The 71,497-nt window shown below is 42.6% G+C and overlaps 4 protein-coding genes and 1 long non-coding RNA gene across 10 annotated transcripts; 2 read left to right on the top strand and 3 right to left on the bottom strand.

Moving 5' to 3' along the window:
* Positions 1-14,049: 14,049 nt before the first annotated feature.
* Positions 14,050-14,503, bottom strand: LOC136538257 (uncharacterized). The gene has a single exon (XM_066530241.1). It carries the CDS (start codon positions 14,446-14,448, stop codon positions 14,050-14,052), a length of 399 nt encoding a protein of 132 aa, XP_066386338.1. The 5' UTR covers positions 14,449-14,503.
* Positions 14,504-19,041: 4,538 nt separating this feature from the next.
* Positions 19,042-23,000, bottom strand: LOC136520306 (secretory carrier-associated membrane protein 4). The gene is made up of 13 exons (XM_066513771.1): positions 22,716-23,000; positions 21,589-21,654; positions 21,376-21,492; positions 21,221-21,283; positions 21,005-21,038; positions 20,772-20,894; positions 20,563-20,625; positions 20,324-20,417; positions 20,037-20,082; positions 19,884-19,951; positions 19,724-19,772; positions 19,478-19,543; positions 19,042-19,396 (listed from the first exon to the last, which is right to left on the bottom strand). Exons 1-13 carry the CDS (start codon positions 22,782-22,784, stop codon positions 19,310-19,312), a joined length of 945 nt encoding a protein of 314 aa, XP_066369868.1. The 5' UTR covers positions 22,785-23,000; the 3' UTR covers positions 19,042-19,309.
* Positions 23,001-32,165: 9,165 nt separating this feature from the next.
* On the bottom strand, positions 32,166-39,676 carry LOC136520313 (secretory carrier-associated membrane protein 4-like). 3 transcript variants are annotated; one of them, XM_066513780.1, is made up of 13 exons: positions 39,597-39,676; positions 39,151-39,446; positions 35,340-35,429; positions 34,760-34,822; positions 34,595-34,628; positions 34,387-34,509; positions 34,219-34,281; positions 34,018-34,111; positions 33,868-33,913; positions 33,708-33,775; positions 33,394-33,442; positions 32,875-32,940; positions 32,167-32,770 (listed from the first exon to the last, which is right to left on the bottom strand). In XM_066513780.1, exons 2-13 carry the CDS (start codon positions 39,220-39,222, stop codon positions 32,690-32,692), a joined length of 849 nt encoding a protein of 282 aa, XP_066369877.1. In that variant the 5' UTR covers positions 39,223-39,446; positions 39,597-39,676; the 3' UTR covers positions 32,167-32,689. The 3 variants fall into 3 exon arrangements, with proteins under 3 accessions (XP_066369884.1, XP_066369877.1, XP_066369889.1); XM_066513787.1 differs by lacking the exons at positions 39,151-39,446; positions 39,597-39,676 and adding an exon at positions 36,179-36,432 and having other exon boundaries at positions 32,166-32,770; positions 35,340-35,395; XM_066513792.1 differs by lacking the exons at positions 39,151-39,446; positions 39,597-39,676 and adding an exon at positions 36,179-36,318 and having other exon boundaries at positions 32,170-32,770.
* Positions 39,677-48,983: 9,307 nt separating this feature from the next.
* LOC136538258 (uncharacterized) lies at positions 48,984-51,329 on the top strand. 4 transcript variants are annotated; one of them, XR_010779255.1, is made up of 6 exons: positions 48,984-49,360; positions 49,435-49,591; positions 49,762-50,368; positions 50,482-50,506; positions 50,678-50,758; positions 51,062-51,329. It is a non-coding gene; the product is annotated as an uncharacterized lncRNA (long non-coding RNA). The 4 variants fall into 4 exon arrangements; XR_010779254.1 differs by having other exon boundaries at positions 49,762-50,506; XR_010779256.1 differs by having other exon boundaries at positions 49,846-50,506.
* A 6,772-nt stretch (positions 51,330-58,101) lies between these two features.
* Positions 58,102-59,952, top strand: LOC136538259 (uncharacterized). The gene has a single exon (XM_066530242.1). The coding sequence runs from the start codon at positions 58,261-58,263 to the stop codon at positions 59,437-59,439; it is 1,179 nt and encodes a 392-aa protein (XP_066386339.1). The 5' UTR covers positions 58,102-58,260; the 3' UTR covers positions 59,440-59,952.
* Positions 59,953-71,497: the final 11,545 nt, after the last annotated feature.

A 71,497-nucleotide genomic window follows, 5' to 3' on the forward strand; every position in this document is an offset into this window, starting at 1 on the left:
ACTAGCATGTGCTTCTACGAGCTGCACCTAAAGCATCCTGGAGAAGATCTCGGCTTCCTTGGCTCGATGGAGGCACATCCTTAGCTCCGACGCTTGCCAATCATACTACTCATCTAGAGCAAGCAGGTACATGGTCAAGTGCACCACGGTTGGACTGACCTCTTGCGCAACTCACCCTTGCAAAGCCTCCATGCGAGCCCTCTATGCCCGTCGATTCTTTTCCAAAGGTGGAAAGAACCTCATGGGGGTACAAGCAATGGGCTCTTCATAGATCTAGCAAAGATACCGCAAGGCTTTGTGGGCCACAACCTGGTAGGTGTCGACAAAGCGAAACCTAGTTGCTGTCACATTTTAGGCTTCAGTGACATCGGGGAACTCTTCACTCTTCCCAATGTAGACGGTAACCTCACACCACTTGGTGCCATGCTTCTCATACTCACGGCCCTCATACTTGGGACAATCTTTAACTCTGAGCTTTTGTAGGGTGGCATGCAGGATTCTAGGAAAATCCTCAATGTTCAGGTAGTAATTACTAATCTAGGCTCCTGCCATTCCTAGCGATGGTTGCAAGGAAGGACTAAGCGAAAAGCTTGCTCAAAGGAAAAGCTAGGCGAGCTAAAGCACACTAAGGGGTAGTACCAATGGCTAAGCCAGGCCCTGCTTATAAAGGCAGAGTGGTTAGTGGTCCTGGCGTGGTCCACTAAAGTTCCAGCACGGGATCACTACGAATGAATCGACCAAATCCTTCGCGCGTTCAAGGCAAATGATGTCCGAGGCCATTACTGACTAGTACGACTACAAGGCAAGGGTCCAACAAGGGCGTAGAAAAGAGTATGGGGAGACATGGGTCATGATAGGGGTGAACCACAAGCGAACACGGATCACAAAGCCACAGTGCAGAAATAACTCTAGACCAGGAACGAGGCAGTCGTGCACAATACGACATGCGTGACACCTATGGATGGCGTATCTGCAAGCAATATGACACTACAATACACAATCAAGATAAGCATGAATGCATGTCCTATATGTCCATCCACTGTTGCCAACATATAGGGCAACCATTCTCTGATTTTTGGCACATCGTTCTCTCCCTGTAGCCAGTCGATACTGTTGGACTATGCTCGGGGTCAGTGTACCTACAGAAAAATTGATTAAGCCTACTTAAGTTAGCAAAGTGCCATCTATCCTGGATACATAACCATAGTAATAGGGCTACTTATATAACTTTGCATAAAGACGTCCTATTCTTTGAAAAGAATTTGTTGTCAAATTTTATTTTAGAAAAGGTTTTCGAAGCTTTATTTCCTCATTTATGCTCTGATACAACCTGTGGTAGAACCACCTAATCTAATGCCTCCTAGGAGTACTTGTCTTCCATTAGACACTAAGTACTCAAGGGAGGACACCAAATTACATGGTTCCGTCGAGCACACCCCAAGGGAGAACCCGAAAATCCACATTTTTCCATCAGGATCACAAATGAGAGAATAAAGCTTACATCATTATTAACCATTTCTTACATCACTTTCCAAGTAACATCAGAGTATAATATTCATTATTTATAATAGCAGAATATGAACATGTTATTAGAGTTACGAACAATTTAATTTAACAGCAGAATATAAGCATGTGATCAGAATTATAGCAGAAATAAATAGCTATTCCTAACATGATGAAACATTGATATATAAACTATGACAACTGTAAGGAAAATGGACCATTGGCCCATTTACTTTGGATTTTGGTGTTTGATGACCAACACAACCAAATTGGACTAATGAATTTGTAAGTGTTTGTTTTGTAGTTCAATAGGGTGCAAGACGTAACTTGGACGAAGACAATGTGATGATCCAATGATCAACACCTCAAGCAAGACCTTAGGAGCACAAGAGAAGACCCAAGAGATCAAGCAAAGTCCAAGCATGAAGATTGGAACCAAGCCGTACGTAAGATCATAAAGAAACGAGCTCACAGAGGCGACCAGACGCTGGACCGGACGCTGGTGGCTCGGCAGTCGGGATGACTGGACGCTGGACTGGTGGCTCTACAGTCAGGACAACCAGACGCTAGACCAGTGGCTCTGCAGTTGGGATGACCAGACGCTGGACCGGTGGCTCTGCAGTCGGGACGACCGGATGCGGGCGGTAAAACCGATCGGACACAGGAAAGCAGCGTCTGATCGAGTACAGTAAGGTTCTAGAGCGGTAAATCTGTGACCGGACGCATCCGGTGGCCGGTGACCGGATGCTGGCCAGCGTCCGATCAGTATATTGCCGGCTCAACGATCGGGATGACCGAACGCGTCTAGTTAGGATGATTCAGCGTTCGGTCAGTAGCAGTTTCGCGGGAGGTCAACCCCAACGGCTACTTTCTCAGTGGGGCTTATAAATACAACCCCAACCGGCCATTTGAGAAGTGTGGAGCTGAGGAAACATACCAAGGGTGTTGATACACCATTTCAGTGATCTCCACTTGCATAGTGCTTAGTGATTCATCAGGTGATTAGCGTAGGTGCTTTGTGAAGTGCTTAGGTTGATTAGACCACTGCTTATGCGCTTACTCTGCGTTTAGGCCTAGTGTTTAGTGAGGTTTGCATACCTCTTACCACTCGGTGCTTGCGAGCACCATTGTTGTATATCGGAGGGGCTTGAAGTCTTGTGAGATCACACCAACCGCGTTTGTGGTGTGGCCGCCACCATGTACCGGAGGGAACAAGGCCTGTGGCATTTTGGCCAGAAGCTTGATAGTGAAGATGGCGGGGAGCATCCGAGAGAGGCTTGCCGAAAGGCACGTCGGAGACCCACTTGCGTGTGGGGAAGGCCCGAGGCTATCCATGGAGTTACCCAACCAGGAGCTTGGCCCTTGTGAAGGATTCCTTGCGAGGGGCTCCAATGAGGACTAGGGGGAAGCTTGCGCGCTTCTTGATACCTCGGTAAAAATACCGGAGTCGTCGACGGGAGTTTGCATATCTCTACCTTCTTTAGCTTCCACATTTACATTGATTACTTTACTATGTTTGCGGTAGAGATAGCAACACACTAGCAAAACCATAGTTGCACATCTAGATAGTTTATCCATTGCATATGTTTTGCTAGGGTTAGAAAAAGAGGCCATAGTTTAGAGTTAGAATTTTTAAGTTGCCTAATTCACCCCCCTCTTAGGCGTCACAGTCCCTTCAACAACATATTATAAAACTTCCATTTAGAAAAACATTTAATGAGAGTTATAAATACAAACTATGATCGTAGCATAAAGGAATCCTCTCTGAGCCCACCAGGAGGAATCCACACACAAGGGTCAGCTCTAGCATCCACCTGTCACCTACAACAGGGGGAAATAAAATCCTGAGTACTCAATTGTACTCAGCAAGACTTATCGAGGAAAGAAAAGACTCCAAGGATATGCAAGGCTATCTGGCTTGTGGTTTATTGCATCTGTAGGAAGCATTACTAAGCGTGCATCCTTATATTCGATTTTATTAGCAATCATCATTAGTTCATTAACTAACCATTCTCTATAAGCACCTATGCTACTTTCAAGCAAGTGGTAAGCAATCAGATTTCCTTTTACCATCTTTCATGTTCTAGTTCTTACTACGGTGCTAGAGTTTAGACAAATTGTACCGGAACACTAACGATTTGCTAATCAATGCCCCCAGCTGAGTACCCCGAAAACACATGCCTCGCTTGTACCATAGGCACAAGCAGAACCAACCCACTACCCTCCTATCACAGGGTCTAGGTCCCCATCCAAACTAGGACTCCAAGCCCCTACCCCTGAGTCTTAGACTCAGTGTGGTGTAAGGACCTCCACCTAAAAGCACCCTAACAGTCGGTCTAGAAAGAGCCGGAACCTATGACAAGAGAGTAACAAATGTTCTCTACACCCATACCCAAGTATATGCTCGGGATAATAAATCTGTGACTTGCCTAGCGTCCAATGCAATGGCCGGTCCTTAACTGACACAGACAGGGAAAATAGTGTAACCAAGTTATGCCCCATTGGCCGCATGACACAACCTCTTACACCCACCAATACCCAAACCATATTCCTGTCCGGTCTTTATTTCCCTTTCCACCATTTTATATATTCCAAGTAATAATAATACAGTAATATATTTCCTACTCTCGCGAGTGATCGACAATCACTCAACTTCGACTGGAGTCCTATAGCATAGCAATCTATATGATCCTATCATACTAGTAAGACTCATAGGACAAAGATATTTATATATGCAAGTGGGTTTTAATCAACTCCTTAAAACTTAATGCACAAATATAATTTTAAACTGCAAAAAATAGGGGTTATGCACCGAGGCTTGGCTGTGTAAAATATAACCAAAAGTTAGCATTCCATCTTGGTGACACGATCATCGAGACAACATCTTTTTCGATACTCCAGATGATTCCATTGATCCACCGTCGTTCCTATTATGATATGCAATGCAATGCAGAGATGATGCAACATTTAATTAACAAGGCAACAACAACTCTTAAAACAGAGTACATACTATGAACTAACAAGCTAGCTCTAAGGACTAACATACTAATCTATGTATCAAAATCATCAAGAAAGGTGTCATTTCCAAACAAGTGCTTTTAGTTATACAATTCCAAGGTGCTAACAAGTGTCCTAAAGTACTATTGTAGTAATAATATTCTAAGGATATAAATTTTATTTTTCTTTTTCTTTTAATTTTATTTCAAGCATTAACCTAGTATTCACAAGCTAAATTAATACTCTAGTCATCCATTACTTACTGAACATAAAATTCTTACTAGAGTACAAACATAGCAAAGTTATGCTACTGTAAAAGTTTCATAGCATTTGGAGCATAAGAACTATTCTAATTACTTACAACAAACCCTAGAGTAATTTTAAGACAATTATTTTGCACTAAAGCATATGATTTTATGTGTTCATAGTGTAGTACAATCTGTTTAGAGTTCAACAAAACTAGATTTACCATTTTATGATTTTAATTGATTTATTATGGATTTTACAAGTTTCAACCATTTTAAACAAAAACTAGAAAAAGAAAAGGGCACCTGGGCTGGCTTCGGCCAGCTCGGCCCATGCTAGGTGACCAGGAGGCCCAGGCGCACGTGGCCCAACAAGCCAGGGAGGTGGCCCACCGGCATGCACGCGGCAGTGGCCCAAGGCCGGCTGCGGCCCATGCGGCCAAGCGGCGTGGCCCAGCTGGAGCAGGCCAGCCCACGCGGGACACACAACACCAGGCCCAGGGGCGGCACAAGGCCGGCCCAACAAGCCGGCCCACGCATGGCCTACCTAAATTGGCCTGGTGATTTTGCAAAAATGACCCTACATTTTTCTCTATTCAACCCGAGATCCAGAGTACTATTTAAATGAGTCACGTATTTTACACCTGGAACCCTATACTTGTTCCTATTCACACTTCCTCACCTTCACTTTCTCCCCAATGCAGAGCACGAAGGAGAGGAAGCAATTTATCGGCCCATGCGGTGGTACTATCGTGGGGCGGCGTAGGGAGGTGCGCCATGACAACAACAGGATGGCCGGCTCTAGCACAGGTCCCTCCACTACCCCAAGGCGGTCGTGGCACGGTCGAAAGCAGTGCTAGGCATTGGGACCACACACAGTGGCGGCCAGCATGGACAGGCTCTATGGCACCGGCGGACCCGGTGTGGGCACACACGATGAGGGCCGGGCGGGTCGTGGAGGCGGAGAGCGAAGGAGCAGGCGCTGGAGGTGAAGCGTCGTGGTGCAACTGGACCGACGCGGGGGTAGAGAGGCTCGAGTGCGCTTGCTTGTGCGGTGGTTGACGACGGGAGCGTGGCCACAGCGGGTGCTGCGGGTTGCAGCCATGGAGATGGGGCGGTGGCATAGGGCAGCACGGGGCTTGGGTGTGCTACGGGTGTGGTGGTCGACGATGATCGACGGAGAGGCACGCAAGGTGGGGAAGAAAAACCAGCGATGGGTAGGCGGGTGGCATGGCACGACAACGGCGGAGGAGGCACCGTGGAGCAGCAGGTCTGGTGCGGGGGCCGAGGGTCTCACGCATGCACATGAGGAGGGGGCATGGGTCAGGGCAGCGCATGGGGCATCGGCAGCATTGGTAGCAGGGGTAGCCCAGCGTGAACAGGCAGGAGGCATGGCATGGCCAGCCGCAACGATGCTCAGCTTTCATGGGCAAGAACAGAGAAACTTGATTTGAGAGAAGCAAGTAAGCAGTGCAGCAGGATGGCTCGGTGCTCAGTGTAGCAGAGATGGCAAGGACAAGCAGAGGCGAACAACAGCTCGGCCTCAGCGTGCACAAGAAGGAGCACGGGGAGAGGGAGCAGTGGGGCATGGGCACGGTAGAGCCATGTGCTCCCATTAAAAATTCAGACGTGACGCAAGCGAGGGAGAGAAGGATAGCGACATAGGCAAACAGACATGCTAGGGTGCAGAGCGCGCGTGGGGCATCAACATTGGCAGTGCATGTAGGGGCACAGGCGGGCTAGGCGCTGCGGACAGCGTAAAAAGCAGCAGCAACCCGACCGGAGTTAGACATGGCCAAGGCAAGAGTGCTTTGCTAGCAAGTCGAGGCCGAGTACATGTGAGAAAACGATGAGGCACCACCATCCCTCAAACTAGCGCATAGACGGGATGACTAGAACCTGACGAAACGTGAAGACAGCCAACTCGGCAAATCACCCATTAAAACGCTCCTGAACAAGGACATGAGAGAGCATTCACACATGGCACCTACTGCGCTCGTTCAGTGCGGCAGTGGCACCAAGTAGAGCAGGTGAGGTAGTTGAGGTGAGCGACTAAGATCGCTTGCCACAAGTGCCGGTTCACGAACATAGCGCCAACGACATAGTTCAATGCATTCTAGCGAAGTTCGGTCAATTTCTCATGAGCATCGTACTCTAACGTAACCCTGATCTACACCATGTCCTAGTATACACCTAACTTCAATCGATCATGCGAAAACATAGATGTTGTGTTTAACCATTTCATTGGAAATCAAGCGCCAAAATGACATTGTCTACAATCGTTTCACACTTAAAAGAATAATAACTTAGCTAGAACTGCTAACCTTTAGCACTTTTGCCGTAATTTTTAATATGCCTAAACCGAATTAATTTCAACCACCACGCATTTCATACACTAGTCCATACGTCATACTAACTCATAGAAATAAAACATCTAGGAACTAATTAACCCGTTGTTCAATATAATTCACCATAATGATACTTTTAAACATAAGTTAAAATTTTAAAATCTGAGAAAATCATTTTGGTAAATCCTCTTAGATCTAAACCTCGGTGCTAAGCAAGCTCGTAACACTAGAGGTGTTATAGAAGTTGTTTCCATTCTCTTTGATGGGAAGAGCTAAACAATGGTATAGTCAAACTGTAGGAAGTATGTAAAGAGATTGGGAAACGTTATGCTCTAAATTTTGTTTACGTTTCTTTCCCATCTCTAAGGTGATTAGCCTTTAGAAAAAGGTTCTAAATTTTAGACAACTAGAAGAAGAATCTCTTGCCATATTATGGGATCATTTTAATGACCTCATCATCACTGGCCCTGACCTTACCATTCAAGAACTGGTGCTTCTTTAACATTTTTACATAGGTCTTAGCAAGGATTCCATGGAATCCCTTGATGTAGCCTTTAGAGGAGCTTTCCTTCATCTGTCTGCTAGTGAAGCAAGGTTTATGCTTGATAAGATTAGTGCAAAAACTCCTTGCACTAGCATTCATAATGAACTCCCCAAAAAAGAGAAGGAATCATCTCCCGATCAAGAAGAGAAAGTTTTGATAGCCAAATCACAACCACTCTAATTCTAAGATTTAGCTATCAATCTCAAACCATCAACACCCCAAAATCCTCCAAAGGAAGAAGAAATTCAACCTTTGGAAATCCCTTTTAAGGATGATCTTTTTTATGCTAATCTTGGGAAAAGCTTATTGCTACATAAGAGGCCTTCGAGCAAATATAATTCAAATCCTCTCAAAAAGGGATCTCTTAGAAAGCGTCCTTATTCCCATATAGGACATTAGGAAGAACTTAAGGGTGACATGTCAAGTGATGCTATAGAAGGAGAGCTGAGTCATTCAGCCAATCCTATCTTCTCCCCTTCTATACCCACATTAGATGTCTCATCTGAACCCATCTTTAAACCCATCCTTGATCTCGATGAGTCCCCTTTGGATCATTCTCCTAAGTCTCATGATGATCATAGAAATCCATTAAGACAACTTAAGCATAGGAGCCATGAAGACCACAAGGATGATCAAGAAGAGCAACAATAATGGCTAGAATATATTAAGAACTCATATGTCGTTGCTAAAAATGGATGGACAAGGACAAAACCTTATGGGTAGAATCCAAACTTAATTCAAATCCAAACGGTGAGCTTAAGTCAATCTCCTTAATAAACATCACTCATCCAAGTTTGGAGAAGACCTTAGACAAGATTAACTCAAGAGTCACCAATCCATAGGAAATCTTGGACAATAAAACGTCCAATCAATGTCATGTCACTTATGGACATTCATGAAGAATCATTCTTGGAGTTTAAAAAGGAAGATTACATCATCGAGCATGGAAGCCATTTCATTAACACCTCATCGAATCCATGCTCGTATAAGAAATCTTCTGAATCATTTGGTCTCTCTAACATTGCCACACACAAGATCTTTAATCCCCTCATACTCCCTATTCAGAAAGACTTTGAAAGGGTGGTTGTAGGTGCATATGTTTATTATAAATATTGCAAATCTCATTGGTATAAATCTTAAGATAGGTACACAAAGGTTGGTGTTAGAGGGGAAACCACTTCACCAATTAGAAACAATTCAAAGGTTTCTCAAGGACAAGTTTCTGTCCTAAAACAAGCACTTTCGAGAGATAACATGAGTCTTCACCTTTCACTATAATGCCCTTGTGAAATGAGCATAGAAATATAATTATGAAAATATTCCTTTAGGTATTTTCGTAATTAACCATTCTAGATTTGAAGCAAAAATGATGAAGGATGACGACGCAAGGTATGTCCAACCAATTATCATGCAACATTTAATCACATCCATCCAAACTTGATTTTGCATTTGCATAATTCAAGTATGGGGGATGAACTTCTCTAAAAAATCTTATGCCATATTGCTAATTCATCTTGGTTGTCTCTACCTTTAAGCCATGCTCAATTTGCTAAATAACAATCATGCTCTTTTATCTTCAATTGAATAAATCTCTATAATGTTTTCATGCTACCTTTATTTACTATAGTATGTTCAAGGTTTGGAGTTTGTTCATACATCTCATAAATTAAGCATGGTGCTTAGTTTAGGAGTGTTGATCTTACTTTCAGAGGCTTTTTAAATTAAGCATGGTGCTTAGGTTAAAATGTTTTCCTAGATTGAATTAGACATGGTGTCTAGTTTGATTTTTGAACTAAGAATATGCTATAGTAGATTCTGGTCATTTTTTAGACTAACCCCATGCAGGAAACTCTTAATTCAATATTGATAAGTCACGAGATGAATTCAAATCGGAGATGAAGTCAGACACATAACGAACTCTAATAACATTGCGCAAAGAAGACACAGCTCATTCATCATGATGAAAGAACTATAAGTACTAAAGTTCATTCACTTTGCCTTCTACTACAAGTTACCTTTGCCTTGAACCATGCTTGTATAAAACATGATAAACAAAATCTATGCTAAAGCAATCCTAAAACCATCTTTTCATTAGCATAGATGTAATTCATAAAATTTATGGACAACAATCCATAGTTTAAATTTGTTGTATTCCCTTAGGTATGTCTCCACTAATATTTTGTAGGGATGAATGAATACAAGCTACGCTTGTCCATGGTTTGGCATGAATCTGCAAACCCAGCCACCACGGCAGCTATGGAACAAAGAGGATGAGTGCCATAAAACACGATCAGTAATTAAAGCACTCACTCATAGGAAGTGGATGAGCAAATCAACAGATCTGAGGCATACAACAATGAATAAGTGGAGTGAAAGGTCCAAGAAGATGTCAAGATCAAAGAGTAAAAAGATGGCATAACAAAAGGATGAGAAAGAAATGGTGCAATTTAGGAAACAAAAAGCTCATGAACACTCAAGCTACGAGACTAGCCAAACGAGGAAAACTTCAAGAAAAAGGGAAAGACCATCACGAGTCACTTACTCTTCGTCATATGGTGTCATCATGTTCCAATGACAAAGGATACACTTCAAGCAAAGTATGGGAGAGTCAGTTGATTCTCCAAATTTCTACAAGTGTTCTGAACCTGTCAAACCAAAGTCCAAACTCAAAACTAAGACGGGTTTGGTAGAAGGAGGTGACATCACCATTAAAGACATCATCACAAGAATCCTCTTCTTTAGAGCAAACCGAGATATTTGATCAATAAATTTCACAAGGAGAAGTCCAGTTCGAAGAACTTACAACACCGAACCCTCACCAAAAGAGCTAGCTTGGGGGAGAAGCACTCTTGTGTATCCAGGTAAGTATTCTTTCCCCTTTTGTTTTAGTTTTAGTTTCTTTTAATAGTTAAAAGAATGATGAATGAAAAATAAAATAAAAATTTATCTTTGCATTAGTCATTTATAGTAATAATGTGTGATCTAGTAAAATTAAAAACAAAATAAAAAGAGTGTGTATCTAGGTTGCTTTAGTTAGAGAGCTGAATAAATTAAAGAGGACTCAGAATAATCTCTTAAATGAAAATGATGAATAGTTGCTCTATTGTAATTCTTACCTAGTTTTCAGCCTTGAATTCTCCTGAGTTTTGGATACGACTATTTTGATATAAGAATTTACTCTGAACTTGAAACTCATGGGTAGTATATGCTTGATCTAAGTCTAGGTAATTGACGGATATGATATGAGAAGATCTGAGGTACTATTTATCTTGTTCTAAGTGACACTAAAATTCTAGAGATTTACTTTCTGAAAACACAAAAATGCTATATGATGAGTTTCTGTATGACAAAGCTTGAATTCCTACTAGAGTCATATATGTTATTTAGGCTAGGAAAACTTCTACATATATGCTGCTTGCTTTTGCATTGAGTTTTGTCAAGCTTTGTTGACCCTTATGAGAAATTTGTCATGCTCTTAAAACCAAGATCACGTACACACCACCCAGATATGCACTACTCCTATACTAGGGGTAGGTGTAAAAACATGCCTTTCATCTAGATCCACCCAAATATATTTTACTCCTACACTAGGAGTGAATACAAAAACATGTTTGATAGGTTTTGCATCCACTCAAAATAAATGCTCCAAAGTTCTTGTTGATATCTCTCTCAAAGTTTTGTTGCAGAAAAGAGACATGGGCTATACAAAAGTTATTCATAAAAAAAGAAGAGAAAAAAAGAGTTGAGAAAAAAATGGACAAGTATCCGAGATATCTAAAACAATGGGTACTTAGATGCCCGCTTGAAGAAAAAAAGAAAGAGATGAATAAGATAGCCCCTGTTCTCTTACAAAATTATTTCCAAATTTCAAAAGAGAGATAAGCTTTCAAGGAGTAAAGTAGAATTAGGTTAGCCACCATATATATCCACCATTTATCCACACACATACACATCTTGATTTGATTGTATGACTTAACTCTCTTTGGATCCCTTGTTTGACTTTACAATATATGCATTGCAAGTATGCTCTAAATTTCTCCCTACACATAAACTCCATAAGCCTTAGTAGTAGAAAGAGAAAAAGGCATAGCATCTTTATTGCCTTATGAGGATCCACAAATACCATATATATTGAGAGACTTGAGAGTGTCATACAATGAAATCTCTGAGTTTTATTTTAAAAACTTATAAAAACTCTGGAATAATGGTGAAACAAAGAACTTAAGACATAGTGCTTGACTTGATCATTCTGTCTTGCAATTGCTCAAGATCCAAGTGAAGACTAAAAAGCCATATGGTTAAATGTAATATGGGTAAGTTTAGAAGTCAGATCGGTTTATTCTAATTTGGAGGAGAATTTTTTATTGAACACATGTATACTTTTGAGGCGTGAAAAGCATTGTAGCAACTCCTGATCCATTGCTGAGTTTAGTTTTGCTCAGGGACTGACAAAGGTTAAGCTTGGGGGAGCTTACTGACGGTCACTAACACCAATTATAAACCATCAACATAACCTACATTTATATTTAATTCCATCACCAAACATAGGTATATAGGTCTAAACTAATGAATTCCACGAGCTTTGGTGATTTCATTATAGCAGGAGGATTTATCCAGAAAACAGCTCCTCGGACCACTATCATACAATCCAAACAAGCAAACCGATGACAACAAATGATTCAACCCACAAAAACTGCGAAAGACAACTCTAAAAGATTACAGAAGACACCACGCCGAAGCTTGGGCTAAACGGCCACGAAAGTGGGCCGATCGACCCAGCCCATAGGCTGACTGGCCTGCCACGGAGCTCGCTCACCCTCTGCTGTCTCGTACTCGTTCCTAAGATCTACACCATTGATTTTAAGGTAGTTTTAGGTCGGTTTATCCAACGGTGATCGAGGGAGTTGACGTGGATCGATGATGTGGTGATTCCTTGCCCCCTACTCCACCTCACCCTATATATAGCAGCCTCTACCCTCTCTCTATAGCCATCCTAAAACCCTAATTCATATTCTCTTCATCAGGATAGAGCCAGCTATCAAGAGAAGATTAGTCCTCCATAAGATCTAGTTTTATAAATAATAGTGAGATAGAGTATGAGAGAAGAGTTTGGAGAAAGTGCCGGCCTGTCGGTGTTCTCTCTATGGCTTGTACCCTAGCGTAGTCAAGTTCTACTTGAGCTTGCTTCTGAGGATTCTCTAGTAATCAACTTCTAATTCAAGTAAGCATCGTGTTTATATTACTCATTAGGTTCGCAACTCTTTTGAGTACTTTAATCTATAGGACGCTTAGATTAAAGTAGTAATTATAGGTGTAAGCGTGGTGCTTAGACCGGGTTACTTGTGGATGTACTCTACATTCTGGATTGATGATAGCTCGCGAGGGTGACTCTTATAGCCTCGTTGAATCCTCTGTAGTCCATCTTCCATTTGTAGGCCTAGGCCTTGTTTAGTTACCCCAAAATCCAAACTTTGGCACTATACAAAAAGAAGATTCCCCATCACATCAAACTTGCGGTACATGTATGGAGTACTAAATATTGACGAAATAAAAAACTAATTGCACAGTTTGATTGTACTTTGCGAGACGAACGTTTTGAGCCTAATGAGTCAACGATTGGACAACTATTATTAAATACGAACGAATGCTACAGTGCGCTACTGTGATTCCGGCGGCGCCACCTTCGGGCAACTAAACGCGGCCCTAGCAGAATTTAGTTACTATAGGAAACATACTTTGCCTGTGCTTCCCTTAGTAATATCACCAGTTGAACAATAGAAGACATAGCTTACCGAAGTTAGAACTAGAAGACCTTTGTGATCTCCTCTATACTCTTATTATCTTAAGTCTTATTGTTACTCTGGGTTAAGTTAGACGTAGTTACTCTCACACGTTTCTCTGTGTATACGATACTTGGAATACTTCCGGTGAAAGCTGCAGTAGTATCCATACGTTTACGGATTTATCTATATGCGTTAAATATACCAACACCTACCACTAAAAGAATAACACTATTAAATTTTAGAATAAATCAAGAAAATACGAGCACCTTTGTCAAGTCAAATATTTGAACTCTTGAACTCGGGTTGACAGGAACCAACAATGAAGAGAGTATATAATTGTAAATGCTGGTCAGCTGGTATATCTTAGCCGGTGAATCCATTCATTCTAGGTCTTATTTGGATACGCATGTATTTATCTTAATCTATGTGAGTTAAAATAGATTGGAGTGGAATTGAACTAAATTACATTCTATTCCACTAAAACACATATAAATTTAGGTAGATATAAATGCATGTAAAAAATAACCAGAGCCGACGATAAACACATCAACTGTAGAACTTAAAAGTTTTTCATAGAACCTCCTCCGTATCATTTACTATGACCTGCAATCCTGGACTCGAGCTATTTGCTACTTGAGGTAGAACGGCGGCCGGAACATCTGGAAGGACGACTTGTGCAATGCTAACACCATCAGAAGCGCCACTACCGCCGCGACAGCCCACGGCGACGTGCCGCTGCTGCCGCGGTCCGTGTCCGACGACGCGCCACCTTCAGACTGGCCCCACCACCAGAACGCGGCCGGCGCGACGACGATCCTACCGTCGGCGTCAAACAGCGCGTGGTGCGCGAGCAAGACCAGCGCGAGGAGGCCGAGCAGCAGGAGCACGCAGAACCCGTCGATCTGCCATGTCAGGTAGAGGAAGAAGGCGACGATGCTCGAAAGGCCCAGCACCAGCCCCGGCGGCATGCCGCCGCCGTCCAGCCACCCTTGATGCCATCTCAGGTCTCCTGTCGTCGTCTCGTCCATGGAGAGATGGAGACGTGTGACCGTGGACAGCCCGTGGATGATGTGTTAGCCTAGAAATCGTTGTCATCCGTGCTGTGATGTGAGCTTGGCGCCTGGTTTTATAAGCTAGTGGTGGTGCCTGTAGCTTAACTAGGTGTGACTAGATTGGAAGCGTGTAGATGCATGCCGAAATGCCACTGCGTGCCCTTTATTTGTGGGAGTGGGCACGTGATGGCAGCGGCGCTCTCTGGATCACTCGGGCAACAGGCTTCTGATGCTATTCCGGCCACATAGTCATCATCTACAGTAGCTAAACGATGTCACGCGACCTCGCGTCCTCACGCGATCTGTTTCAGGCCTCTCACCCTCCAGGTTTGTTACTCACTTGTCTGAATCGAAGAGGTATATACTAGAAAGACCGGCGTAGGTCATGTTCGGCTTGTAGAATTTTGACTGAGCTGAAAATACTGTTTTGGCTGAATTGCTGTGAGAGAAAAACACTGTTTCAACCAAAAAAAAAGTCGAACAAGCCGAATATGGCTTAAGCCGAACAGGCCCGCGCCCATCTTTGTCAGGGACTGCTGTGTAGCCTGTATCAACCATAAATGGTTTGTCGCACATTAAGAGGGGATAAGCAAGCACCATTATACTAAGGACGCGTTTGGCGCTGCTCCCGGCGGCTCCGGCTCCTCACCTTGCGCACTGTAGCGACACTGTAGCAGGAGCCGTTTCGGAACTCGAGGCGCAAAATGAACTGAAAAGAAGCCGAAAAGAGAAGGAGCCGGCGAAGCCACGATTTCGAGCTCCGCCGGCTCCGTGCTACAGTGCATGAACAGTACCGGAGCTCCTCCAAACGGGTCCTGAGGGCCTTGTAGTACTTTGTTCTGTTAGATGAAGCTTTCCAATTTTGCTTTCCAGAAAACAGTTTATCCGAATGTCACCAAGGCGTTTCAGACACTGATGGTAATTTGTTGAAGCTGATAGTTCAGCCAAAGATAAGTTTTTTATAATGAAAGCCATTTTTGAGCTCTTGCTTTGCCTATCATAAATAAGCTTAATAATAAAGGAAAGATAAGGTCACTAAGTAGCCATGAGCAATTTTCTACCTGTTATTGGATGCGTCTTAAGATGGACTTGAGAAATTCATTGTTCATTATCTGACAGTTCTAACAAGTAGTACCGGTTTGTGGTGATGTGGTGAAATTTTTATTTTTAATCAATCATCAAATACATGCTGAAGACACTTAAAAAGATGCATAATGTTGTTGAAAAACACCGATTTCATCTTCAATCTGTGGATAGGGAGAATTCACTGGACCAACGCCACCGCGTCATGGTCTTCAAGAATATATGCAAGAACTATTTTCTCATTTATAAAACAATTAATCTTAGACTGAAGTCAGAAACATAATAGCATTCTCATGCTAATTAAAATAGGCTTACACTCAATAGAAAAATGTCAATAGTTGCTAATTTTTGTAGTAAGCAAAACTATAATGCAGCCTTGCAAGCTGAAGACACCTCTAAAACTTAATTATGAACAGGCATCACCGGTATACCAATAAACAATGCACTTTATTATTACATTGCTTTTCTATACAACAGTAGTACTCTTCATGGCTTTTATCACCCTACTCGTTTGATTGTTTCTATGGCTTATAAGCCGGCTGATGTTGTTTTGTTGTGAGAGAAAAACACTGTATCATAGCTAATAAGCATGGCTGATACGATCAAGCGAACAGGGTGTTGAAGACACAAAAACATGAGGGGCATTTAGACATGCAGGAAACTTTTCAGGGATTCAGTTGCTGGCAAGGGTTTCCTTTTATCTCATTCCGATGATGGTTCATGGTAATTGATTTAGTTCAAGGGGTGTTTGGAACACGAGTATTCCTATCACAGGAATCATAACACATGCAAGTTATAACAAATCATTAGCGCTTAATGATATACTTATGAACCTATTATTTGCCTTACTGTCCAGCGCTATGGTTCCGAAGCCCAACCTTCCAATCGACATAAATAAAATCACATAACGTTGCCTTCATATTAATGTTAGTCGACTGCAGACAGCCAAAGAACTATTACAAGCTTGCGGCACCGCGGCGATTACCAAAGCTGTTAGCTTTCGATGCAATGAGAAAGCAGCAAGTGGCCACAGGAAAGTTTTCCTTGGCTCAAAGCTCATTTTCAGATTCCTCCAAAAGTACAATTTCCTAAGCCTTTTCTCTAGAAAGTTTTGTATCACTTCCTACGTTCCAAACGGTGAGAGAGAAAGCCTTTCTGAAGGAATTGCATTCCTGTACTTTTCCTCCAATTTTCCTTCGATCCAAACGCGCCCTCGGTGGGTGAAGTGCGTCAGTAATCTCGTGAACAATTTTTATACAACTTGAAAACCCAAAAAAGGTTGCTCACCTGAGAAATGCAGGTCCACACTCTGTATACCCAAAATAACAGGTAAACTTTAGATTCAATAAAAAGCTATACTACCGCTGCGTTAGTATTGGTTGTTTTTCATTTATGTAATATCGAAACGTGAGTTCTCTTGCTAGGATAGTCCAGTTATGGCTGTTTTAGGTCGACCTCCTTTGGCGTTCGACAGCCGTTGTTTGTAAGTTCAAACTCTTCTTAAATGATACACAAATCTTTTACGTATTCGAGAAAAAAAAAGTAAAAATCTATATCGGAAAAGATTTTTGTGCTTAGTAAGACAATTGTTGTATCTATATTACTTAGTTTCATATACCTTAGTCCTCCAAATGCATGAAGATTTTATATGTGGGTAAGGAATAGATAATCAATCAATCCTCGATGAGATCTTACCTTGTACTGCTGTACGCGAAAGGATGTCTGGGAAGACATGGCCTGCTTGTGGCGCTTTTCATCGAACAGAATGTGGGCTGGTACTCTGTGTTCAGACCTCCCACGCTAGAGGTCGGGAGCTGAGAACTGTTGGTGGTGGTGGTGGAGAGCTTGCCGAGCCAGCATCAGCATTACGGCCCCGCCTCATTCATTTGCGGCGCTACAGGAGGTCGCCTTTGGCGGAGCGCCGACACCGATGCATGTTTTGCTGCCGTGGTTGGATCACGGAGTTGTGCATGGCCAATAAAGACGGCGACCTCATCCCCATCGTGAGGTGCTTTGAATGGTGGCTTCATGCAGCTCGAGCTTGCCGCTGCTGCGCGGCCGGTCAGGCAGGCTGCTTCGTGCGGCTCGAGCTCGCGGGTGTTACGCGCTGCCAGCCTGCCACCACTCCCACCAGGCCCTGGCGGCCGATAAAGGGACAACCATGGCTTCGACGTCTTTGACCCAGCCGCCCAGCCCATCAGCCGCGAACCCCTAGTTCGCTAGCCACCGTCGCAGAAGCGCGGCCATCCCGATTTCGCATCTTGTTTCTTCTCGGCGCAGCACGCGAGCAACACCGAGCCCGGCGCGCGGCCAACTGGTGCGGGTGGAGGAACAGGCGGCAACGAAATCGGGTTCTGACGCATCCGACGAGGTGCGGAGAGTGCGGTAGCCGGCGGCGCGTGAACAGGGCAGCTGGTGGCGCATGAGCATGAGCAAGGGCAGTTCAGTTGGAGGCGCAGCCACGCAGGGGAAGGCAGGTTCGCGAGAATTCGCGATGGTCGATGATCCAAGTTCGTAGCTTAGCGGATGAGAGAGCCTGAGATATGCCTCAACTCACCCGTGCCTGAGCGCTAACCAAACAAAATGAAGCAAGCCACACGCGTCTTTTTTGTGCGACCTGACCTAATAAGAGTAGCCTGATAAGCGCAGCCATCGACGGCAATCGAGAGAGATTTTGTTTAACCATAAGTTGGTCGATGTTGTATGATTTTGCAGAGATATATGGTCAAGTGGCTCTCAGTTTGCAGAGATGCTGAAAGGCAGTTGAGGTATGCATCATTCAGACAGCGATCTGAGTGAGACCGGCCGATGTATATTATCCAGAGATCACATGTTCACGTTCACATCACCCTGCTAATTTGAGCAGAGCTTCAGTTCAATGCCTTTCGTTAGCTAGTAGCAGGTGTACCCTGGTTCCAGCCACTGAGGAGTGAGGAGGATGTTCTGCAGAGGCGGCAAAGTCATCAGCGAAGTAAGCAAACTGAACTGAAGAATCATGAAAGGAACTCGTCAACAAAGTGCTAAGTCAATCTCATTTGTTCCGCTAAGAATACCGGTCAAAACCCTTTCAAATTGGGCATGTCATATATACATACAAATCATAATGCTGCTGGATGGCTATTAGGCAATGCAGTCTTTACAGAATAACCTGAAAGTAATTTTCCATCATAAATAAGGGGAGGAGGGCCACGGTTGTACTTTTGGTTTAGAACATTATTATTTGCATTTTTTTTGGAAAGAAACTTATTATTTGCTGGTATTAGAAAAACCCCAAAGCTCATAAGGGGAGGAGGGCCACGGTTGTACTTTTGGTTTAGAACATTATTATTTGCAGGCTTTTTTTTTTGGAAAGAAACTTATTATTTGCTGGTATTAGAAAAACCCCAAAGCTCTTTGTGAGTGTGTATAAGTAGAGCCCCTTGACATGTAAGTATATTTTTCCATTTTTTTCCGTTAAAAATCTTGAATCGGAACATCATTACAACTTTATTATAGCCATATAATAATTGATAAAAGGTGGGACGCAAAATTGCACATATGGAATAAATAGTCTAGGTTCATCCGTCCATGTGTATTTACTCCATACTAATACTGTCATATTGACATGATTGATCAATCTGAAGGGCTCGAAACACTGTGGTAAGAAAAATTCTGAAGATTTACAGCACACCAACCCTACTCTACATATGTCTGTTGATCTACAAACACTCCAAACTATGAACAGTATATATATTGTGATTATATATATGGTTCATCAAAATGCTGCCCTCGCTGCACTGCGTGCTGCTTCCCGCTTTATCTCTGCTTCTTTCCCGCTTCCTCGGAAGTACAGGTAAACACGCTGCAGGATGCAAAGCTTACAGTTCAGAACCAATTGAAGGTATCAAGAGATGAATAGAAAAGCAGTAGGCAGTAACTTCACCTGAATGACCCACATGCTTAACAAAGACTCCAGGCAGAACAATGCAAAGCCAATGAAGTAGAAGATCTGCAGGTCAAAATAGTTTAACATGCAACAGAGTTCTTGTTGTGCCCAGAAATCATGTTATGAGAGACATGAATTTATTTTTGATGTATGTTCATTTGTCTTTGCAGGAAATATAGGTACTATGCAGTGGAATTCTGATTTACTGGATTCAGACTGGGCAATAGCGGTAAACTCACTCACCCCAACAATGACGCTGTCACCAATCAAGCTGATTGCTGGAAAAATCCCGCTGCACGGCGAGTAGACAGGTGGAAGAAAATTACATTACAATTCACAGGACTTTTCAAGAAAGAAAGATGTTGGAACAATAGCGAAAAGTGTAAAAGAATGTATAACTCACGTTAATGATTTTCCCACAAAGAGAATTGAAGGAGAAACAGCTGCATACACACAGAAGGCGATATGAACCTGTGTGTGGGGTCAGCATGAGCATGTGAGATGCATAGGCTTATCGGTAACACATTCTAATACAGCAATGTTACTGAAAGCTCACCAAGTAGAAGAGGAAAAACCATCCAAATTTAAGAGCACTCTCATTCCTGTACACATGTGTTGTAGACAGAAACTATATGAGGCTATGCAATGCTTAATATGTCTTCAAAGTTTAAACCCATTAAATGAAATATTAGGGCCCCTTTGGAACGCGGGATTCTTTTCCCGTTCCTGCGTTTTTTCTGCGAAAAATGAACCGAATTCTGTGAAATTCCTATGGAATTCCTGCGTTCCAAAAGAGCCCTTATTTATAGGGAGGAAACAACTTATGGGTAACATTGAATTTACCTCATGGCACGGTACAGTGTCCGGTACCAAAGGTAGTAGGCACCAGGGCATCCAAGAATGAAGTATATGATTGCAAGAAACCATATCTTAGGACCTGCATCAAGGAACAAAATAGCACACCTTTTTTCGATAATAATAAAATTAAATTGCCCTCGCCTCTGCATCAACAGATGCACATGGCTGTTATACACGTCGGTTATGAGCGCATGAGTAGAAAGAGCAATGTTTTATCGGCATACCTGACCCTTTTGCCCAGGCAGCGGTAACACAGATTATGTTCCAAAACAGGCATAATACCAACCCTATCAGACATATATGATATATCAGGAGACACATTAATTTAACTTTTTTGTATTATAATGAAGGTATCCTTATTGCGTGGAGACAACATGAAGCACAGGCAAGTACTAAGAATGGCATTTCAGATAAAGGACAAAAGAAAACGTACCTAAGAGTGACGCAAATGCGACATACAGTGTTCTTTGCAGATGAACAGGTATCTCATTGCCAATATCATTATGAATGATGGGGAAAAATGGTGGCCAATTCTTCTCTTCCAATACAATGCCAGCTGCAAGAGAGCATGGATAACGATGCTATTATTGTTAATGAAAGGAAGTCTTTGCGAATGACGTCAAAAAATAGCAAAGCGACGTCAGATGATGAACTCTGAAACTCCACCTCGTGCTGCAGCATCTTCTCGCCTTTTTATTTCCTACATGGAGCAGAGCTAGGTTTAACAGAGAAATCAACAATCTGGGACAATATACAAGGTACGCAATAGTTTCTACTAAAGTTTTGCGCCATAGTATGTTAGACCCAAGACCATTTCCACAAAATCATCAAGAACAGCATGCTGATGCCAACTATTCCAGTCTCTGTATTGGATCCAGTTACCTTCTCACGCCTGTTCAACTCAGCCTCCTTGGCCAGGAGCTCCTTCTCCCTTGTCTTCATGTCCTATGTGCATGGACAACCAAGCAAGAAGGATTACCATGTTACTAGAATTACGTCGATAACATCCATCTAGTGGCATGAATAGTCGCAACAACCTTGTTTGTGTCCATGGGGATATCCACTGGGGTAGCAAAGTCATTGTAGAAGTCAGCAGGTTCAGGAGGAAGAGGCGAAAGGCGTGTGCTAGGAGGAGCAGAAGGGCGTTGTGATTGCTGCGTGAACGCAATGTTGTATTCACATGATCATCCAGCTAAAGCATTTTATTTTACTTTTTTGTCACTGAAACATTCCGTGCATTGCAGACTCACCGTCGTGTAGAACGCGCCACCGGAATAGCTGGACTGAGCAGTTGATCCTCCTCTTTTAGCTTGGTCCTGGAGAATAGAGCAGCATGAGTGCAGAATTGCAATTAACCTAATTCCTGCTGTTCCTGAAAACACCTCACTACCGAAAAGAAAAATGAACTGCTTTATTTATGGCATAGATGCTTATTTTTTCATAATCGAGAATGTGTTAGCATGCATCATATGCAACCTTCATTTCTTTTAAATTTTGTTGTCATTAGCAGCACACAAGTACTCCTCTAACTTGTTTTTTTTTTTTAAAAAAATGGAACGCTAATAAGTACTTGGGCATACATAGTATGAAATTCAAGCAATTTTCATGGTCATGGGCTCATCATTATACAAGGAACAGTGCTAAACTTTTTCGCAAGAAACGTTAATAAGGACTTGAGCATACATAGTATGAATTCTAAGTCTGTAAGTACAAGAGACAGGGCTTGCAAGATCAGTATCAGTATATGGTTAACCTATTACCAGCAGTAAGCCGGTAACAGGATTTTCCTCGAATCCTTCACTCGGAAGTTTGAGAATAAATTTGAATTTTAAGAAGGTAGCCGATCACAACTCACTGGCATCTGTGTGTTAAAGCCCACTTTTCCCCATCAGGTTGGTGCATACAGTTCGAGAAAAAAAATGATACAATAAAAACTCTTATCGGTCTCCTAGGCCGGTGATTTAGCTCAGATCCCCTGCATGATCATGTTTGTGTAGAAAGTCCAACACAACACAATTCAATTCAATTGCATAGATACAGAGTCTGTGATCGTCTATTCTCTGCAAGGAGATATCTTATGTCTTCTCTTTCTGTATTGTTCTCTGGCTTTCCTCTTCTGAAGAATACTGTTCTTTTTTCATTGCAACTCCTGTTCGCTTGCTCGTAAACGATCCTAAATTTCCGGCCGGTAACAGTGTTTTTCTCTCGCACCAAACCAAACCAGCCAGTCAAACTCAGCAGCAAGGAATAAAAGCAACTCCGGACGGAGCAAACGAGCAGATACATACGCAGAAGGAATCAATCGAAGCAGGGGGAGGAAGAGCTGGACGGAGCTCAGCGCCGGCGCGAGTTGGGCCTGGGCAGGCTTACGGCTTACCGCGAAAGGGTTGACCTCGTCGGCGCCGCCCTCCTCGAAGGGGTTGTCGTACCGCGATCTCCCCGCCATGGATCCTTCCTCGTTCCTCCTGGCGGTTCCTTGCTCTGCTCCGCTCCGCTCCGCTCCGAGGTCAGCAGGGAGGGAGAGAGAGAGGGGACGACCTCGAAGTTATCAGCCGGCTTATGGCTACAGTATTTTTTTTTTTCCGCAAAGAATCAGCTTCAGAACAGGCGACACGGGCACTTGGGGCAGGGCAGCAGAAGAGGAAGAGGCAGAGGACGCAGCAGCCCAGTTGGACCTCTGCTCCTTGTGTACGTACGTACGTACGTGTAGGGGTTGACGAAAATTTTAGCGGACTCCGCGTGGATTTGTCACCCATCCCCGGCCGTCAGCTTTTACGTTTAGGCCTACTTTGAGAGCCGCCTTTTCCTTGGGCCAGGCCCCGTGCGGATTTCGACCATGGGGAGAAGTCCTCTTGCATTTGGAAGCCCATCACCCGGGAGAGGGCGACCCAAGCCCCGCACTTTCCACGGGGCGGCTCGTCTCGCACCCAGGGGTCCGGGCGGCTCTTCCCCGACCCGAGCTGAGGGCGACGAAGAGGAAGCACCGCTGCCGTCGTCCTCCCACCACCGCCGTCGCCGTCATCGCCCCCATCGCCGCCACTGAGCTCGCCCCCCATCGCCACCACCGAGCTCCCCCCCCCCCCCCCCCCCCCCCCCGCCCCCGCCGCCGCGCGAGCTCGCCCCCCGCCGGCTTCTTCCTTATCTCCGTCGCCGGCCTCGCGACTGCCACCACCACCGTCCGAGCTTAAAGATCTACTCCAGGTTAGCTCCAAGAACATCCTCACCTAGATCTAATTCGTATTGAAGTGTGCATGATAGATGCACTAGCCAGATCCAAAGCGCAATACCATTTAAATTGCATAGTATTTTTGGATCATCATTTCTACATGCAATCTGCAGTTAATAATGAGTAAACGAGGCTATGCTAGCTAGACTCAAAGAGCCCGTTCGGCTGGGCAAAAGCGGCTGGCTGGGCCGCTGTTCGCTGGGCTGATCAGCCCAGCCGTTTGGCTGGCCCAAGTCCAGTCGAACGGCTGTAAAGCCAGCATCCCTCCGCGTCTGAGTCGCTCACTCACTCACTCCGTAGTCCTCCCTCCCTCACTCCGTCCCCCACGCCCCCATGCCTAGGGTTTCTGTCGCGCGGGTCGCCGCCGGTGTGAGCTCCGGTTCTCCGTTCCTTCCCCGGCGCCGTCGAAACCTCCCACAGTCTGGACTCCACTTCGTCCCCGCCGAGCCCTCCCTCTCTCTCCTCACACCTCTCCACAGCACTGCCTTTCTCCACCGCAAGAAAAAGGCGAAAAACCATACGCAAATTCGCCGTCCTCTCCACCACCGAAGCTTCTAGGTCCTCCTCGTCGCCGCTACGTGTTAGATCGGCTCGCCGTGTTCGGTAAGCACCCCAAAGATCCCTGCTTTTTTCCCGATTCTTCTTGTCCCCCGTCCATGTTTTCGTTTTACCATTTTCTTCGAGGCCATGGGGGGGAAATGCTGTGGCCGGTGGCCGCGCCCGCGGTTCCTTGGTCCATCCCTGTTTTCCGGGTAGCTGCGGGATTGGCGCTTGCACGGCCGACATAGCACGGCGCGGTTGAAGCGGTTAGGCCTTTAGCCTTTACCCCGCAGGTGGTTTCGCTGCGACCCGCCTTGCAGATCCAACGCCGCCGTCGTCCCCCCCCCCCACCCCCACTGGATCTGACACCCACATACTCCTATTGTAGCTGAGGCCGCCCGGCGCCAACGGATCCGCCTGTCAGTTCGCCGGATTCGGCATCCTTCTCGCCGGATCCGACACACTGGCAGCATCGTCCGCTTCGTCCTGCTCCTCTCCTGAAGGTAGGCACTGCATCTGCCGTTCAAAACGTGCGAGAACTTCTGGCAAGGCAAGTCCCCTTGTATTATGACCTAACTCCCCTGTTTGTCACTCTTACAATTGCTGCAAATTTGCTTGTATGCTGCTATCATCATACCATACAATTTCGAAATGCCAACAGATGTCCACTGACCGTGCTAACTGGGATGAAGCCACCTTGAGGATCTTTCTCGAATTAGTCATAGAACAGAAAAACCTCTTGCACTGGAGCCAACGAGGCCTCATCACCGTCGGGTGGAACAATCTTTACCCACAATTCGAAAACAGAACAAAGTTGGGTTATGACAAGAAGCAGCTTCAGAACAAGTTGAGTGACCTGAAGCGGTCATATTTCGCTTGGCGTGATCTTCAAACCCACACTGGCCTGGGCTGTGACCCGATCATAGGAGGCGTCGCAGTTGACCCCTCATTTTTTGAGGATGGCAACGGGGTACTTCCTTCGACCTTTTTCTTTCTAACCCACTGACTACCAATTACTACGGACGCTCCTATTCTATTCGGTCTAACTTGTGGAACCATGGCACGTGTGCAGGAAACTAGCCACTCGGCTGTGCAGCGGACCAAAGTTCCCAAATGCCTTGACTTACTAGTCATTCTTTGGGGACGCATCCCCCGTGAAAGGGGCACCCTACTCGCTGCTGGTGGCCATCAACGCGAGAGGACACCGAGCACTCCTACCAATGCAAGTCCACACGACATGTCCCAGGAACCTGTAGGTACACACAGTGTCGGCCAGTCCTCCAAACGAACCCATAGAGACCATTCCATCAACAGCCCCCCCAGTAAGAAAACTGCTTCCATTGAAGAGTGCCTTGAAGACCTGACCTAGTTCATTAAGAACCAGCAGCAGCAGAAGGGGGGGTCAAGCAAACAAGAGGAGGAGATGGCCAAAGTGAAGCAACTTATGAAACAAGATGGGGTCGCCGAGTCTGATCCTGCGTTTGCTCATGCGTTAGTTGTGTTCAAGAACACAGTTGACCGTAGAAACTTTCTGACCATGGAAACCAAAGAGGGCCGCATGAACTTGATTGAGGCTTGCTGGGAGGTTCTGAGAGCTAGATCCAAGTAGTCGTTATCCCAATGAACGTTCCTACTGCGCCAATCTATGTAGTTTTATGTTCGAATTGTGCATGTTGAGGATGTATGTTTGCCCTATGTTCGTTTCGTTTTTTAATTGTAATTGTAATGTTCCCTGGACATTGTTTGCTTAGTTCCATCGATGTGTTGTGGCCTGTGGCCTGAACTTTGTGTACTCGTTTTTTTCGCTAATCAAATAAATTGTGTACTGTCATGTAAATGCGTTGGTTGTAGGTTTACCTACAACTTGTAACAAGACAAGACTCTATTAATTGGAGTGTTATGTTATCTTGCTAACTCTCTTATTGTGACTTCTCACATTAACCTACTTTTCCAGTTTGTAGCGGTGGTGCTGTTTCTCTGGGCCATCCCATCGGCTGCTGTTGTCACTTTGAAAAACTAAAAGTATTTGTGCCTGCAGTGCCATTCTTATGCAAATCCAAAGTATTTCAGTTTAGTTTCATTGTTTTCATTGCCTTTTAGGTCAGTGGCAGTGTGGTTGACAGGGAGCACATCTAGGTATGAGTTCAGATCCTTGCTTTTCTAATTGCCTTCTTTGTGTTTCTGTCCATGTTGCAAAAACTACATTTTTGTGATTTGCTCTCTTTTTAGGTCATCAGTTCTATTTTGTTTTGTATGTTGGCATAATTTTTATTGGCCACCATGTGTCTTCAGTGTTATGTGTTAGATCTGTTATAAGCTAAGCTATGCAGCTTGAGTGCTCAATTGTTCAGCTTTATTGTCTCAATTAAGTTCAATTGTCAGTTTTATTTTTTGTTCAGTTTCATAATTTTTAGTATTCAGTACGTCATGCACTGAACCTAGATTGTACGACTTAGTCAATACTGCACAGCTTAGCAATACAATGCTTGTTGTGACCAACTTAGACAAAACTGCTATTTTGTTTGTCAGGCTGGCTCGACAGGCCCTGTCACCGTCAAGCAACAAGGAGCGTTAGTTGTGTTTACTAGGCTGAGCTACTTATTGGCAGTTAATATTCTAGGCTGAGCTACTTTCTGGAGCGTTAGTTGTGTTTACTAGGCATACCTAATTTGTATATCATGCTCTTGCAGATGAGCAGCCCTGAGGACTCCGACATCAGCGACACCTCAAGCGAAGGAACGGCAACGTACAACGTAGTGGCTGCTGCTGTCCTCCTCGCACGGTTAAAAGCAGCAGTGGACAATGCGATTCCAGTGGTGAACCCAGCCGTCCCCTTCCCAAAGATGAGCGGGCGTCAGTGGATGAAACTCAATCTGCAAAACGAACAAAGGTGCAAAGAAAACCTGCGTATGTCTCCTGATGCTTTTCTGCATCTGCACAACATTTTAGTTGACTATGGATTGAAGGGTACACAACAGACTGGATCCATAGAAACTTTAGGTTTGTATGTGTGGACTTGTGCTCACAACGGGGCAGCTAGAAGGAGTAGGGATAGATTTGAACGGTCTTTAGATACAGTAAGCAGGAAGGTTACTCATGTGGCCGAGATTGTTAGTAGATGGGCAGATAGTATTTTAGTTCCAATTGATAGTACTTATGCTGGAGTGCACGGTCAGTTTGCAACATATGCACCATTTTTTGATGGTTGCATTGGGGCGTTGGATGGAACTCATATTAAAGTGTCGGTGAACAAGGAGGCCAAACTTGACTACATAAACAGGAAAGGAGATGTGACAATTAATGTTTGTGCCATTGTGGACATGGATATGCACTTCACGTTTGTGGGGGCCGGGATGGCGGGGTCAGTGCATGACATGGCTATACTAAGAGAATGTTGGCAGCAACCATCGTTCCCGCATCCACCAGTAGGTTAGTGAGTAGTGCCATGCAATCATTATCCCATTTTTTCATAATTGCATTGGAGGAAACCGAAACTGTTTCAATTGAAATGTTGCTTGTGTTGCAGGACGCTACTATTTGGTGGACGCAGGATATGCGTTGGACACTGGCTACTTGGCTCCATTCAAAAATACAAGGTACCATCTCGACGATTTTAGGGGTGTAGACACGGACACATTATTTAGACAAGAGAAATTCAACTTCACTCATTCAAGCCTCCGCAATGTCGTTGAAAGGTCATTTGGGGTTCTCAAAGCCCGTTGGCACATATTAAATGGGGTACCGTACTGTCATAGGGAAAAGCAAAAGATGATTATTATGTCATGCTTTGCATTGCACAATTTTTTACGCAATCGTGAGATTGGAGTTGGTTCGTCTACGTACCCACCGTCGGATTGGGTTCAGATCAATGCTAATTCCACTATGTCATTAGTGAGGGACTACATATCTTTGGCTCTCTGGGGGCAATGATGCAACAAAGGTAATTTGTGCCGTCCCATGTATTTGTGCCATGCATAAGGACTGGGTTATGCTGCCCTTAGTGGCCATTAATATAGGATGAGTTCTTCTTTTGTTTTATAGGTTGCCCAGGACACACTTGTGGTGCTGCATAGGCTGGTTTGCAAAGGTGATCCTCATTCTGTTAATAGTTTCCTTTGTGGCTGTGTAGTTGCATTGTGTACAGTGTCGGTGTGTAATGGTTTAATTAATTCGATTTGAATGCATGTCTAAAGAGGGGGTTAAAGGTTTAGGTACCAGTGTTGAACATGAGGCAGCGCCCATTCAACTAGGAACTGTGTTGCGTTTGTGAGTGTGAATATTGTCCAGTTTGTTGCATTGATACGAATTTGGGTGACAATGTTCGTGAAATATAAGATCTAAACCATTTGTGGCAATTGCATAGGTTGGGTCACATAGCAGTGATAGTTCATTGCTCAGTTCTTCCACAAACACCTTAGCAATCATAATGCAGTGCTCAGTTCTTTGCTTGCAACCAATTGAGCAACTTGTTTGTGCCATTCATCTTGATCGCTTAACGTCGTGCTTATGCATTCTTGTTTTACTCCTGATTTGCTTCAGGCCATGGTTCCTGCAAGTTCTCTAACTCGTTTGAATGTTGATTGCCTGCCTTGGAGGACAGAAGTGGCAAGAAGACCGAATTCGAATCTTCAGTTTTGTGTAACCTGCAGGCTACATGATTTGTCAGCAAGAATTATAATTTGAATTGGTGTATGTAATTTGAACTATTGTACAACTTCTTGCAGGCTTTAGTTATGTGTAGTGCCTTGTAATGGATTAACTTCTAATGGACTGTTAGCAGCCCTTAAGTTGACTGTTATTTGAGATGATGTATTTTTATTTGAATGGATGATGGGTTTGGCGCCACTGAATGGAAGATCTGTTGGCGCCATTTTTTCCTGGGCTGGACACATCCTGTGCTGTTCGCGCCATCTGTTTGAAATGAGCTGGGTTTTCTGTTGGCTGCATGTGTGCTGGCTGGATGGAACTGTGCTGGATGGTATTCCCTGTGCCAGCTGGTTTCCAGCCCCAGCCGGTTCTTACCAGCCGAACAAACTCAAAGTGGAGCTGGATCTGGATCTGTTAAATTATCCTAGAAAAATCAAGGATCTGCCATTTTTTTTTTGCTATAATGTACTGGTTGACCGGTGAATGAATGTTGTTCTATTTATTACTGTAATACCAACAGATTTACCTATAGTTAAAATTAGATATTTGCTTGTCATCTTAGTTTGCTTCATCTACAATTCTCAGTTGATAAATTGTTTTTAGGGTTAAGACAAGAAGTGACCCAGCAAGTTCCACTTCTTTGCTTAGCAGCTTAGGTACTTTTGTTTGTCTCTGTTACTGATTCCTCTCCCTTGTTCATTTGAGCTGTGATTCCATGAATTTCCTGCTTTGGTTATATGTTTCAATTTTGGTAATATTTGGACGACATCTGGTAATATTTGTCAACAAAGCAGAGGACCTGGTAATATTTTGATGACATCTGTGAATTATGGTTAAAAGAAAAACATTGGCAAAGACCTGCTGCTAGTTGCTAGAAGGCATAATGCACTCATACACCAGTCTTGAGTGTATAAAAATGTATTGTTTAGGATTGTATTTGTATTTTGATGTTGCACAAAGCAAAACAGTTAATTGTTAGATTATGTTTGGTGAGTTGCAAAGGTCTAGTAAGTATTTTTTTAAAGACAAATTGTGACATTCTTTGGTTGCCCAAAATATATCTTGATATCTAGATAGGTTTCTAAATAGTTGAGTGAGAGCTAAAATAGAAGACTGCATGCAGTTTTCTAATCCTACTAGGAGTATGTAGTAGATGCTGGATCCATCTCAATTAGCTATTTGCTGTGGAAGAGAGATGCATTTCCTGTTACAGTTTGGAATTAGCAGTATTCTCTTTTTTTGTAAACTTCTGTATCGGAGGTGACAAACACATATGAAAAATAAATCTTGGTTACTAACTTACTATACTTACTGAGTTTGCTTGTTGTCTTAGTGTTCTTTTCTTGTAGCATTAGATCATCCAAACTAAACATGTATTCTTAGATGATTCTTGCCTCATTAATTGCAGATGTCCCAGTGACTAACTGGTGGAGAAGTGCGATTCTGTTTCAAAGGTAAACCCACGTTTGAGTACACTACTGTCTATATTTCCTGTTTTAGTGTGGCCAGTGAAAAATGCAAGCTTTAATCTATTATGAAACTGCAGTGTACTTGCAGTGCAATTATATCTTGTTGGATTTCTTGTAGTGGTGATGTGCTACCAACATAGAGTTATCTATATTCTTATCTGTATTTTTATGGGAAAGATTTTGATCTGCCTAGTGGTACAATTAGTAATAACTTTTGTATTAAATTTAATGGTGTAAGGTTTGGTTAATGTGCTATCACTAGTGGTCACTGGCTCCTAGCTTTCAGCTTGTGTTTTTGTTTTTGTCACAGGAATTACTAGCTCCTGCAACATACATGTTTAACTGATTCCACAAACAACACACTGATATGAAACACTTACAATTAGTAATAACTTTTGTATTAAATTTAATGGTGTAAGGTTTGGTTAATGTGCTATCACCAGCAAGTACATAGTGGTCACTGGCTCCTAGCTTTCAGCTTGTGTTTCTGTTTTTGTCACAAGAATTACTAGCTCCTGCAACATACATGTTTAACTGATTCCACAAACAACGCACTGATATGAAACACTCTTCGCATATGATTCTGAAATTTCCATTGACAGTATTCAGTTACTGTAGTAGATATTTGGTGAAGGAAATGTAGTTTTCTAGTCCTATAGATATATTGAACATATGTAATTGAGCAAAAAAAGTTACTCAAAGAAATGAGCATATGAACTTTGTATACTGAAACTAACTTGATGCTTGTTTATCCTAACTGCAGATGTCCTAGTGAACATAATTGTTGCAGAAGTATTAGTTCATCTCAGGTTATGTGAGTTGCAAACAAAGTTATCTGTTTCAGTTGATGATTCATGAATGATCTGATGTAATAGTGGCTATTACTAGTAGAGTTTATTCTCTGAATCTTAATAAAAATAGGAATATCTTTCTATTATTTAGTGCTGTTATTTTGAATAGAAGGTGCAATAACAATTTCAAGACAATCACAAGCTGCTATCTGGATGTTACCTTGTGTACTGCCTTTTAGTTTGGTTCTTGAGATACATTTATGCTCGAGTTGAAGGTATTTGGCGCCAGGTTTTGGAAGAATTTTTTTGTGTTATAATTGCATCTTTGTCCATTTTTTACTTTATTATGGCATTGAATTATTGAATATGTACTGAATTTCGTTGATTTTTCTCATTTTTTGGGCTTGTTTACCTTGCTCCTGTACTCTCTTTTCCTTTTTTTGTTTCTTTTTTAATTGAATTTGAACGGCAAAGGATGGTTTTTTCTAAATCCAAGGATGCAGCAAACTGGAAACAACCGCCGATTCTAACAGCCACCCTGGGCTTGCCTCCCCTATGCTTGCTTCCAAACAGCACCAGGGAACATGACTCATCTCCCCTGGCGTGGAGGGGGATGTGACCGTCCACAAAAATCCCCCTAGGGCTGCTATTCCCTGGGCTGAGCTGCCCCGAGCTCCCAAAGGAAGCCTTAGTTTTCGCCGTCAAACACATCATCAGCCGTGGCAACGAATGGAAGAGGCACTGGTGGAGCTTTGGCTTTGCCGCCCTAGCCACGCCATCCAGACAGCGACGGCGTTGCCATGCCCCATATCCTACTCCTACCTGCTCCCTCCTCCCACGGCCTTCGGTGTATAACCGTCCCGACGTACGGAGTAGGCGGTGTTTTGATTCTCCTCCTAAACTTTAGTCGATGTCTAATTCTTCTCCTAAACTTTAGTCGCTATCTCATCAGATATTTGACACATGTATGGAGTATTAAATATAGGCTAATTACAAAACTAATTACACAGCTTACGACTAATTTGCGAGACGAATCTTTTAAACCTAATTAATTCATAATTTGACAACATAGTGCTACAATAACATATGCTAATGACGAATTAATTAGGCTTAATAAATTCATCTCGTGGAATACTGACGGATTCTATAATTTATTTTTTTATTAGTATCCAAATACCCCATACAATACCCTCACCTAACACCTCATAAATTTTAGTCACCGAATCCAAACACCCTTTCGGCTCACACATGAGACATGACACATTTGCAATGTGTAAAAGTAAAACTCGCCAGATGACAGAGAAAAATGCTATGTGCGTTCACAATCAAAAAAGAATATATAAAAATGAGCACAAGCAAGCAGTATGCTATCGTGCTTTGCCGAAAGGGCAAAAGTCCAGCATCCGGGGGCCACATGCAGGGCTGTCTTTCCATTTTCTCTGTTTCGCCTTTCGGGGGATTTCAGTTTCGTTTCAGATAAGAAAGGAACCCCACAAGGCAAAAACGGCAGCTACAGCTGCGCGCCTGGCGCTGCTGCAATTGACAAGTAGCGCGTGCACCCCGAAACTTGCTTCCTCCAACAACTGAAAATCAGCGTTCACTCGGTCACACCAAACTTAATTCACATATATGTTCATTCCTCTTCTCTCCCTCGTTCGGAACTACAGGGGAGAAGGCATCAGAATGGTGGCGCACGAGACCCGGCGTCAGGCCTCATCTGCGCCTCACTACCTTTCCCGCGGAAGAACCAGTACACTTTCTGCAAACCACAAAAACAAACATTTGCAGAACAGAACACATCAATTTCACTTGTCGGAGGAATGTTTTCAAGTAGGAGTATACATGTATGCTGTATATCCCTACCTGGAAAACCCAGATGCTCAGCAGTGCCTCCAGCACAAACATCGCGAAGCCCATGAAGTACATTATCTGAAAGCAAAAGTACTTGTGAGCAACGAAAGGTATCAGTGGTATTTAAGACTCGATGGAAATGGTTGCCGCAAAAGTTATTGCCTAATCGCTCCCTGCACCTATAGCCCCAGACTGAAGAACAAGTCACATGAAAAGCATTCACAAAATCATGCCAATGGTTCAGGTTTCAGCAGTAACTTGAAGGAGTAGGTAACTAGTTCTGCTCAAGCCATTTTATGGGATGGACAACAGTGGTAAAGCAAGCTTGATATTTTGTTACACTAGCTAAGCATAGAACTATTGACAGAGGGAACTGGAGTGGCAACGATTTGTTTCTAATTTATGTCTAGATTAACTGGAGTGGTAACGATTTGATTGATTTATGTCTAGATTTGATAGAAGGTAAGACAACTGATCATTTCTAATTCCTCGTATTTCCATGGTACATATATTGACATAGTATCAACTCACCCCAACACCAGCATTCTCGCCTATCTCGCTGATCGATTGAAAAATTCCGCTGCAAATAATAAGATAAGACAAATGAAGCAAATTATAGTTCGAATAGCAAGATAATGCACACGAGAAAGCTAATAAATTAGCAAGCTTATCACACTGAGTTATAAAACTGGATACAACAAAGCAACCTTTACTTATATTCAACATATTCTAAGAAAAGCCCCAATTTTACAACAATTACTTCATAGACACATGTAGTTGTAAAATAAGAAACATGTAAAATTGAGTGTCTATGTGAAAAGAGCTTATGCTATCAAAAGACTTACGCCAATGATCTTCCCACATAAAAGAATGGCGGAGAAACAGCAGCGTATATGCAGAAGGCAATGTGAAACTGCAGAGACAATACCAAGTTATGAGCAGATTTTCTACTCCATGGAACAAGGAGACCATACAAGGAATCTTGTTTTATAACAGAAATCTTACAAAGTAGAATAGGAAGAACCATCCATAGCTGAACGCACTATCCTTCCTGGTGAAAGCATTATAATATCAGGTGAATCATATGGTTTAAATGCTGTACTTCATACAGAAACTTTGTACAATAGTTTTGGAAGCTCAGTTGGAATATAGTACCTCATGGCACGATAAAGAGGTCGGTACCATAAAAAGTAGGCACCTGGGCATCCAGTAATGAAGTATATGACTGCCAGAAACCAGATCCTAGGATCTGCATGGAAGAACATTCATACTAACTAAATAACAGAAATAACAAATTTAAATATTATGATTATTAGGAGCACATAAAATAAAAAAAATAATTTTTTATGAACATACCATGCCCTGTAATCCAAGCAGCAGTTACACATAAAATGTTCCAGAAGAGGCATATGACCAATCCTGCATGAGAATTTTGCAAAAAGTATTAGTTACAATACTTTTGAAAGCCAGTAATCCTTAAAAAGGGCAGTTTTTAATTAACCAGCGCATTTCCTAGCTTCATACCTAGGAGTGATGCAAAAGAGACATACTGTACTCGCTGCAAGTGCACGGGTATATCATTTGAAATGTCAACATGAATGATGGGGAAGAACGGTGGCCAGTTTTTGGGTTCTATTAAAACTCCAGCTGCATGTAAAAGAGGGATGATAATATAAATCATGGGTCATTTCCGAAGAAAAATGGTACACGCAAAAAATAAAATTAAGGTTACCTCTTGCAAGAGCTTCTTCCCTTCTTTTTATTTCCTAGAGAAAGGAACAAAAAGTTACACAATATAATAAATGCTAAAGTTCAAAACTGTGTAAAGTTAGTTGCATACTTTATAAAACAATAACAGTAAATGGCAGATCATATACTGGACTTAACTAGTATATACCTGTTCCCTCCTGTTTAGCTCAGCCTCTTTAGCCATAAGTTCCCTCTCCTTTTTCTTGAGGTCCTGGATTGTGTAGACAAACTCACAAAAGGATCTGATATACGGATATTGAAAGAAAGAAACAGAGAAAAACTGCTAAGGGAAAAGGAAAACTAGTCTCTAATCCCTCCTCTTTAGCCTGAACCTAACTCCTAGCCTTTTTATCAGCCTTCCAAATAGTTGTCTGTTTTACAACTGCTTCCCAAATAGAATTATTTAGAATATTATGGAGTTTTCTATCACATTCCTACAGAGTACAGACACTTGCATGGTAGTTTTTCTTTTCTGCAATACCACGACATAGCAGTGACTTTGTAGGACACATATAAGAACCAACCGTGGGTTCAATCAAAAGAAAGATAGCAAACTTATTTGTTAGCTTACAGTGGAAACATGGAATGATGGGAACCGAACATCAGGTGGACATACATGTGTAATTTTGATGCTTTGCATAATGATTGAAAGATAGTACCAAATCAATGAAAAAGGCTAAAATGGTAGTAAATGATAGGTAACCAAGCAATTCAAGCAGTCAAACTACCTTTTTGTTATCAAGTGGGATATCTACAGATGCACCAATATCATTGTAGAAACCAGCTGGTTCAGGAGGGAGCGGAGTTGGGCGTGGATGCTACATGAGCAAAAAGATGTGATCCTTAGACAGTAATGATGAGCCAAAGCAAAGATAATGAAACACACATAAATAATTTTGATTCCATAGTAAATTTTTAAATTTTGATTCAGAGCTTGGCAAGTGTGTCCGCAATCCGCAAGCCTATGTGCTATTCACAACATATTTTCGTCTTCTGTTTTGCCAAGGCATAACACAAATGAGTAAGATTTGTAGAAGTACAGTTTTATGGTGTCAGTCTGTCCCGTGTTTCATTGATTGCTATGATACGTTTTGTATTGCAAGTCTGTAATAAGTTGATACATCAACGAAATAAATGGGCTAAAGAATCATACGATAGAACAAACCACAGCATGGAAAACATATGGGTACACTGTATATAGATTCCCTAGTATCCAAAGCAACATCAGACCAAGTTTAAGAAATTTTATTTCTTATACAATAGTAGATAAGTGAGTTAAGCGGAAACTAAGCTGTGTTCAAAGATGTAGAGGATCGTGAGAAATCAGGCAATCTCCGGAAGAAACGCCCAATCATGTGAAGAGCAGGAAGAACATAACAGGTAACAGCTAAGATAATCGCGCAATTTGTTAATGGGCATTTTGTTACTCCGTGCAATGTTCAGGTATATTACAGCCAAGCCAAAAGGGGAAAAGACCCAATCCGACCTGGAAGTGGAGAAAGCACAGTGGATACATCATACGTGACGAGGTTCTTCTAATCAATACCGAATCCCGCAAACGAAGTACCTCCGGCGAGGCGAGAGGCCACCGCTGTGCGCTGTTGCGGCGGCGCGCGCCGTAGACATAGCCGACCACCCTCAAGAGCGCGAGCCGCTCGCACCATCGTGCGGAGAGAGAACCCCGAAGCCAGCGTCTGAGATGGGTGGGCTAATAACTACCCAGTGACTATGCACCGCAGTTTGGGTGTCGCCGCCGTGCACGCGGCGCGCCGGAGACCGGAGCATCCGCCGCCCGCCGGACGTGGATGCGAGACGAGCAGGCTGCTGGGCCGGCGACCGGCTTGACTCGAGCCTAGTAGAACTCAAGCCCGTTTGTTCGCTTGGGCCTAAAATGTAATGAGCCCATGCTCCCTGTCGTCTATCTAAAAGAAATTATATTTCCTCTACAAAAATTGAAATGGAAATGATATTGCCTTCTCTGAAAACAGAATCATATGGATTATTATAGAAACAAAGATAAGAAATTAAATTATACTTTTTCTCAGAAAATATGGAATGGTTTTTTTAAACAAAGGCATCCGGTTGAGGACTAGTTATTATTTTATTAAAAAGCAAAAATAAACACAAACTCATAATAACTAAATACAAAGAGCAATATGACCTTATAAAAAACTAAAGACCATATCCACGGGCGAGGCAAAAACTATTCATATTTTAGTTTTAACTGGCACACAATTAGAAATGTTGTCTTTCTTTGAATATAAATTAACCAACATTTGGACCTATATATTTAGATGAAAATTCTAGTACTCCATCCATTCTAAATTATAGGTCACTTAAGTTTATTCCAAGTCAAATTTCTCCAAATATAAGTAAGTTTATAAAAAATGTAGTAATGCGCAATATTTACACCATGAAGTTAGTTTTATTGAATTTCCTATTTTTTTAAAATGAATCAGTCAGAGAGTTGTCGATTATATTAGAAAAAGAGAAGACTCAGAATGAACAAAGACAACACAGCAACAAAGACCTATAAAGCTTAAGCAACCAAAAACTTGATTAAAGTTAGATAAAGATGTAAATGTTAATATATTTTTCTATGGAATGTGTCTTGATAGTGTGTACCTATTTGACTAAAAACTTGATAAAGTTAGATAAAGTTTAAATTAGAATAAAGCGATATATAATTTGGATTTGAGAGAGAGTAGGTGTCAACTTGATCTTTCCAATCAAACCCATAAAATTACAATAATCTATATATATAGTAAACACTCACTTACACCTGAGGTTTGCATGCATAAACAACTCTACTGCATAGGTGTATATAAACTCAAGTTAGTCATGACCTGCCCTTTAATTTTCTAATTCCATATGTTACTGACACAATAAGTTGCGGCAAGATTTCTTTGGACAACCTCAGTTGTGGTTGGCACCGTTGCATTTTTCTCACCAAGTTTTGGCAAGTTTAGAAGAATGCTAGGCAAACTTGAGCCAAATAGTTCCCAGAGTTTCCACAACTGAAAAAAGAGGACTTTGCAATAATCTGCCATCGTTTCACTTTCAAAGTTTATATTAGTACTAGCAAATATGCTCGTGCGTTGCCACGGGTGAAAAAAACATCAAATGGTCATGAAAAACAGCGATAGAATGTTACATATCTACTTATGTGTTACTCTTTTTTATAAAATTTGAAAGCTATAATTTATTTTATTGATAATCATGACATCCATGGTATTAGTTAATATTTGCAATAATATGTAGCTTGGACGCATACATATTTTGTTTATATTAATTGGATAACAAATTGTTTAATTCAGTTCATGTTTTGATTAGCTGAACCATTCAGCTAATCTAGGTTCTAATAAGAATAAATTTCATTCATAATCAGAACTACATACTTAGTGGTAAAAATGTTTGTCTCTTAGTGATTAGTGAAAGATCAAGGGTTGAAAGACCTACAATATTTCATTTATTATTTGTACATTTGGTTTTTAAGTTGATAAGAAAAAGGAAAAAAAAAGAGGCGGAAAAGAAAAGAGCGGTGGGATACTGGAATGGCAAAATTGGCACAGATGGACTGACGGATGAAATACGGATTGGGAACCGAAAAACACGCACAGGAAAAAAAATAAAAATTGACCGAAATAAAAAACCTCACTACAACACTAAACCTTCGTCTACCATCCGAATCACATAGCTCGCAACGAAATCAGTTGCACATCCTCGTCATGCACGTGTTTAAGAGAAACGGAATCTGTTGAATGAGATCAAGAGGGAACGAAAACAGCTGTAACTCTTCCCTGCTCTCGTGAAAAATAAATAAAAACTGGGCGGAGGACAAAAGGAAAATAAAATAGAAACGAAACCAACAAACTTCTCGTGGTATAAGAGGTAAGATTAGAGTAAGATAAGATTTGCCTAATTTCTATTTTTATTATTTTTCTATTTAGATTAGGATTCCTATTTAGCTAGCTTAGGATTCCTAATCTATGTCCAAGCCATGCATATTATGCTATATAAAAAAACATGAGGCCGTCACGAGACCACCAGAATTGCACATTCACAAAGTTAGTTAGAGAAGGACCGGACCGAAAAAAAATAGGAGATAAATTTTGCCTCTTTGATATTAGTAATAGATATAAAACAATCCGATCAAACATGGAAATACGAAAGCACAAGAGTTTCAAGTACCAAAACGTTGTACTCTAGCTTTCTTGTTCTATGTCTTTGTAAACTAGCGAAATCAACGTTAAACTCTTCGAAACTAAACCCACCCATCAAAGCTCGATTTATCCAATTCTAGATTTACATGTAATTAATTGCATTTTGAGCGATATAGGGGACGATAATCTTCAAACTTGGGGACTCTAAACCAACGCCTTATACTGCAGGAAGGAAATAAAGCAGCAATGATCGCCTGCTGATCACGAGAGACAGGCAGATCTGACAGACGAGCTAGTTAAAATTAGAGAGAAACCCAGGGGTAGGGGAGGACGATCGATCGAGTGGATCCACGCTGCTTGAGCGTGAGTTACGTACCGAGAAGGGGTTGACGACGTCTCCATCGCCCTCCTCGAACGGGTTGTCGTCGTGCCTCCACCTTCCCGCCATGCCTCGACGACCTCGACCCTATAGCTTCCTCGCTCTCTGTGCTCCGCTGACCTAGCGTTTGCCCTCCGGCCGGCCGGCCGCCGGCAATTCACGCTACGCTGCAAATGATACCACACAGCTGCTTCAGATTTGCCGCCCTGCTGCGGTGGGACTACTTCGTCCCTCACAGTTATAGTACTACCCGCATACGGTCCAGCAGTGCCGTCGTCCGCTCAGGCGACAACCTGACAAATAATGCCAACAATTTGCATTGATTAATGTATCACGTTAACAATGAAGCCGATCGATCATACCTGGGCACTCCGCCTTACACGCTAAGGCGGCCGGGATTTTAATTATCCATCGATGTAACAACCTCTCCAATCAGTATATACCTTTGCTAATTTCTTGTTTCGACTCTGGACTTTGTCGATGCGCGTTCCTGGCGCAACCGGCTGCCCAGCCTGCCGTTTCCTCGACGCTATTTGGTTAGCTGGTAGCGTGTAACAGCGACGGAGTCCGATCCTTTGTATATTCAATGGGATCGGAATGCATCGTCGGCCTTGCGCGGCACCTCTGATCCGGCAATGTCCATTAATATTGCCGTGCCGCCCAAATGGCAGCATATCCGATCCTGGCCTGCGTTGGCCGTTGCTAATTTCTTGGTGCACCTTCTCGGTTGTCTCGTGGTTATGCGGATCGTCAACAAGGGGTCACTGTAAACTTCGCAGAACGCGTCGTGCTAATTAATGACGCGGCGACCGGCCTCTAGGAGTACGTACGGCACTCGAAGGGGGAAAAAAAGATGCAATCACAAAACAGGGAACGGGGATGGAGTTTCAAATTACCTCTTATAACCAAGGGTTCTCAGATTCAAATGACAAAACATTTCTAACCTAACCGAAACAGGTGAATCTCATAAATTTTGATACTTTTGAACCGAAATTCACTTGTTTTGACCTGTCAAAGTGTTCAAGTTCAGCTAATATATATATATTTGGCTGAATTTTAGCCAAAATTCGATTATGAGCCGTCCATCCTGAAAGCATCTAGACCCTAATTCGTTTTTGGCGATTAATGACAACACAATCACTATGACTAATGTGTGTTTTGCAAAGGCATTATATGTTAGGTCACAATGATGATTGATTAATGGGTAATCAATGATTTCCATAACCCCATCGATGGATTTCGTTTTGGTTTTCAATGGATAAGCGACAAGGTTAAGGACAGTTCTAAGTGTCATTTGACGTTGAGAGACATTTAGAGTAGTTTAAAGCTTTTTTTTTTTTGCCTTTGGTCATACTATAAAGGAGTGTATGAACAAGTAGCTTGACCTGGTGAGTTGAGTCGAGTGGGTATAGTGTATACTTATCAAACTTAGCACTAGCTAGCTTAGAGGAAGCCCCAAGATCAATAGGAAGTTAGCCTATTCTTAAAGTTGTTTGAATTGGATGAGAATGGGGTGTTTTGCATGCACCAAATTTATCCGGTGCTCGGGTAAGAGGGGCACCAAAGAAAGAGGTATATATATGTAGTTGATTTTTTGTTTAGTGAACAGTGCCACATATTCTTCCAATGTCGCTGGAGAAGATAGCACCGGAGCAAAGGCGACAACGTAACACCGTTGCGCAGAAAGGTTACAGACTCACTGTATTAATTCGGTGGAGGGTCACCGGTGTATCGGGTGCTCTCTAGTAAGGTTCTAGAGAGGGGTTTTGCTCACCGGATTAGTCCGGTGGCTACCACCAGAGGATATGCTACTGATGTCGTACAATAACGACTAGCTTGGAAATAGCCATTGGAATGGCACCGGATTACTCTGGCGCTCAGTTGAAACGATCACCGGTCTTTTTTGGTGGTGTCATTTTTGCTGAGTGGAGTTCAAAAAGCTAGTTTTACGAGTAAAGGCTACATAAACCCCTATATCTCGTGCAAGAGAGTCATCTTGGCATTCAGAACAGTTGCATACACTCTTTGGTGTCCAAGGAAGAGCTCAAGGCTAGTGGAGTGATTTGGATTTAATAATTCAAAGATTAATGACTCCATTAGTGCTTAGGGAGTAGCAAGCTAGTGTACATCCACTCTTCTCATTAATTAGGCTTTGGTTAGGTCAATGAGAGTTTGTGCTTATTACTCTTAGTGATTGCCATCACCTAGATGGCTTGGTGGTGATTCGGAGCTTAGTGATCTCTCAATGGAGATTGTGAGAGGCCTAATTCATGGTGTAAACGGTTGTGGGTGACTCACTGCGTCGGAGGCGAAGTATCAACCCATAGAGATGAGCACTTGGTCCTTGAGCAGATCAAGGGGGAGCAATACTTTACGAGGTACTCCAATGAGGACTAGTGGAGAGTGCTGACTCTCATATACCTCAGAAAAAACATCGCCATATTCCTAACTCTTCTCCTTTACATTTGAGTATTTCCTTTGCATGTATTTACATTACTAGAATTGTCATGCTTGACTAGGATTGGAACTAGGGTGCACATTTTTGTGCGGTAAAAAATTTGTCATAGCTCTCCTCCCACCGCACCCTGCCTCCCACCTCACTCCTCACCGGCAATGGAACCTTCTGATCCTCGTTGTTCTCCATGGCTAGGCTTTTAGATCTATGCTTTGATCTGGGGGCTGACTTTTGTAGGCTGATCTCCTAGCGTTTCAACTGTCCAATGAGTCTAGCCCCCTCCTCAACTGCACTGGCATTTCTCTTGGTTGTGAGTTTTGGGCGCTCTACCATCCGCCTCAATGAGGACTCTGTTGGACTTCTCTTGCAAGCATCCATTGGTGGCTATGCCAAAGATTTCAATGTTGTTCATCTTTCTGGGTGGATGTTTCATTTCTCTGTTTATTGCAATGAAGTTGGTTTCATGATCTACAAACTTAAAAGTTTTGTTTGCAAGCAATTTGCCATACATTTCTTCCTTTGGGGAGGGGGTGGCCCCAATTAGCACCGAGATCATGCTCTGTGGTGCTTAGAACAGGAGGCCGAATGGACTACATTCGGCTCCAAATCCAAATTCAAAAAGAGTTTTGTGGATGTTTTTCGTTCTCCTAGGTTTGTTAAGAGTAATACTCAATCTTTAGCCAATCGAAAACCAGTTTTCCTTCGGCTCAAATATCCAAATGATTATAAAAAAATTGCTGAGACTACTCGCTTATCTTTCAATCGATCTCGATCTCCATTTGGATCAGGCATTAGCGACATTCCAAAATCCAATTTTGAGCCACCTCCCGAGCGAGTTCTTCATTGGATCTACAAAAACCCGGCTTTAAAACCAGCTGTAATTCAAGCGAAGTTAGCGCCTAATCCTTCTTCTCTGTCCAATTCAAATCTTGGGACTAGGCCATCCAATGTGCAAACTCATCAGAGCCTGGCTCAAGACCCTTTAGTGGAAGTCAAGAAGTGCTCCAAGTGTTTGGGCCCAGGCCACTCCAGGAAGGATTACACCAATTTGGTAAAGTGTAGAACATGCTTCAATTATGGGCACGTATCCTCCGCCTGCCTATCCAAGGCCTGCCATCAGCGCCGCTATCGGCCTGTTTCCTATTTGGAAGATGAAGGGTCACAGTGTTTGCCTTTATACTCAGATGCCTCTGCCTCTCTTGATGCATCTGCCTCTACTCCACCTTCGTCACTCCTGCCTCCCCCAATAGTGGAAAACCACAAACCCTCCGCTCCAATGGCGAACTGGGCCATTGATCCATGCCTGCATGTGCCTCGTGGCTTCACTCTGCAGGACCTAGTGCCCCATCTACCGCTCTATCATGAGGTGTACGTGACCGGCTGCTACATCCTGCACAACGAAGACTTGGTGATAGTGAAGCTGCAGTCGTCTGTCCACAAGGACCACTTTGGAAGCTTGGCCACTGCATTCCATTCGTTCTTCAAGGACATGCATCAGGTGCGCATTGCAGAGATTCAGCCATGTCCTCTTGGTGATGCCTATGTTTGCTTCAATACTGCTCTGAGCGTGAGAAATTTCTTGGCCCGATCTTTAGGTTTGGCAACTATACCATGTCTGTGATCAAGCATGATGAGGGGGATAATGCTCGCAGTTGTGACTTAGATCGTGATGCATGGGTCATGTTTGTAGGGTTTCTAGAGGATTTGGAAAATGGGCCGATCATTACTAAAGTTGTGTCCGGATTTGGTATTTTAGTTTACTGGCATGAGACAAACAATCTAGCTAGGGTTGTTTGCTAAGGTCTATCTGAATGATGATGCAAAGATACCAGATTCAGTTAAGATCAATGTTGGTCTACCCTAGGAGGGACGGTCCTAGACTTTACCCTACTTTTTGTTGAAGAAAAAGAATGTTGTGCTCCCAGGGATGAAGAAGGGTTTGTCACTGAGGGTCCCCTACACCCAGTCCCACCACAGCCCCCTTGATGGTTTGGTTTAGAGTAGCTTGAGAGTTCAGAGGCGACTCCTATTGTGTCTAATGCAGCTTCTGCTATGCACGTTGATGGTGGATGCCCTAGCAGGTGGATGGAATAGTTAGCTCCATAGGACCCAGTGCTAGAGCCAGTTCAAAGTGAAGCTGCTCCAATAGAAGTTCAGAAAGGCAAAGAAGTTGCACCAGAGAACACAGTTCAAACTGTCAGGATTCAAGGCCAGTAAGCAGTAAGTCCACCTCCCAAGCTCTGTGAAGTTCCAGTCTTTAGTGCCACATTGACAGCCCCAATGCCAACACTCAAGTCTATCATCATTAGGCCCTCTGCACCAAGAGATCCCAAGGACCCATTGATCATTGTGGTGCCATCTCTGTTGAAAAAGGTACTTAACATTTTCTCTATCAGCCCATCTCTAAATTTTCTCAGAAACCTTACTTTACTTGACATTGATCATGACACTTCTATACCATCTTACATTAATGACCCTCATCTTCTTGTCCATCTGGCTTTTATACTGTGCCCACAGCTAGGAGATCATGCTTTGGAGAAGATTGCCATGGACTACATGGACATTGAGGAGAATGAGGCTACAGAAAATGAAGTTGTTGTAGAGATTGAGATAGTTGTTGTTGATGTTGATGAAACTAAAGGTGATGCTGATGTTGAAGTCCTTGAGTCTCCACCCCCGATCTTCATGACCCCACGTAGGAAGAAGAAACTCAAGGTCAAGGAGAGGCTTGATGATAGCTTTTTGAGGCGTAGTAGGAGAATTTCAAGCAAGCTCCAAGGCTATAAAATGCAGAGAGTGCATAGAAGGACAAGGAGGCTGAAGAAGCTATGGAAGACACTGAGCCCATGCCACTTGCTGTCATTCACCCCAACCAATGAAGCTGCACCACACCTATCTGTAGAAATCATGGAAGGCATTGCAAGGTGGTTCCTACAGGTCCAGCCTAAGAGTGTCTCGACTGCTCTCCTGAAGAAGGACAACATTGATGATTAGGAAGAAAGAAAGGTGCACCTTGTATCTTTTGTTAGATGGTTGCTTATCTCCTGTTCCCAGTTGGGTAGATAAGTATATAGTCATATTGGAAAAAAATAGCCATTATTGTACACATTGCACGGTGCTATAACAAGCATCGTTTCGTCCTATGTTCACATTTTTAGTATGGTCATCATTCCCTATTTTGTCCATAACTCGACATAAACTCTAATTTTTATGATTTTATACTTGATGCAAATATATGAAATTATCTACAAGATTTTGCAAAGAAAAAATATTTCTAATTTGAACCACCAGACAACTGATAAAGGGCACTAAACTATCCTATGTTCACAAAATTTCAATATGAGTGTCACTCCATATTTTGGCCATAATTCCATGCTCTAAACTTCTACTTTGATGATATTATGCTCCATGGAAATATTATGAAAGTATCACAAGATTATATAAAAAATACCTACAATTTGAACCACCAGACAATTTTAAAAGGGTGCCAAACCATATGGCGTTCATAAAATTTTAGGCCAAGAAATATAACATTAGCATTGGTCGTCCGATGATTTTCTTGTGATCAAATTTCTTTCACCACCGGATCAACCAGTCCATAGTATTGTTTCCATCCCCAGAATTACACCAATTTGCTAGCACTAACATTTGTCCAATCTATTCAAAATGTAGACCATAGAACTGTCTGGTGCTCACATTTTTTATTGTTTTGTTTTAGTTTATATTTTGGACTTTGCACCACATGTTTCCTTAAATCTATAGGGCCTAAATAAGCTTATGAATTACTTCAAGGCACACATGCTAATACAAGTGATGATGTTGTTGGGCTATGTTTGCTACACCACAAAATGCCTAGTTTAAGTTGTGAGTTGGTTGAGCATCAAATAACTATATATTAAACCTTGTTTGAGACCTTAAAAATAACCTTTAATATGCTCCAATCATATTATGTATGATCGAATTAAGTTGAGAGATTAATTGGTTATAAGAAGCAGAGTTTATTAGCCTATGTAGATATGTTGACTGGACCTATAATATTATTGTACATGTGGAGAAGAAAGGCTCTAGTAATTGAGAGTATGTATTGATTTTATATATCTTCATAGGGACACTCCTAAATATGAATATCATATGTCTATCCATATAGTCAATATGTTCATTAATGATGCTTATGGATATATAATTATTAGTTTTCTTGATGGTAATGCTGATCACAACCAAATACTCATGGTTGAAGAAGATAAATTTATTTTAGTTTGCTTGAGTGGGTGGTTATGCTTTTGGTCTAAAAATATTGGTCTTACTTACCAAAGGCTATGAATTTAATATTCCATGCATATATTGATCAAACAAAATACATAGATGGAAGTCAATATTGATGACATAAGAGTTAAATCTGTTGGTTTAGGAGGATGCCACTTAGCTTTTTTATGCCTTACCTTTAAAAATATGTGTTGGTATATGGTTTGGACATGAATCCAAACAAATGTGCTTTTGGTGTATTAGTTGGAAAGTTCTTAGTCTTTATTATTTAGGGAAATGGCATAGAGGTAGGTCCTAAGAAAATAGATATCAAGAAAGTCCATACGCCTACATGCAAAAAGGACCTACATAAGTTCATAGGGAAGGTTAATTATTTGAGAAGATTTCTATTGAACTTGATAAGGAAGATTATTGCCTTTAGTTCTATATCTTAGTTAAAAAATGATGCCAAATTTAATTACTTAGGAGCAGAACCATAGTCTAGGAGGCCTTTGAGAAAATTAAAGAGTACTTGTCTTCACCACCTACGCAGCATGCACCCAGGAGGGGAGTTCTTTCCTTTAGGCTTTATGTAGTTGTAGAGGAGAATGTGATTGCTGCTATATTTTGGTTCAACAGACTAAAGGAAAAGAATATATTGCCACATATGTTGGCCGACAACATTTTTTTGTGTAAGAACAAGATATACTTTCATTAAAAAAATATGATAATTGCTATATTATTCTAGACTAAATTGATACATTATCATTATCCGATACTTTCATAGTAGAATGTCAAGCTAATGTTATTACACATATGTTACCCTTTTTTGAGTTGTAAAGTTGGCAAGTGGGCATATACACTTATTGAGTAAGATTTGTCCTATGCACCACTAAAAATCTTGATAGGACAAATTGTAATAGATTTTATTAGTAAACATCAGATTGGTAGTGGGCATGATCTAGAAACCAGTTCTGTTACTTTTACTCCATGGAAGTTGTATTTGGATGGAATAGATTGCAAAAGTGGGGTAAAGGCAATGTTATTGTATTTGTTCCTCACAATGGCGTTGTCTTTTGGATCTATAGCTAGTTGGGATATATTTGCACTAATAACCAAGTCCAATGACCACTGAAGTTTTTCTTTTGAAGTGCTTGAATTCAGATCAGGCCAATGTTGCCATCGAAGAAGTCCATGAGGTGAATTTGTTGAACACGTCAATTGGCTTCTAAAATGAAATGGTTGTTAAGAAGATCTAGCTTTTATTGGCCTAATAATACGATTGTTGATTGTTTTCATTATAAAAGGGATGCAAACGTTAGAAAATTGGCAATATATAGTAAGTTTATGTTGCTTTGATGCATCATATAATAAACCCATGCCATTTCGAGGACACGGATTGGAGAAAATACATCCTCATTAGTCAAAGCGATGCCGCTTCATGTTGGTGGCCACAAATTACCCCACAAAATGGATCGAAGTCATTTCTCTGAAGAATATATATATGACACATAAATAGGTAAGGACTTTACACACTAAGCATGATATACATAGATTTGGCATTCCTCAAACTTTGAATACAGATAAAGGATATCATGTATTTCTAAAGAAGTACATGAGTTTGTCAAGTCTCGTACAACTCGTTGCTCAATTCATCTCCATATTAGGTCAAGCCAATTCTAGCAATAAAATTTTGATTAAACTCATTAAGTAGATGATAGAAGATAACCCTAGGAGATGGATGAGATTTTGTCGGACAGTTTATAGGCTCATCGTATCTAGACATGCATTGTGCTACTGAAGTTACTCTTTTGGAGCTTGTTTATGGTTAAGACTCAAGACGACATTTTAGCTATTGAGGTGATTCTGGACACTTATAGATTGGCCAAACAAAATAATTTATCTGTTAAGTTTATCACTATTTAATGATGGACAATATTGATAAGTTCACCGACACACAATTAAGAGCATTGGAGAAGATTGAAAAGGACAAATCTCAAGTTGTTAGCCTTACAATAAGAAGGTGAAAGAAAAATCATTCTAGGTGAGTAGTAATCTAGTTCGAAAGACAATTCTATCTCTTGGAATAAAAAAGTACTCCCTCTGTTCTAAAATGTAAGACATTCTAGCTTTTCTTGGTATATGGCTTTTGCTACACACCTACATATTTTATGTATGTTATATCTAGATGTATAGTAAAAACTATGTATCAACTTACAGTTTAGAATAGAGGGAGTAATAAGTTTGTTAAGTGGTTTTAAGTTGGGGAGGACTCAAGGTCATCAAGGATATTATTAAAAATACTTATATGGTCGAGACACTACAAGATGGGCGGTTGCCTAGGGCTCTGAATATAATGGTGAGCTTAAAAAATATGAGACATGTTGGCAATCAAAATTGATAGTACATGTTTGTCGAGCAAATTGGGCAGAATACTTTAGTGAATCCAACAGAATGTCAAAATTCATGCCGAATTTGGTATGTAAACGATCTCCAAACAGGGGCACTGGACCTCCTCACTCTCTCTATATATAAATATGAAGAGTTATGGCGGATTCAGGGTTATCTAATTGAACAAACACAAATAAATCTGTTATTATCTCACAGAAAGCTAAATTTTTCAACTCCAAAAATTATTGTTCTCCGTTCATCTTAACATAGTTGAGGGCATTTTTAGGTGACCTGTTGACTCTTGAACAACTCTAGGTGCATCTCCATGCCAAAATCCTCATCAGGAGGCATTTGTAGGTTTTCTCCAACATTATTTCTACTACACAAAATGGCTTGACTATTGTGCGGGGTTCAGTTCGCGATGATGATCTTTGTGCAATTCGTGGGTCCTAGCATTGGTGTGTGGAAAGATTTAAGCCAACACTAACATTTGTTATCTCTACAATAATGAATCAATCAAAATTATACTAGGTTCCTCCAGAAAAAAGTCTTCCGCTGAGAACCTCCAATCATTATGTACCCAAAAAAATATATACAGTAATTCATCTACATTAAAATCAAGAGCCGGTAAAATACCTGAACCAAATCCAATTACCACGACTTGGGATGCTAGACTTCTCGCCCCCGCGCCCTCCTCGCACGCCGCACGCCGCGACCCCCCTCGGCTGCCAGGGATCGAATCCCACACTCAACGCCTTTTTCAGAAAAAATGAAATATCAATGCTCCTCGTGGGAGACCGCACGCGTGCGCCCGGGATGCACCCCAACCGCCGCCCGCGAGTCCAGGCGTGAGGCAGGTAGGCTGATCCGCGCGCGGTTGCCGGGATCTCAAGCGCCGCCACCTTCGCGTGCGGCTGCCAGGATCGCATGGGGCGCCACCTCCGCGCCGCTAACTCTGTGCTGATGGTTGGGATGAGGCGGAGCGCCGCGGCGAAGTGCCCGGCGGCGAGGGACGAGGAGGAGAAGGGCGCGCTGGCGCCCGTGGAGGACGCGGAGGCGTGTCCGGGACCGGGAGCGGGTGACGATCTCGCATCGTAGCAGCTTCGGAAGCGTGCCAAGGTGCTGATCTCCCTCCATCCCCCATGCATGTGGCTCGTTGAAGTCTCTGGTTTTGATCTGATTTTTTATGTTAGTGCGGTCTCGCTCGAGATAGGTTGGGTGCACGGAGGCGGATACCGCAAAGCCGTCGGTGGCGGCGGCGGCAGCCGGCGTCGTTGTGGGTCCACTGCCCAACACGGCTGCCCTGCAGGCGCTGACGGGCGCCATGGACAAGCTAGAGGCCCTCTTCAGGTGCAAGTAGGCTCAGTCCAACTGGGTTGATTTTTCACCAGTGCCTTCAATTTGGCTAGGAAGAAGAATCGATGGAGCTTGTTGCTGGGAATGAAATTTTATTTTATAGTATAATTGATTTGGTTGGCTGGACTCTGCAGTAAGGCCGGATCACTACTTTGTTTGTGCAGGTGGAAAGAGTAAGATCGATTTGTTATCAGCCAGGAGTGCTTGCTGTTTTCTTGGTTCCTAAAAGGGTGCTTCCTGTGTATCAGGTACCAACACATGTAGGTGAGCCTTCAGACATTCAAGATTTCAAGTGGCAGCGTGAGTTTGTGTCAAAACATGTAATTCTTTTTGTGGACGTACTTTTACTACCAAATTATTTTCAGATACAATGTCCCATGGCCAAGTTCTGAGCCAACCTGTGCTTAGGCCACTCGATTTAGGAAACTATAGTATTTTAAGTTTTCAGTTAACTGGTTGGTTACCGATATACTTGCATTACGTCTCATTATTTATTTGCAGATTATTTTTCTAAAGAAAATATCATGCTCTTGATATAATTTGCTTCCTGCTATGTCATTGTCAATTATTAACAGTATGTTTCTTCAGAGCAATTCCTTTATATGTTTGAGTAGATTAGTGCACTTGTTAGCTCATGTCGATGCTGGAAATGAGACGAAATGCAAGGTCAAGGGCATGAAGCAATCCGCAGAGGAGAACCCGTCGATCCGGTGGCGGAAGGGCAATCTTATAGGGAGTGGCGCGTTCGGCGAGCTCCTTGCTGTCAACCAGGTCGGTATGCATGCTTCCATCTCGAAGGTAGGACCTTTGAACGGAGAGAACTTTTTGAGCGATTTGATGGATCTCGAATTGTTTTCTTGGTGGCTGTTTATGATTGGAAGCAGCAATGCGACAAGACAGAAGGCCCAGGTGAGAAGTTTTGCTCTCAAACAATGCTTTGACTTTTATATTTTATCCAATTGTTCAAATTAAATCTATCTATCTATCTATTTATTTATTCCACTCTAAAATGCTTGTACTGTTAATTTGACGAGTTAACCAGGGGAGAGTATTTTTTTATTCACTTTATTTCTTTATCAGGTCATCTGGAAATATACTAAACAGCTTTTGCATGGACTGAAATATTTGCAACACAATGAAATCATACACAGGGATATAAAGGCAAGAAAATTTCTCCTGTTATATGAATCCTGTCCGCAAATGCTTATAATGATGTGGCTTCTTGTTATTTTGTCACATTCCATGGCACAAATATACTTGTTGATAACAAAGGTTGCTTTGGATAGTTTGTTATCTATTGTGAGGTTGATGGCTTGCTTTGACCTCAGTAGTAAATGGCTGTCGAATTTTTCTTTAAAAGTGTTCGATCCTTTTCATTGCATCTTAGCTTAGACTAAAGTGAGCATGTGAAAGTATTTGAAAGTTGCAGGGAACTTCAGCTGATCTTTCAATTTTTGCTCGCAGCAATATTTGTTGAGTTTGAAGGCAAGGACTCTTTTGATGGGCCCAGCAAAGGGTTCTCGAGCTATTAACAAGACCATAGTAAAAAGGATATGAAGATCATCAGACAGTTGTTAATTTAAAAGTGGATATCCAATTCCTATTGTTATTTATATCCACAATTGTGCAGCAATTATAACACACATCCATGCCCCCTGTGCTGATTGTTGGCCTGTGCTTCTGATGATGTCTAGTTATATAAAAGGGATAGTGAATCAACTTTGCCTGGCTGTTCGAGAAGATGTTGTTGGTAACATATTTGGCCGCTGGTGAGTTGGCCTTTGACAACCTCAGATTCTCTGCTTTTGGTTCGTTTCTTGGATTTAGGAATCATGCAATGATTCCGATGTGACACTTTGGGGTAAAAAATTTTAGGAACTAAACATGCCCTAATTACTCGTGGGAGTACAGAAAACGCACCCTATATAGGGTGCGTTTTCTGTACTCCCACGAGTAATTAGGGCATGTTTAGTTCCTAAAATTTTTTACCCCAAAGTGTCACATCGGATCTTGCGGTACATGCAAACGAAAAAAAAAACTAATTGCACAGTTAGGTGAGAAATCGTGAGACGAAACTTTCGAATCTAATTAGTCCATAATTAGACACTAATTGCCAAATATAAACAAACATGCTACAGTGCCAAAACCAAAAATTTTCGCCATCTAAACGCGGCCTTACTCCCTCTTCTAATCGGGTTTCAATGCAGCCACCGGATCCATTAGTCAGGCGATACAGCCTCCCACATCCCACAGTCGCACCTTTTCAAAACTGCATGCATACATGCACGGGAGCTAATCTCCTAAATCTCGGGTGATGGCTACATGCCACAAAAAAAAATGTTGTTTATTGTGCAGAAAGATAGTGTAAACCATTCTTGGCAAGTATATGTACATACGATAGTATGCGTTCATACTTTTAAAATTAGAGTATGTCCATATACCCTAAAACAAGTATAGTATATGTGGATACATGGTAGGGAGTATGCGTTCATACTTTTTAATGAGTATACGTCCTTATACCAATGGATCAAGTATATATACATGCATATATGACAATATCCAGTTGGGAGTATATCCATATACGATTGTTTCAGCGTTTATCTATAGGGTATATGTACTTCCATCGGCATTTTTTCAGGAGAAAAATTGTTACGCTTGTGTACAACTTTTTGACAGTATTAGTGCATACACACATTAACATGAAGCACATACGTATTTGCGTGAATAAAGTATGGGTGCATACTTGAATTAGAAAAATAAGTATATTTGCATACTTTTGTGTAAAAGCTGAACTATGAAAAAAAAAATCATTGATTGTTTTCACATGGATTCTCAAAATAAAAACCGTGGCGTTAGCATAGGCATTGTACTAGTTGTGTATATGCATTCGCTTGCCTTGCCTCGCCTTGGTTTTGAGCTTTTCATTCTACATCATGTTATAGACGAGCACCGTGTGATTTACATCACGTCCATTAGAGGGGTAGAGAGCTGCCACTGACCGAGCCCCACTAAACTTAAGTTAGAGGAAACTTATATGGTCCTGTTCGGCTTACCACATATTAGGCTTGTTTGGCTTTTTTTTTTAGTCGGAACGGTATTTTTCTCTCACAACAATTCAGTCAGAATAGTATTTTTCAGCCAGTTTCAGCCAAGTTTTAGACCAGCGAACGGGGCCTATGTCTCACTCCCGTCGTTGCAGTGTGCTACGTAGTGTCACACGCTGACTAGCGCGCCAATGCGATTGGCGGCTATGACAAAGCATGCACGCTACGGTCAACACAATGGCCTCGTTCGGCTTACTCCATATTCGGCTTATTCGGTGTTTTTCTCTCACAACAATTCAGCCAGAACAATGTTTTTTCCAGCTAGTTTCGATCAAGATTCAGCAAGCCGAACGGGGCCAATGTGGAGTGTCGCGCCATTCTCGCTCTATATATTTCTATCGTACTCCCTCCACTATAATTTATAAGTTATTTTAACTTTATTTTCTAAATAAACAATTTTTGTTATATATCTAGATATATCGCATATCTAAGCGCATAAAAAACTATATATATAGAAAACCAAAAGGATACTATAATTTGGGAGAGAGAGACGGCGGTAGTAGTTTGAACCGAGACGAGACGGCACGTGCTGCGTGCTGGCCGCGCAGTTTGCGGTTGCATGATGACCAAGCGCCGAGCGGCTCGTGCGGCGAGGCCACAGCCCACAGTAGCTGCGCCTGGGCGCGAGAATTGACCGGCGGCCATGGCCAGACCAAGCCAGCCATGCGCATGCATGTCTCAACTATCACGGCGACGTTGGGTTGGGTTGGGTCGGGCCCCCACTGAACTGCTCAACCATGTGCGTACACCGCAGTCCACTCCCACCGGCCGTCCAACGACAGAGCCGGCCGGTTCCTGTATCGCTGGCCGGACGGGCCCTGATGCCATTCAAATTTCAACCCAAAACCGAGCAATGCCGGCCCTCCAAAACTCGTCCCTCACCTGAATGGTATCGTATCCCTGCCTCGCCGGGTGTCACCGGGCAAGCATTCGCTCCAGTACTAGTCATGTGCAGGTGACAACCAAGTAGATCGATGCCTTCTAGCTTCTACAGATAGGAGCATTTATTCATTGTTTATTTTGATTTGGCGATCGACTCAACTTTCGTCTTCACATACAAATTTCCAAATCCTCCTCGCCAGAAAAAAAAATATCCACAAGCCAATCACCAAAAAGACAAGTGAGTTTTCATTGTCCATACTTTTTAGAAAATAAAAAATAAATAAAAATCTTATCCCCGCTTGATAGTTTAAAAGAGTAATGCTAAATGATACTCGAGTGTTTCTCTCTCTATCATTATTCTCCATCTCCGACCTCTCCCCGCCTTCTTCCCCAACTTCGCTGGGCATAGAAGGTGCTCGGGGGAGGCAAGATGTCAGGCGGTAAATTACACTGTAGCTCTCTTGGTATGGGTATTCATAAATTACTCAGTACTTGTTCCATAAACGATCGCATATGTTGTTGTAACACTCCTTTCTTCCTAATGGGAAACGTACTAAGGCACGCTCTCGGAAAAAAATACCTTGATAGATGAGAGGTTATTTGTCCTCTGTCGATTTCTCCATCCACATCCTTGGTTGGTCGGAAACGTTCTTCATTGACGGCTACCATGCTCTTCAACCACTACGTGAAAAACGGTCTGTAGCAACGGGAGAAATTCTTTGTAGGGGCGGCTGGTGATGGAGCCGCCCCTACAGTGACGTGCTCGGGAGCCACGAGACCAGCCGTCCCTACAAATGGAACAATAGAGGCGGCTGGTGATACGAGCCGCCCCTACAAATGGGTCGGATTTGTAGGGGCGTCTCACTCACCAGCTGCCTCAGTGTTGCTATTTGTAGGGGCGGCTGGTGATTGAGCCACCCCTACAAATGCCCCACTTATAAATATCTGTTATTTGTAGGGACGGCTCAATCACCAGCCGCCCCTACAAATGACCCATGTATAAAAAAACTGCAGCATATTCTTCCTCCTTGGATCACTCACTTCAACCCGTGAAAGAAAGGTGGGGAGGCCTTGGGCACCTCCCAAAAATTGCTCTACTAAGGGGGAAGGTTTTGGTCTCAAATCATTTGGTGGAGAGGTTATAGAAGGTAAGAAAATGATATTCCACACTTTTTTTGAAGTTTTAATGGTTGGTCAGTGAGTAATTAGAATTTTGCTTTTCTCTTTCTTCTATGATGCTTGAGCTACTTATGAAGCAAATTAGATCCAAGTTTTGAATGTACTTGGGTAAATTAGGTAGGAGAACAAGATCACACCCTTATTTGGTCCATGTTTCTTAATTTTAGTGAACAATTATTTAGTTTTATGGATGTTTCATGTGCATGTAGATCTAGATCTAGGGTTTAGTTTTTTATTAATTTTGTTTTTATAAATTTATGTTTGATGAAATTGAACTAGGGTTTGCATGAAAGATATTGGGTAAAATATAATTGTTGTCTTAGAAATTGTTTATTGTAATCAACAAATATGTATTTTAATTATTTATGGATAAATGGGCCATTAATTAATTTTTCTCTACCATGGTGTGTTTGTATGCTTCATGTAATTATATTTAATTTATATTCATATATATCTGAAGTATATACAATTATTCTCAAGTAATTATTAATTTGATTTATTTTTATATATATGAATAAGTAGTCCTTTAATGTTTGTTTTGTTGTTGTTGTAAAAGATGGAGTACATGAACTCTTGGATGTATGGTTCGTTAAGGTTCAATGCAGGTTTCCGTGAAGAGGTGGATAAATTTATTAAAACCACAAAGAAGCATACAACGACGTTGACAGAGAATAAGGATATAATTATTTATCCCTATAAAGATTACAAAAATCGTATGGCATGGATAGATGTCAGTAAGACCCTTCCATCTAGGCATCATGCACCCATGGCCTCTTTGTTTCCACGTTCTACGATGAGCTTCCATCACTGAAGACGAAGTCGACTTATCCTATACTGATTCTCAACACGTGAACCTGGGCCTCCTTTAATAAGCTTATCTTAATATGGTCCTCTGTCTAGGGCTTCTTTTCAACTTGTAATATGGTCCTCTGTTTAGGGCTTTTTTTCAACTTGCCTCTTGTTTTAATATATACTCCCTTTGTCCCTCCCAATTATAAGCTTATCTTAAACAGGAAAATTCATACATGATATATAACACCTCTAATTTCCCTTAAAATATATTACCATTTGCTAAAAAAAATCAACATCATCTCAGAGCCACTTTAAATACAAATTTTCGATTTAATAAGTTTTTGTTTTAATTTCTAAACTTGTATATAAACTGACTAATTGTTAGTCAAAGTTTGCAAAACTTAGTATTATTTTTATATAAAATATGTTTTATCATTTTAGAATGGATGAAGTATAAATGTATAATAGAGCGGGGTTTTTTTCCAAAAAACCCAGCACTCTTTTGAGACATGAATAGAAACAAACTGTACACTAAGGCATGGAGATGATTTATCTTGGACAAAAAAACGGCACGGGACTCCGACAATCAAACTATGGGCCTGCTTGGATTTAATAAATTTAGAATCGGTAATGCTCAGGGTTGGGCATCCGTCCGATCAGACGTCGCTTCTCGGGCCTGCACACACCCTACATGTCTAACAAGTCTGCATCCTCCTCTGTAGTCTCACATCTCTCTCAAAAATATCTTCCTACACGCTTGCCCATCGCACGCTTCACAACGCCTTACGGTCGTCAGCACGCCCCACCACACATTTGCCGCAACGGCCATCTCCCCCCGCATGCCCTCATCCTGCGCTGCTCGCTCCTTGCTCCTGCCCGTCGCGCACCCCACCTGCGCCTCTCGCTCCTTGCTCCCGCAGTTCCACCCGCATCGTCGGGCGCGCACCCGCCTCTACTGGTGTTGGTGGTGCCGTCGCGCGCCTTAGGTCGGTCAGTATGTTCAGACACTCATGGGGCACGGCTCGGACGCCAGGGGAAGAGGCGCGGCGATCCGAGGGTCAACGGATGGGGCGCGCGACGCGCCTGGGTCCTACGGACGGGGCGCTCTCATCCTCATCTCGGCTCTCGGGTCCCGCCTGTGCAGAGAGAGAGGAGGAGGTCAGGGAGAAGGGGCGGCGGGTGTGGGGCGGGGCGAGGCGGGTGAGTGACGGGGTACGCGTGCGGGGCGGGATGAAGCGGACGGGGGACGGACGCCTGCGTGTAGCATCGAACGGCGCAGTGTCAAGCGCGGGCAGGCGGGCTGGCGACCAAAGCCGAGGTCGCGCGATGGCGCTTTCTGATGGGCCGTTCTACTAGGCCGTTCGGTGGAATTGTGCCCAGGTTACCGTCCGACAGAATCCTATCCCATCGGAGGTCCGGGCGTCCGCGATTCCCATTTAGAATTGATACTAGAGTATCTCCCAGCAACCTTCAACCTACAAAAAGGTGCTACTCTAAAGTTAGCAAACATATATTAACGAAAGTTGCATGTTTGATCTATATCTACATTAATATCTATAGCTATATTTATATATCGTGTCTATCTATATGTATATATCTTATATAATCTTAAACTCCACTAGAGATTCTATCTAATTATCTTATCTCGCTCAAAATTTTAATGACAAATAAGTGACGTTAAATTTTTTTTTCCAAAGTATTTTCATAGTATACCAGTTTGTCATGAATTTTAGTACTCTATTTTGTCATGAATTTTCCAAAGTCTAGGCACAAAACTAATTGCATCTTTTCACGGCGAAGGTCCTACCAGTAACTTCGGATGCAAACAGACCTACTAATTATCTACCTGCCGTACCTCTCACCATTAATCCAAGTAGATGAGGGAGTGCCCTCGGGGCTACGGGTCCAATCTCTCGTGGCAGGGTGAGGGAACACCACAGCAGCAGCCGTCCAAGCGAGGCCAGTAGCGTAGCGATAGCGGCCGACGGGTGATGGGAGTTAGCGCAGTGATGGCGCCAGCTCGATATATTATATCAGTGAGTGGCCGGCGAATTGACTCCAGTTTAATGAGCCCGAGCACCACTGTGTTGTGTCAGGCCCCTTCTCCTAAAATTCCTATCACATTAAATATTTGGATATATACATAAAATATTAAATATAGACTAATTATGAAACTAATTACATAACTTACGACTAATTTGCGAGACGAATCTTTTAAACCTAATTAGTCCATTATTTGACAACGTGATGTTACCGTAAACATATGCTAATAACAAATTAATTAGACTTAAAAATCGTCTCGCAAATTAACCCGCCTCTATATAATTGTTTTTATAATTAATATATATTTAATGTTTATTATTAGTATCAAATATTCAATGCGACAAACCAAACACCCATGTCAGCGCTGCTGCATCGAGAGAAGGGAGAAGGGAGGAATCGAGGTGGTTGACCCCGAGATTAATAGGCCTTCTTCAATTCGCGATCCGATTCCCTCCACCTCACGACGAAGATGCAGCTGCAGCTGCATTCAGCTGATCGCTGAGCGCCACCTCATTGACCCGGATCTCCCATCCGCCCATCCCAGCCAGCAGGGCCAGGCCACCACCTCATTGCTTTCCTAGCTACGGCATTCCACTCTCCGTTTCCTCTCCACTGCTTCCGTTCGCGCTGCCGGCGGCGGGGTGGGGTGGGTGGCGCATCATCATGGGCAGCTGCGTGAGCAAGAAGGCCGCCCGCGCCGGCGCCGGCGCCAAGGGCAAGGTGGCTGCCCCGCTCCCGGTCGTGGAGAAGGAGAACGCCCATGCCCAGCTGCCACCGGTGCTGGAGGTGGAGGCCGAGGTCGAGGAGGAGGAGGTCAAAGAGGTGGTGCTGTCCGAGACGCTGGTGCCGCGGCCGCCCAGGCCGACGCCGCCGCCGGAGCCGGTCAAGAGGAGGCAACAGCAGCCGGAGGCGGATGATGAGGCGGCGGCGTTCGAGACGTGCAGCGCTAGCGACAGCGCTGCGTCAGTGGCGTCGGCTGCCAAGGAGAAGGCGAAGGCGAAGGTGCACCAGGCGGCCGTATGGGAGCGGGAGCGGGAGGTGGAGAAGAGGGCGCTGGACGCGCCGGAGAAAGGAAAGACTACGGCCAGGAGGACGGCGCCGGAGGAGAGGGAGAGGGAGAGCCGCAAGCCCAAGGAAGGCGGCGCGGGCGGCGGTAACGGGCACGGGCGGGCGCGGTCGCCGTCACCCTCGTCGGCGCACAGGAGGCAGCAGCAGAGCGGCGGTCAGCATCCGCCGGCGCCGCGGCCGCGGCGGGAGCAGCCCGCGGTGGTGTCCGGCATCGGGTGCCGCAGCGGCCGGTTCTCGCCGTCCGCGGCGCGGCGCGCCGCCGACAGCGCCGCCGCCGTCCGGCGGACGCACTCCGCCAGGGAGGCCGACATGGGGCTGCCATCGTCGTCCAAGCGGCCCCTCCTCTCCCTCACCGCCGCCGCCGCCATCAACGGCAATGTCGCCGCCGCCGGCCACGGGGGAGGCAGCGCCAGCGCGCTGTCCAGACGGGACCCCGGCGAGCCGTCCGGCCGGCGGTCGGGCTCCCCGACGGGCAGTAGGCGCGCGCCCGCCTCTCCCAGTCCCAGCGCCGCGATCCACCGGCCCGCCAGCCCCATGCGCAAGGCGGCCGCGAAGGAGCACGGCACCCCCGAGCGAGCCAGGCCGGCGCCGCGGGTCATTAGAGACGGCGGCGGGCTCGACGCCGCCACCGCTCGCGGCGTCGGCGACGAGCGGGCGGCGGCGTTGTTGGGCGGAGGAGTAGGAGGGGAGCAGAAGAAGCTGGCGGAGGGCGAGGAGGGCGCGCCGCTGGGCCACAACCCCTCGGTGGCCATGGAGTGCTTCATCTTCCTCTAGAACTTGAGCTCGGGATCATCCATGTCTTTGTTCCTCTCTCGCTAATCACTGTCTCCTGTTACTTGCTCAGTAACCTGTCGGACATTATCGCGCCATCCATCATCGATGGCGCCACTGGCCATTGCTGCTCACCTACCATGCACCTCTGTTCTTGCTTTCCTCGTTCTCAGAGCAAGACGGACGGATCGGACGAGAGCACGGCCGGCCATTTCCGGCGGCGCGGCGGAGCTCCATGCCGCCGGCCAGTGCGTTATTAGCTGTACGGCCGTTCGCCGATGGCTGACGAGGTCAGGGCTACCGGCCGTCAGCAGTAACGTTGTAACAGTAATGTGAGGTTTAGGCTTTGTTTAAATTGAGAGGTAAAATTTTGGACGTTACTGGGGTGTCACACGAGGATACTAATAAAAAAATTACAGCATCCATTAATCCGCAGATGTATTGAGCTTAATTTGTCGTTAGCACATGTATTAGTGTAGTACCACGTTATCAAATCATAGAGTAATTAGGTTTAAAAAATTTGTCCCATAAATTAGTGGCAAAATATATAATTAATTATTTTTTAGTCTATATTTAGTTAAAATATTCGATAAAATAGTAAGTAAACTGTAGAGGAGAAAGTAAACAAGTTCTTGGCTAGCGTTAGTAGGTTGCTGGCAAATCAGAGACGTTACTGGAGCACGGCTGGGCTGGCTGGCTGGTCCGCCGGTGCAAGGCAAACGACGGAGTAGAGATCTAGGGCAGTGCATTGCAGGCGCAGGCCGCCAAGGCACTGACCGCTGACGACGGGACGAGACGGGTCACAGGCCTGTTTCGAGTAAGGTGGTCATTGGTTGTCCTCTTAAAATTTAGTCGTTCTCTATCAAATGTTTGACATATGTATAGAGTATTAAATATAAATTAATTATAAAATTAATTGTATAGTTTACGACTAATTTGTAAGATGAATCTTTTAAGTTTAATTAGTCCATAATTTGATAATGTGGTGCTACAGTAAACATATGCTATTGATGAACTAATTAGGCTTAAAAAATTCGTCTCGTGGAGTACTAACGGATTATGTAATTTATTTTTTTATTAGTATCCAAATACCCCATGCAACATTATCCTGACACACCTCCTAAATTTTAGTCACTGGATCCAAATACCACCTACAAATGGCAACGGGCAAAAAAAAATCCGCGTACCCGCGGGCACCAGACACGGTCGGCGCGGATACGGGCGCGAACCTGTGCCCGCGGGCATAGGCGCGGCTACGCGGGCATAGAGTTGTGCCCAACGGGTAAAGGTAAATAGGTAAAAAAAGAGCATGCCCGCATCCGCAAACCCACGAACCCCGCACTGACATGTGGGGCCACTGCATAAGAGCTATATAACCATCAGATTCTAGGGTTTCAGTTCACTCATCTGTCATCCCAAATTCCCAATCCCATCCCACTCCCACCAGCAGCCGCCGTCACCCTCACGGGCTCACCCACGCGGCCACGCGACCGGCGATCCCGGCCTCCCCAACGTCGTCGCTCCTCCACTCCGGCAGTCTGGCCTCCCTCAGAAGGTCAGACCCTTAGCCCCTAGTTCCCCACGTCGGCCGCCCTACCCCCTCCGACGCTGGTCGCCGGACACCGGCCTCCCCGCACCGAGGCTCCTTCGTCGGCCGCCGTCCTCCCCGCTCTGAGGCTCCGACGCCAGCCTCCATCCTCCCTGCTCCGAAGCTCCGACCCAGGCCACCATCCCTGGCGCGCAGGCTGCTGTCTCCGTTCCGCAGGCCGCCGCCGTCTTCTCCGACGAGCAACTTCTGGCGGGTATGCGGGTATGCCTATGGGCAAAACATGCCCGCGGATAGCGGGCGCATAGTGCTGCCCATAGCGGGTGGCGGGCGCGGGCGCGGGCACAGATATATTGTCACGGGTGCGGGTTTGTGATTCATAGATCCACGCGGATTTTACCCGTTGCCATTTTTAGTTTCGATTTAGCCTCTAAAGCTTTAGCTTTGGGCACTGTAGGTGTTTGAATACTAATAAAAAAACAAATTTTAGAATTCGTCAGTAAACCACAAGATAAATTTATTAAGCCTAATTAATCCGTCAATAGCACATGTGTTACTGTAGCACTTTATTATCAAATTATGGACTAATTAGGCTTAAAAAATTTATCTCGCAAATTAGTCATAAACTGTATAATTAGTTATTTTTTAGTTTATATTTAATACTCTATGTATGTGTCAAATATTCGATACGAGAGGATGTAAAATTTTAGGGTGGAAACTAAACCGAGGGATGAGACTAGTACACATTCTCATTGGATGAGGCCTGAGGGAGGATTGTACGACACTACCACGAGTAGTACTTGTCTGCTCGGTCGGCTTGTCGCCTCGACTCTGTACGAACCGGCCTTGTGCCTTTGTGGTTCAGTTTGTAAGGGCTCCGTTGGTTGTTCCGGAATGAGCCCCTGACCTACTGGATTTGTGGATCTCGGCGTTCGAAATGGTGCTAGCAACGTAGCTGGTTTATACGGAGATAAGAGACCAAAGCAAAGATTATTTTATATATTTTTATTTTTTTATATAATATTGGACTCACACGTTTTTCTTTCAGATTTTTAGACTACGTGAAATAAATTAGCTATTTATTCATCATCAGTAACTACTCTCTCTACTATTTTTTTTTCTATTCACGTCAAAATAGCTAACCAAATAGCTAGCCGTTGAGGACGTCATAAAGGCTCCGGTCGGTTGTTCTGGAACTGGCCTATCACTTGGCTTAGTCCGCAAGGCTGGAGTCGATCGGTTGTTAGCAGATGGGTGCAATTCTGGGTGCTAGCAAGTTGGGTTTTTTTTTTTCGTTAGTAGTTGCTGCATACAGTACGTAATTCACTAATTTGCATAGTGTGTACACCTGACGTGCACCTATTAGGTGTGCAAAATAAATAAATTTTATCTTTCAGGTAATAAATCTTTTTAGATGATTATGGAGATAAATAAATTACAATATTCAATATCTTCCAGATAGTGCATCAAACTCATAATAGAGTTTGAATACTTATAATTCTTTCTTAGTAGGTTTTTCAATTATATGTTCTACAAATCTTTAGGATTTTGATTGTACCACTACATGAATCCAGTCTTGCATTTGGCATTTAGGGGATAATTTAATTATCAAAGTCATCATTATTCTTATACCTTCTATGGTATTTAGAGGATATCAATCACTTCATTGCTAGCTTTACAATATACATTTTCTGAGAGTTTGTATGACATCTTCATGGTGCTTCGGATTCCTCATTTTCTTTCTCTTGGGTCTATATTCACTTCAAGGATCAATGGTGTTTATTCAAGAATCGACTAGTAAATCCTTCATGGATTAATTCCTCCAAGGACGTTCTCAGTCTTAGTGAATAACAATTCTCTTCTATGAGATATATTCACTATTATAAAGTCATTTGTTGACTCTTTTCCTTCTAGGACATGCTCTTCTTGAGATTTTAATATTCACATAGGAATATATTCTACCTTAGACTTTTTAATACTTTGTATGAGATTTAATTTTCGTATGTTGCGATTTATATTCTTCAGAAACTATATGGATCTTCATAATCCATTCATTAACTGCATATTTCATATTCATCCATTTCATTTGCCAGAGATATAGCAGAACATTTATTTATTCTTAGTAGGAGATTCAACCTCAATTGCTTTCTTCATTGACCCGATATAATCGCTATAGGCGACTTTGACGTGGACTTTTTTCGGATCCAGGTTCTCATAAGAGAAATATTTGCAAGTTTATAGGTAACGTTGTCGACAACTATTATTTTCTCCCAATATTCTCATAATATGAGATTATTCTGTCTCTTTGTTATTTTCCAAACAAGAGATGATTTGTTGTTCTGCATACCCAACACTAATGATGCGCGCGCTTAGTGTGTTGGATTTCATCTTCGTGATGATCCTCTTCATGAGGTGCTTAACCTTTTTCATGAGGTGTTCTTTTCATGAGAATGGAGAAGTTTTATTTTATTTCTATTCAACAAGTATACACTAAACTAGGATCCACAGGCGTCCCCGTGGATTTTAGCTTGATAGTATACAACATTTAGTTTACTACTAGTAAACACAACTTCTGGTTTCTAACTTCAAGTTACTCCTCTCATTTTTCTTAAATATATGGCATATGCTCTACTTCATGCTTCACAAGAGTATTAATCAAACTATTGTTTAATTTAGTGCATGATAGTATTTCTACTTTAAACTTCGAGGAATATTGTCTTTAGATCATTTTCCTTCTGTAGAAATAATATTTGACATTCAAAATAGGCTTTCTCTCCCCCTAATGCGAATATTAGATCTTTATAGCATACTTCAAAAGATATCCCCTATCATGGACTTAAAATAATCAAATTCATGCATCTCCAACTACAAGTGAAGGCCCATTCATGTATGCTATGATAAAATTTTATGGAAAATATGCACGCACATATTTAAATATGGGGTTATTACACATTAAATGCAACGAGCTAGAATACATAAAGTGCACTTAAGAATGTTCAGTATTCCTACAAACTCAGGGTTTTCCTCTGATTTGCCCATATTATAGTTTAGAAAACTATTTCATTATCTAGCTTCTTTATTATTTAGCTAAAAAATTTTGATCCAAGTACTCATACATAAAAAAATAGACCATATACTTTAAATATATAAAATACGCAACATACAAACTCATGAAATTTCTTCTAGAATTTTCTAATTGCCATTAATGAAAAATTCCCCAAATGCCTTTTCTTCATAAATCTCAAATCATCATAAATGTTTCTATCAACTCAATTTTCACTATAATCCATCCAATTCAATTGGGTCACTTCTCCATTTAGCCAATTTTAATTTAAGCAACTCTCCCTAATCATTGGCTACTTGACCCTAAACCAATTTATTGCTTATCATGTGATCCATTGAAATTAAGATACTTCTTAGTTCAACGGGAACTATAGATGAAAGCTCTAGTTTGGTTTTGGTGAATTGATGAAACCCTAAGTGCTAACCTAGTTTATCAAGTGATCATGATATAGGTAGCATACTCCAAGTTGCGAAGCAAACAAAGATCATAACATGATGAAGATGATGACATGGTGATGATCAAGTGCTTGGACTTGGAAAGAAGAAAGAGAAAAACAAAAAGCTCAAGGCAAAGGTATAAACCATAGGAGCTATTTTGTTTTAGTGATCAAGACACTTAGAGAGTGTGATCACATTTAGGTTTGATAGCCATACTATTAAGAGGGGTGAAACTCGTATCAGAATGCGGTTATCAAAGTGCCACTAGATGCTCTAACTCATTGCATATGCATTTAGGATCTAGTGGAGAACTAACACCCTTAAAAATATTTGTGAAAAATATGCTAACACATGTGTACAAAGGTGATACACTTGGTGGTTGGCACATTTGAGCAAGTGTGAAGAAGTTAGAGGTAAAATGGAGTTGGTCGCAAAGATGCTGGCGTCGGTTAAAGGATCGGACGCTGGGTCGCTCAGTGACCGGACGCTGAAGGGCTGCGTCCGGTCGTGTTGTCGGTCAGCACAGTAAGAAGTCACAGTATGACCGGACGCTGGCAGGGTCTGGTCAAGCATGACCAGACGCGTCCGGTCGGTAAAGTCAGTTTTGGAACCTTACTGTAAACGACCGGACGCTGGGTGTTCAGCGTCCGGTCAACTCAGGCGCAGTGTTCGGTCAAGACTGATGACCGTTGAAGTCGGGACACGTGGCTGACTGCGAGCGACCGGACGCTAGGTGTGCAGCGTCCGGTCAACGGACCGGAGCATCCGATCAGCCCGCGTTATGCCCAGTGAAGGGGTATAACGGCTCTATTTCGTAGGGGCTTCTATTTAAGCCCAATGGCCGGCTATAGCTCACACCTTTGGCCATTTTCATTGACATAGCAACCTTGTGAGCTTAGCCAAAGCCCTCCTACTCATCTCCATCATCGATTCATTATCTTTGTGAGATTGGGAGAGAATCCAAGTGCATTGCTTGAGTGATTGCATCTAGAGGCACTTGGTGTTCGTGTTTCGCTATGGATTTCGCTTGTTACTCTTGGTGGTTGCCACCACCTAGATAGCTTGGAGCAGCGAGGATTGTTGAGCGGAGGGTGGTGATTGTCTCCGGCTCCAATCATGGTGATTGTGAGGGGTTCTTGACCTTTCCCCAGCGGAGCGCCAAAAGGTACTCTAGTGGATTGCTCGTGGCTTGTGTGATCCTCATCTTGTGTTAGTTGTGCGACACCCTATTGAGGGTTTGGCGTGTGAAGCCAATTAGCGCGTGGACCTCCAAGTGAGTGAATCGCCATAACGAGGAGTAGCTTGCCGGCAAGCAATTGAACCTTGGTAAAAAATCATTGTGTTCATCCTTTAATTTCAAGGTGATTGGTCTTCGTTGTTATTCATCCTTGTGATTGATTGGTTTCTTCATCTACACGACGGTATAACCTTCTTGATCACTCTCTTTACTTTACCGTAAACTAGTTGACAAGCTCTTTAGTGTAGCTAGTTGTGAGAGCTTGCTTCCTTGGTTGGTGTGGCTCTTTAGTTAGCCTTTGAGAGCACACTAACATAGGGTAGTGTCATAGCTATTGTGTGAATAGACACTATCTAAACTAGAATTATGGTAGGTGGCTTGCATTTTGAGTAGGCTAGCGCAACACTTGCTTCGCCTCATAATTGTCTAACCATTTTGTTAAGTGTTGTTGTAGAAATTTTTATTAGGCTATTCACCCCCCTCTAGCCATTAGGACCTTTCAATAGACATAGCGTACTAGCTAGCCAATCTAATTATGAGGGAAGTGCAAGGTAGCTACTAGTTACAAATATGCTATGCTAATATTCATGCAGGAGTGGAGATAATTACAGCTCGACGAGAGCACAATATAATGATACGCATTCGAGTGTAATGTAGAATGTTGGTATTCAACCCAACGTAATAGATAACAACAAAATGCAAAGCTACAAGCTTACTTGTAATTAGTGCAATACAGAGAAAGTTAACTCCGCTGAAAGGAACATGGCTAGGATTTCAAGTTCTTATACATGCACTTAAAGATAGATTAGGAAGGCTATGCCTATTAAATATATATTACCTATATTTTTTATGTCTTTACCTAAAATTCCTCCCCTTTTCATGTCATAATTACTTCAAGTAGTAATCTGCTATATGCATCATTTATGAATAATCATTTCTAATGTTCCACATAATCCAATCATACTTATGGTATTTATTAGTGTTGGCATGAAATTCACATATCCAGTATACGTACTATTCAGTGGACAACAACATATTTAGGGTAGGACATAAACTTCTAGTTCTTGGGCTAAAGTATTAAATACTTAGTTTTAGGATTATACTATTTATTGGCTAAATTGATCCTTTTGAGATCAGTTAATATGTCAGTATAGTCCAACTGTTCATGTGCTTCTAGGAAATTCAATTTCTCTTCTACCTACATGGTAGTAGTGCATAAAGAACTATAACCTTCATGGTTAACTGAGGCTTCTCTGTGGATAAAATTAATACAAAATTTATTTAGATAAGCAAAAAAAATTGATAATTATTTAGATGTAAAACATATAAATCTAATTCATTTCATGCAAGAACACATATTACTGCAAGAATTACAACTAAGAATATTAAATGCTTTATATTAGTCTTCAAGCTAATAAAATTACCATTAAATCTTCTACGAGTTTACAAAATCTATCCACTTAATTCAACGAAAATCAAAACTTAAAGCACCGCCACCACTAATACTTTAGGATAGTAATTCCAAAGATAAAATAAGTTTGTAAGCACATGATTTAAGTTCTTCTTCAAGAAAACCTTAAATATTCTATTTCTTATCCATTCTTACATGTCTTAGCTTCTATGCTTGACATTTAGCAGCTTCATGCATGCTCTACTTCATAGTGGTGATATGTAATCATGATCCTTCTAGGAGTGCAAAATATGCAAGTCATATATCCTGATTCATAGAACTGTCTAAAAATTCTAACTCAACTTCTATTTGAGTAATTTCTGATGATAAATTTAAATACTTCATGTATTACATTGCTCTTTGATATTCTATATACAAGAGATATTCCTTCGAAAATATTCATCGATAAAATTTTATTTACCATCGTGTCTTCTATGACATTTAATACAAAGTTTTAGGCCATTGTATTTATTTATAGAGTAGTGTATATATCTCATATGGTCACCTAAACTTGAAAATTCAATTTTCAATATTTCTGACATTTTGCAATTATAATATGTGATATCTTCTAAAAAATTCTCATTCAGTGAGTCTTATATGACCTTCGAGATTTAGCTTGGTTACATACTCATTCTTTAAGAGTAATATCAGGAACTATAATGCTTAAGGTCCACTCCACTTCAGCGGCAGTAGAATATCCTATTAGGATTTAATAAATGACCGTGCTATATAATTCTGTCATTCAGGACAAGTTCAGGATATTCCTTCTTCATGAAGGTATGCATATATTATTATTATCGGAATCATCACATGCATATGAGTTTACTACATGTAAACAAGTGGCAATGTGCAAAAAGATAGCGGATGGTTATACAAAATACTCTTAGAAGCATCTAGCATTTTTCAGGATTATGGTATATACAAATTTTCAGAATTAATACCAATCATTCATTCATCCCAAAAATTCATTATGCTAGAAAAAATAAATATGGATCTCTCAAGAGTGATAGGTCTAAGGTCTGTAGGATTTAGAGAACTCATATACCTTATACCATGTTTCTAATATAATCATTCATAATTTTATTCTTTCAATTACATGATATATTCATAATGTATGATAAATAAATGCATTCAAATGAGCATAAAAATATCAGCACACGTCCTCTATACATGAATAGAAAAATAAATATTCTGAATGTATACAAACGGAGAACTTTCACTGTTCAACACAAACACATACGTTTCTGCAGGAAATTTAGATTTCACTAAGGGTTTATTTTATTAATTCAATGCTCCATGCTATTTCCAAATGCATAGGAGCTTTACTGCAAATGCACACACGGTGATGACGAGGAAAGGTACAGGCAATCCGGCTTTAAGTTGGAAATCTTCTCGTCCATTCAAACAGTAACCACATGCGAAGAATTAGCTATACAACGTCAGTGAGCTCATGCAGGAGCTGCGACAACCTCGAGGTGGAGATGTGGAGTCAACCAAACACATTCGGTGCGGACTGGAGACTTTCTCTTTTTTTTTCAGAACATGAGGCCGGGTTCTTCGACTGTTGAACATGTTGTTGATAGAAGTCGTGCAGCAACCTCGCACAAATAACAGGTTGTGGCTTCAGGCCGGCAGAGACAGCAACAAGCAACTATGGGCGTGATTGGTTGCAGAATAACTCTTGAGCCAGGATGGCACTACGTAAAAAACAATTTTTAGCAACGGTTCGAATTTTTTGTAGGGGCGGCTGATGATGGAGCCGCCCCTGCAGTGGCGTGCTCGGATGCCCAGACACCAGCCGACCCTACAAATGGAACAGCAGGGGCGGCTGGTGATACGAGCTGCCCCTACAAATGGGATTTGATTTGTATGGGCGGTTCAATCACCAGCCGCCCCTGTAGTTGCTATTTGTAGGGGCGGCTGGTGATTGAGCTGCCCCTACAAATGCCCCCGTACACTAACTAAGTGAACCGTCCAAAATATCTGCTGTCCTCCTCTCTCTCTCTCTCCGTCTCGACTCCATCTCTCTCTCCCTCGCTCTCCCTCTCCTCCGAGCCCCTCCGATCCGTCTCTCCCCCACGCCGCCCCTCCCTCTCCCCCACCAGATCCGGCGAGGAGAAGCCTGATCCGGCGAGGACGAGCCTGGATCTGGCAAGCGGGTGCGACGGCGAGGATGAGCTCGATGCGGGTCGCGGGGAGGCGCAATACTACGAGCGCCGTCCTCCCCTCGGCGATTGCCAGCTCGGCCGGCCAGCGCCAGGCCGCACGCAGCAGCAGCCAGCCCCTTCCGTCCTACCGGCCGCGCGAGGTGAGTCGCTCGAGCTATCCCCATCTCCGCTTCTTCTTCCTTCCTCCGCCCGTGCATCACGGCTTCCTGATTTGCTCTCTCCACGCGCCTCGCCGCTCGTGCTTTCTAGGTGCTGAAGGGGTGGGGTTTCGAGGAGCGGCGGTGAGCCTACGCCGAACCTACGAATGGGATCGTGCGGCAGCTGCTCACGGATCTGGAGCTTAGATGCCTGCTGCTAGTCCTGCCTTGATCCATACTGTGCTCTATAGGTTTAGCAAATTGCATCATATCCATGCTGTCACTTTTGTTAGGTAATCTGCTGCCTGAACTTGATCAGACGCCTTGCCTCCGCACGAGCATAGCTTAGCATGAGCAGGTATGGTACGCCCTCCCTCTCCTTTTTCTTTTGCTAAAAATCTGATAACTCCATGCGTACATAGTAGAATGAACGATTGATTTGATGGGGAATGCTTTGGATCAGCACAGATCTGGAATTGTAATGGGTAAAATTTGACTAGGGTTTCGTAAAATTTTACTAGGGATTCAGCTTATCAGGCTAATTGAAAAGCACCAAAAATACTTAGATAGTCTATTAGATGTCGATTGAATGTAGTAGGCAGAGCATTTTGTGGATTGTCTGTTGTGCCTTATAGCTTGATTAATTTGGTGGATCACAGAACATGTTTTTGAACCAAGTTTCAGATGAACAAATGATACTGTTTTTGCTGTATACACAACTGTATCATGTACTATTTTAGCGCAGCCTAAAGTTTATCGGTTGTTGAATTATTCCATACTTATCTAGTCTAGTTTGTTGAATGACAAGTGCAATCGGCTTCAGAGCCAAGTACTCGCAAGTTGCAACTCAGTAGTGCAGTACGTAGTTAATGAATTAGATGAAGCTAGTTACAAGCTAGTTACCCATATTTTCTTCATGTGAGTTTCTGATTTCTAAGCATACATGGAAACACTGGATGTCATACATGATTGAGCTAGTTGCCCTTTGTTGTGTTCTCATATTGTAGGCATTTTAACTGTAATGTTTTTGCTTCCTGCTATATACAAATGTAATGACATCAGCTCTTTTTTGTGCATGCATTTACATGGATAGTTCTTCATACAATGCCTAGAGGGCAGAGGTTTCATGGAGTGTGTGCGCCAGCATCCAATGGCGGCAACGAGGTATGATCACACACACATAAAAGAGAAACATAATCATTTTCTTAGGCAAATTAAGTGTCATTTGTTAGGCAATTTAATTGTCATTTGTTAGGCAACAATGTGCTCCTAATTAGACAATTTAGCCTTTTGTTGCAAATATGGAGGTAGCTCATTCAAATCTATATTTTTGACACCTATATGATGATTCCTTGCATGCAATTTAGCCTTTTGTTTACATGTATTTCTTTATAGGAATAGTCGTCTGTTTGTCTGTGCCAGATGCCGGGCAAAGCTAAGGCGGGCGGAGCCACATTTCGGGTGGAGCTGCAGCTGCAAGCGGTGGGGTGATCTCTACCAGCGAGCATCAACATCCATGGTCCAGCGAAAAGATGAGAGATATGTTCCTTACAACTCATCTTCAACTTTCTTCCAGGAAAGCCTTTCACCAAAGGATGGTGGTAATAGTGTATAAGATACATTTTCTTTTCGTATTTAGGAGTGGACACTGTGTTCCTTTCAATTCTAGAAGAAGGGGCATAGATCCATTTAGTGTCCTACATTAGAAGAGTCAATCCTTTTGTTGAATTAAGTGCAAAGGTAAATGCAAATATTATTCTTTAGAATGTTTGTCTCTTATGATGTTGATTTTTGCATGTTGAACCCAAATTTGCAGTATAGTATCATCTCTTTTAAAGTCAATCTAATGGTTAGAATGTGCTTTCAATTTAATAATTATTATTAGTTAAGTAGTTAAACTTACTAGATGGAAATTTCTTGTTTCCTTGGAATATGATTGTTTCTACATCTTGCTCAGCGTCATCATCAGTGCCGTGCTCACCAGCCGTTCCATTTTCCAGAGGATGAAGAACTATACCGTAA

The sequence above is a fragment of the Miscanthus floridulus genome, chromosome 2 (assembly GCF_019320115.1).
Source record: "Miscanthus floridulus cultivar M001 chromosome 2, ASM1932011v1, whole genome shotgun sequence".
In the NCBI taxonomy this organism is placed as follows: Eukaryota; Viridiplantae; Streptophyta; class Magnoliopsida; order Poales; family Poaceae; genus Miscanthus; species Miscanthus floridulus.

Excerpts from the sequence above, each read along its gene's own strand:
- LOC136520313 (XM_066513780.1), bottom strand. The coding sequence starts at position 39,222 with ATGGCGGGAAGGTGGAGGCACGACGACAACCCGTTCGAGGAGGGCGAT. Across the intron at positions 34,629-34,759 it reads AGCTAAACAGGAGGGAACAG|GAAATAAAAAGAAGGGAAGA; the intron begins GTATATACTAGT and ends TCCTTTCTCTAG. Across the intron at positions 33,914-34,017 it reads CCTCTTTATCGTGCCATGAG|GAAGGATAGTGCGTTCAGCT; the intron begins GTACTATATTCC and ends TGCTTTCACCAG.
- LOC136538257 (XM_066530241.1), bottom strand. The coding sequence starts at position 14,448 with ATGGACGAGACGACGACAGGAGACCTGAGATGGCATCAAGGGTGGCTG.
- LOC136520306 (XM_066513771.1), bottom strand. The coding sequence starts at position 22,784 with ATGGCGGGGAGATCGCGGTACGACAACCCCTTCGAGGAGGGCGGCGCC. Across the intron at positions 21,655-22,715 it reads ACGAGGTCAACCCTTTCGCG|GACCAAGCTAAAAGAGGAGG; the intron begins GTAAGCCGTAAG and ends TCTATTCTCCAG. Across the intron at positions 20,418-20,562 it reads TGCCTGGGCAAAAGGGTCAG|GTCCTAAGATATGGTTTCTT; the intron begins GTATGCCGATAA and ends TCCTTGATGCAG.
- LOC136538259 (XM_066530242.1), top strand. The coding sequence starts at position 58,261 with ATGGGCAGCTGCGTGAGCAAGAAGGCCGCCCGCGCCGGCGCCGGCGCC.